This window comes from Canis lupus, chromosome 4, assembly GCF_011100685.1.
Source record: "Canis lupus familiaris isolate Mischka breed German Shepherd chromosome 4, alternate assembly UU_Cfam_GSD_1.0, whole genome shotgun sequence".
NCBI lineage: Eukaryota > Metazoa > Chordata > Mammalia > Carnivora > Canidae > Canis > Canis lupus.
Genome location: NC_049225.1, coordinates 87,451,278 through 87,523,366, shown reverse-complemented (window position 1 = coordinate 87,523,366; position 72,089 = coordinate 87,451,278). Strand labels below are relative to the sequence as shown.

General features: G+C 41.9%; 4 long non-coding RNA genes across 24 annotated transcripts; 2 read left to right on the top strand and 2 right to left on the bottom strand.

The window, feature by feature from the left end:
• Positions 1–23,044: 23,044 nt before the first annotated feature.
• Positions 23,045–27,425, bottom strand: LOC111095668. The gene is made up of 3 exons (XR_005358687.1): positions 27,291–27,425; positions 24,935–26,557; positions 23,045–24,394 (listed from the first exon to the last, which is right to left on the bottom strand). It is a non-coding gene; the product is annotated as an uncharacterized LOC111095668 (long non-coding RNA).
• A 2-nt stretch (positions 27,426–27,427) lies between these two features.
• On the bottom strand, positions 27,428–32,149 carry LOC111095667. 2 transcript variants are annotated; one of them, XR_005358685.1, is made up of 5 exons: positions 31,478–32,149; positions 30,884–31,114; positions 30,065–30,357; positions 29,314–29,557; positions 27,428–28,000 (listed from the first exon to the last, which is right to left on the bottom strand). It is a non-coding gene; the product is annotated as an uncharacterized LOC111095667 (long non-coding RNA). The 2 variants fall into 2 exon arrangements; XR_005358686.1 differs by lacking the exon at positions 29,314–29,557 and having other exon boundaries at positions 31,478–32,148.
• LOC111095666 lies at positions 31,986–70,454 on the top strand. Of its 20 annotated transcripts, none has more exons than XR_005358669.1 (9): positions 40,432–41,141; positions 41,822–41,984; positions 46,075–46,170; positions 46,825–49,045; positions 49,777–49,936; positions 54,725–59,700; positions 62,518–64,947; positions 68,075–68,230; positions 70,274–70,454. It is a non-coding gene; the product is annotated as an uncharacterized LOC111095666 (long non-coding RNA). The 20 variants fall into 20 exon arrangements; XR_005358666.1 differs by having other exon boundaries at positions 40,433–41,141; positions 46,825–49,936; positions 62,518–64,507; positions 64,780–64,947; XR_005358682.1 differs by having other exon boundaries at positions 40,439–41,141; positions 46,825–46,953.
• On the top strand, positions 32,914–34,382 carry LOC119876212. The gene is made up of 2 exons (XR_005358688.1): positions 32,914–33,367; positions 33,852–34,382. It is a non-coding gene; the product is annotated as an uncharacterized LOC119876212 (long non-coding RNA).
• Positions 70,455–72,089: the final 1,635 nt, after the last annotated feature.

Genomic DNA, 72,089 nt, shown 5'->3' with positions numbered 1-72,089 from the left:
TATGGAGCAGGATTTTACTTTCAAATAATTGCTTACAAAATGGTATCTTACAAGGAGGAACGTAGGAGATACCCACGGGAATTGAAGTATGTGAGTGATGCTGATTGGGAAGGAGGTGGAACATCTAACACCATAACTTGCATTATTTGTGAGGGAAGATCTGAGTTGAAGGAAGCAAGTTCAAGTTCCTAAATAGGCAACTAGACTGTAGGGTTAGGCAAGGCTAGATTGCTCGTGGGAATCATCTTGAAATGTTTTTCAAAGTATGTTGCATGGGACAGACAATAGAGTAGATTATCCACAGAAGGGCTCCCCCGCTCCCCGCTGCACCACCCTCTGTATGTCTTCAGTGTCAAAATGATATTTCCCTCTGGTCTGAGCGGGAGGCTATGTTGGTTGTTGACACAGTGACTTTACAGTGGACGTCTGCTTTATTTTTTTTTAAATTCCATGAACTTTGAAATAAATTATTTTTATGTAGTGTTCTTTATATATGTGTAAACAAACTGTTCTGCTGAATCTAAACAACTAGAGCTTTAAATTTTGAGTAACTGTGAGAAAATTGACTACCAGAGATTCAACGGAAAATACATGCAAACCCTAATGCGGGTTCCTTGTCCCAAAGCTGGTAAGTCATTCAATGGAGATTCTCTCAGGATCTGGGGCAGAAAACCCCAGATATATCTTTTGAAATATCTCAAGAATAAGAGCTTCAGATTTATGAGCGGGGAGTTTCAATATATTTTGTGTCACGAAAAATCCTACATGACGTGGTCCTGGGCCCTTTCACATTCTGGGACACAAGAAAACTTTTAAGGCTTGATAAGGTAAACAAATAACAGCATTCTGTTGCTTTCTGTTCCAGTTTGAAGGATCACATTTCAGGGTTTTAAATGTGGTTTTATCTTAGGCTTCATGAATATCGCAGGAAATAAGGCTTGATGTTCTATTTCATAATGATGCATTTCAATACCTATATACTTTTGTAGTCAACTTTTTATTCTGAAATAATTCGGGGTTTACAGAGAAGTTACAAAGATAGTATCGTCTTGTATATCTTGCCCCCAAATTCGACTTCCTCTCTGGTTATCTTACACTGCTATGGCACATTTGTTAAACTCAGTAATCAGCGTTGCTATGTCCCTATTAACTAAAATCCAGCCCACTTAGAGACCCCTCCAGTCTTTCCCTAATATCCCCTTTCTGCTCCGGGATGTCAGCCAGGTCGCCATGCTGTACTTTGCTGTCATGTCTCCTTAGTCTCTTCTGTTCTCTGATGGTTTTCTCAGTCTTTTCTTGTTTTTTATTAACTTGACAGTTTTGAGAATGTCGGTCAGTTATTTTATAAAATGTTCCTCAATTTGGGCTTGCCTGATGCTTATCTCATGATTGGACTAGGGTGGGGGCAGAAAACCACAGAGAGGAAGTACCCTTCTCATCACAAAGTATCAGAGTTACATGGTGCCCACGTGATCTGTCATTGGGGATGTTAACTTGGTCATTTGGTTAAGATCAGGCTTACCAGGTTTCTACTCTGTAAAGTCACCATTTTCCCCTTTCTTTGGAAATGAGTCACTAAGTTCAGCACACACTCGGCAGAGTGGAGGGATTAAGCTCCACCTCCTGGAGGAGAGTATATTTGCATATATTATTTGGAATTCAAAATCGTATTTTGTTTTTTTAGATTTTATTTATTTATTCATGAGAGAGAGAGAGAGAGAGAGAGAGACAGGCAGAGGGAGAAGCAGGCTCCATGCAGGGAGCCCGACATGGGACTCCATCCCAGGTCCCCAGGGTCACGCCCCGGGCTCAAGGTGGCACTAAACTGCTGAGCCACCCAGGCTGCCCCCAAATCGTATTTTGATAATATTTTATACTAAGGATTGTATCCTCAATGGACCTGTGTTTTGTATGTGTGATGAAAGAGAAAACTAGACACAAAGTCCTGAGTGTAAACTTTCTTATTTGTCTCTGTCTTGAGTGTGTCAGACGCTACGTTGACAGTCTTGAGGCTTTCGTCTAAGATGTCCAACCGTATTGACCTACGTGGGATCATGGCGGAAGTGAGTGGAGGGAGATTTGCAGATTCTTTTGAGTGTGTTTTCATCTCTAGGTGACATGAAGCTGAATTCTAAACATGGAATACAATAACCTCATTGATTTTTAGATCAGAGTTTGGATATGACAAGGTCCACATGGCTCCACGTAGGTCTCAGTTTCAACTGTGTCTCCGCACACTCCGTGACTAGCTGACAAATGGGTTTCTAGTGCAATTTGCATCACTGCCCCCTCTCTTGGACCTTAGCATCTATTCCTAGAACAGATGTTAGGGACTGATTTCTATCTTGCCAAAATTCATCTGTTGAAACCCTAACCCCCAGAACTTCTGAATGTGACCTCACTTAGAAACAGATTTGTACTTAGTAAGATGAGGTTACGAGGGGAGGCCCTAATCCTATATGACTGGTGTCCCTATAATAAAGGGGGCAATTTGGTCACAGAGATACAAGCACAGAGAGAAGGGTACGTGAAGATTAAGGTGGAGATTGGGGCAAGGCCTCTACAACCCAACAACACCAAAAATTGCCAGCAAATACCAGAAGCTACTCAAGGGGCATAGAACATATTTTTTTCTCAGCCTTAGAGGAACCAACCCCACCACCACCTTGATCTTGAAATTTCTATCTCTCAGATCTGTGAGACAATAAATTTCCATTATTCTAAGCCACCTGGTTGGCGGTACTTAGTTACAGCACCCGGGGAAACTAATAGAGTAGATCGTCGAAGCTGGACTGAATAACTTAGCTTTTGTGGCTCAGAGGGTGGTGGGTTGGGAAGCCTCGTCTTGGTCATAGACTCTGCAGGAACCTCTCCTTTACTACAAGCGCTTCACAATGCGACACTGGTACAGAGGTTCATTTAGGATGGTTTCATGGTGTGGATCATGTTGACATAATTCTGACGATAGACCAGGTGTTTGTTTGCCTTCCCAAGCCTTCAAAGCCTGTTAGCTTTCCATCTGCGGGCACCGTTGGGGTGACGAACCAATGCCAGCTTCGGTAGTCCCATTCCTGCCCACTTCATAAGGGTTGAACCAATGGTTGAAGCTTCAGCTCTGCCTTCTGCCTGGTCACAGGGGAGGTGAGCCGCATGTTTTTTCCTTTCTGGTAAAGCGGCATTACCTGGAAGGAACAGTGAAATGCGGTTGTTTATTTAGCAATTGAGTTGAAAAGGCTTATGCGTTTTGCGTATGAATCCAGATCGTGCCTTTCCCTGGCTCAGCCTTGTGCTGCTCAACCACCGGGCTCCGGGGGCTCTGGGTCTACCCCAGCCTCAGAAGGGTGAGGGTGTGTATAATTTCACACAGCTGTGCCTGGCACCTAGTGGGCTATGGCAAATGGTCCTCACCTCATTCAGGGACGAGATGTGTCCACTTTCCATGATAGGATTACTTAAGTGATGGCCTGAGGGGTGGAGAAACGAGGCAGTGAGTGGTTGTACTCCTTAAAGTCATCTGAAAATTAAGTCCTAGAAAGGCTGTGTCTCCGCACACTCAGTGACTAGCTGGCGAATGGGTTTCTAGCACAATTTGCGTCACTGCCCCCTCTCTTGGACCTTAGCATCTCTTCCTAGAACAGATGTTAGGGATTGATTTCTACCCTGCCAAAATTCGTCTGTTGAAACCCAACCACCAGAAAGGTGTTGTCACATGCTTGTCCTCCTCCAGAATGTTCAGCTTATTTCCTAGGCACGCCTGATGGTGGTCTCAGGGAAGCGGGACTATCATTATGTCTCTGTAGCATTTAAGGGAACTGAAATGTGGAAATGAACGAACAATTCATTGGTTCACCCCTCCTCCCCCACCCTAAAGTTTAACTTAAATGTAATTGAAACTAAAATTCCCCTAAGATGGTATCTTGGACATTTGAGGAGGCCCCTGAAAAGGCGGCATTTTTGTCTATTTTCAACAAACCGTTGTCAAACACAGTTTGGGTGTCTTGAGGGTTGTGGAGGGCAAAGCAGGCCCTGGGCATGTTCTTCCTCTAAAGGAAGACAGAGCACAGGGTGCGGCGGGGGAGGCCGGCACCCCCCAACCGGGAGGTGAGCACAGTCTAGTCCCGAAGCCAGAGACCGTCGGACGTGCACTGTGTGCATCACCCCTTGATGGAGGGTTCCCAGCTAGCGGACCAGATGCGACTTTCAGGCTTGTGGAGCCCAGGTTCTGCTGAATGCACTTCTTACATTTCGTATTAGGCCTTTCATTTTTAGAGCAAAGCCTCCCATTCATCCCCAAGCGTGCCTGTTCCATTGCTTCTTGTGGGTGGTTTATTTTTAAGGAAAGAGCCTCCGGCCCTGATTTCTCCAACTGTCAAGTCCTTATCCCCTCTTTGGAAATGACTGCAGTCTGGCTCATCCGCAGGGCAGTGTGGAGGCGATCTTCCCTTCTCCCAATGGCACCAAACCTTAAGTTGGAAGACACCCAGGAAAGAGGAGAGAGCATTCCCAACAGCAAATGAGCTCGGATAAGTTGGAGAAAAGTACAAGTCACGGTGCAGCGAGCTTGTCGCTCCTGTGAGGAGGACCACGCAGCGTGCTCGGAGACCAGCTCAGGAGCTGGACAGAAGGGTGGACAAGAAGCTTGCAGGGGAGGGAGGGCAGAGGGAGACTAAAAGAAAGGCAATGCAAAATAAAGGCGACTAAGGGAGGCCAGGGCTGGTGGAGAGGCCCGGCCCTGGAGTGCGGCTGACCCGCGGGGGGCAGGAGCCTTTGCACGGGGGCTCAGGGCACCAGCCGCAGCGATGGGGTGAATTGCTGTTGCCAGGCCGGGGTGGGGTGGGTGGAGGCAAGCTGCACCATCTTTGCTGCATAGAGACTCACCCACTTCACATCTTGGCCCAGTGGGAGCTGATTGTACCGCGGCATGATAAAATACTCGCTCGTAATTATGATCTTTAGCTATCAGGAAGGTTTGAATTATGCCTGTATAGTTTACTAAAGAAGAGAAAGAAGTTCGCAATAAGTGATGCGTTTGAAAGCTCAAGTTTTGGTGAAAGGGTTAAGTGCAGTGACCTGTGCCTGTGAATGTGTCCTGGAGAACCGTCGATTCCCTGAGATGTTGGAAAATTGACGTGGAAGTTGCATTGTACCTAATTGAGATAAAAGGATCGGAAATTACATTGCAAAGAAAACAATTCGTGGCCTTGAAATTATTATCAGGGCGGGGGGGGGGCAGCTTGTGAGACAAACACTATAGAATGAAAGGAATAATAATGACGATGTCCTAAAACACACACACACACACACACACACACACACTCATACACATTCACACACATCCATACACACACATTTATTCTTCTCCCTCCCCTGCCTCTTTACAGAAAGGGCTGTATTTGTGACTCTCTGTGTCAGGATTTCTGAGCACAAAATCTACCCAGAAGGTGGAGGAACTAGTAGGAGGACAGCGTGTAATGTAATGGAAACTCTTAGCAGACCGTACGTAGGTTCTGAGAAACCCATTTTATCTGATTCACCTCACCGAGCGAGTTATCCCACTCTTCCTCTCCTTTGGGTCGGCTCAAAGCGCACATTTCTAGGGCTTTCTGTGCCCATGCATTATTGACAAGCAGATCCTTCTTCCATCCCCAAGAGGCAGTGCGTGAGTCTGCGGTGAGCTGTCACTGTAGCAAGGGGAAGTCAGTGAGGAAGAGTCTGTTATTTCACAATCTCGGCCAGCAGGCTGACGGCCCCCCACACCTGTCCACTAACTAGATGGACACCCCCAGACCTCGTAAGGACAGGAGGCCCAGGATGTGGAGTTCAGCATCCTCTCATCTCCGGGCCCGTTGGACGGACAGACTGCTGAGTCCCGGGACACGGTCCTTGTGAAGGAGCAAGAGCAGTTGCCGGGGGTCAAGGCCGCTGCGGTGGGGCTGGATGGGGGTCACCTAGCAGGCCGCTGGAGTGAACGCTTGGCTTCTCTCACTTTTAAAACACAGGCTCGTGGAGCACATGCCTGGGATGCCCGAACGTTGAGGGAACAGGTAAACATTTAGACAGAGGGCAGATAACGTCTCGAGAATCGTAATTCCTTGAGCTTGGAGGGAGCTGTGTTTGGCTCTCTGACACTTTGTTTATTTGTGTGTGCGAGGGTTTTACAAGTGAATCCCAGTGTGGATGAATAATAGGCCATCCATGTGGCACCAGCTGCCGACTGTGGGCATTTTGTGGGCTAATAGATTCTTTTAGCTGCAAGTGTTCTGTGGGAATTCCTTTGCAAATTTTGAAACAAGTAGGAGAAGCAGCCAAGTGAAGTTTTCTCTCTCTCTCTCTCTCTCTCGCTCTTTCTTTCCCAAAGAGTTAAAATGAGCCAAATTTAGAGTTCAGTTCGAAAGCACTTTCTCACGTTGTCTTCGGGATTGAGCGCGAAGGAAACTGCGTACCATCCATGCTGGATCTTCGGGTGGGGGTGAGAGCAAAAGCCAAGCCCTGGGTTACTTGAACTGACTGAGCTAGACACAGAAGGAGATTTAGAAATTTCAGGCCGTAGAGGGCCCGGCAGGTCATTTGTTGTAAGGTTCCTTCCATTGTCCCGAAGGAATCCGAGACCCCGGGTGCCAATAATCCAGGTTTCTTGAATCAGAGCCATCTGCTGCCGGTGTTGAGAGCCTTGGGATGGAGGAGGATGGGGCCGTGTGGGCTCAGGCCACCGCGCCCAGTGGGGAGATTATGAAGGAGCAGGGCAGATGAGCAGTCGGAGAGGCCTTTCCAGAACTCAACATTATACTCAGGGAGGTGGGAACGGAGAGTTCCCAGGCCACTTCGGGACCAATCTCCCATTTGACTTTCTGAGTCAGAAGTATGAAAAATATATTATTTTCCAGGTGGGTGCTCAGCTGAGCAAACCTGTCCCGGTTTCATCGCCACTCACCAGACCACCCAAGGACCTGTCAGAATTGTTGGAAAAGACCCAAAACCCAATAGGTCATCCTGCACAACTAGCTTGTCCACTCTTAGGCTCCAAGCTGGGGGGTGGGGGGCAGGGGCGAGGTGCTTGGAGGAAGAAAGGGGAAGACCGAATCTTCATCTTGCCTCTACCGAAGCTGTTATGTTTCAGATTTTCCATATTAGAATTCTCAGTCAGATTTCCTTTGGGAAAAAAAGGGAGCTGTGTCCATGAACAAAATGTTTGAAATACTACTCATCTAATCTCTCCTCATATTACAAAGGAGGAAACTGAGACCAAGAAATTTAATTGACTAAATGGGGATTCCATGGTTAATGGCACAGATTGAACTGCAACTCTAATCTTTGACACCCGGAGTGCTAGTGGTGGTTGTAAAGGGGGACCGAGATATGGAGAGGGCTCCACGTGTTGCACGGACTACCCATAATCCTCTTTCACAGTACCAATGCTCACATGGCAGCAATCACCCATATTTGTGTGTGATATCTATTTAATAGAAGTGTAGTTACATATGGATTGGATGATATCGATAAATTCTTTTTTTCTTGTATTATTATCATACGATCATTCTGAAGACCTGTTTTGCTTCTGGTGTGAAAATGAAACCAAGATCGAATTTCTTGCTTTAAATAATTTGGTTGATAGCTGAGATTTTAACCAAGTGGTGAGCCTCCTGACATCTCGCAGAACCCCCCTTTGACACAGAAATAGTTAAGTTTGTTGACTTTTAAAGTTCATAGGAATGTTGACTTTCTTCCGTTTTCCCTTCTCTTTCAGTTTGAAAGCTTTTAGTCTTGTCTGATTAACTTTATGCAACTTTTAAATATTGTCTGTCACCACTGAGTGATGGCAATACAGCCTTTATCTTCGGTAAGAGAATACAACGCAACCTCTATCCAGAGGAGAATAATACCTAAAGGGATTGGCAGACCAATATGAAGCTATCGTAGGAAACATTTAAACGTGGAGCTAGTCCTGCTTTCCAGTTTCTCTCGTGTCAGTTCTCAACGTTTTATGGAGAGCGTCGTCAAGGCTTGAACTGGTGCCTAGATTCCTAACGTTCTCTCAGATGTCGCAATTACATGTGGGTGCACATGGAGCTCCCCGCTTAGGAACTGCATGCTAGGGTTATACAAAGATCTTCTGGGAACCAGGAGGCAGAGCGAGCGAACACAGGACAGGTGTGGTACGGAAAGGCTTTTCACAGGAATACGGGCTTCAGGTCAGTTTTGGGGGACCGAGCAGGAGTAAACTAAAGGAAAAAAAAGGCAGGGCAGAGTGTACATCACCTAAGAAGCTTGAAAGCACATTGGAAACACAAGTCTTCCCCGGTGTCTGCAGAGATGAAAGCCTATTAGTGTGTGGTGAGAAGGACGAAAGCGAAGCAGGTGGTGAGTGGTTGTGGAGGGCTCCAGGAGCCAAGATGAGAGCTTAAACTAGGTCTTAAAATCTAGGACAAATTAGTGAAGAAGTTTAAGTATAGAGGTGGAAACAGAAGGCAAATTAAAGATTTTGAAGTAAAGACAAAGCCCAGTGGTTGCCATGAAATGGGGTGGCTAATTGGGTTTAGGGAGAAAGATCTTTGCAGCGGAAGAGATGCAGGGTATAAAGTGTTCAACGCCAGGTACGAGATCAATCACCTATCGTAAGACATGGGTGTCACACATAGTGTTTTGGGGAACACAGGTAGAAAAGAAAAACTAGCAGCTAGAAATCCAACCCCTCAACCAGTAATGGAGGGAAGAAGGAGTGTGATGGAAGCGCCTGATAAAGCTAAGCTGTTCTTGTTTCCTGGTGGGGGAGGCGTGGTTTGGAGGGGAAGTGGGAAGGCAGCAGGGAGACTCTCTTTCTCCTAAATTCTGTGCACATGGAGACAGAGTGGGAGGCCCGGCCGTCTCCTCTTGAGAGGGTTGAGTTATGTCAAAAGTTTAAGGGGAGAGACCCTGTGGAATTCTCATGTAAGGATTCTGAAAGTATCAGGTGAGTAGTTGCTCAGGAAACGGTTACTAAACCTTGCATTAAGAGCTACTGCTCTCTGGGGAAACAGGCCCTGATGACTCCACGTCTTTTGGCTCTTCCTGGCCTTCCGAGATGTTTGCAATGTTCCTTTACACGTTAGTATGTCCACTTCTCCCAGCGAAAGTTTACTCCATCAATTTGCCTTCGAGTAAACTATACGTTGCGTTTCGTGATGTCGCTTGGTAAGTTGGTAAGTTCCCTCACTTACCAACATTTACTGAGTGCTATTTGCTGGAGATATAAAAGCAAACAAATTAGACACTTTTCCCTCTTCTCCTGGCCCTTAGGTTCCAGGAAGGTGTGGGTTGTTAGTAAGATTCTTTTTTAATGTTTAACTTATAATTTTCCTTTAAAAACCAACAAAAGAAATGAGCCACTTTTTATGGCGACCTTATAGTTCATTATCTTAAAAGATGAATGTGTGATGCAAGCTGTAAATAAATGGATGTCTACGTGTGACCATTAATCCTTAGCCACTATCAGCCGTTGCTTAATCTAACCTGTGTTTACACTTTGTTCTTGAGTCTTAGAATGTGTTAGATATTTTAGAAGCAGAGTCATAGATCCCTAAGCAATAGGGCATTCATCGTTACTTTGTTTAGTTGTTGAGTTTCTCTTTTCATGTATTTCTTCAATGTTGTTTTTTTTTTCTTCAATGTTTAATACAACCAATGGTTTGTCTTCACCCATCTTTCTGTTTTCTCTTTCTGGGTCTCATATTTCTTTACAAATGGTCTTTAGTCACTACTTAGGCTAGTGTCTGTGTACCTCTGTGACTCCTGGCAGAGGTGTAGATTTTTTCTCTTTCATAGGGAGAAGAGGATTTTACTCATTCCAAGAAGAAATTGAGCTTATTAGCTGTTTACCTTTTTGATAATTTTGTATTAATTTCCTTCCTAGCAACAAACTGTCTACGTTGGAATGAGAAAGACGTTCAGGGTTCCACCCCAAACTGCCTTTAAAAAGGGGTCTACATTTCCTCTAAGAAATTTTAATAGTAACAACGAAAACACTTAATGAGAGTTTTAAAAATAAAACCAAAAGTGGCTTTAATTGCAGGTAGAGTAAAACTCTAGGGATTGTTACACATTTTGTGAAGACCCACATGACTAAAAGTGTGATTTATAGTTTTGTTATTTATAGTTTATAGTTTATAAATTATAGTTTTATTATTTTTAAGCACAAATCTAAGAAACATTTCAGAGTAATTTTTTATTAGCAAATTAATTTTTAAAGTAATCTTAAATACGTCATTTTTTTGTTTCCTTGGGAAGGGTAGAAAGCTCCCTTTGATCATATCGACTTTGTTCCATTGAGCTGCAGAAAGGGTGCAAGGATCTCGGTTATTTTGTGTGACTGTACATAAACATGTATAGGTAGATCATAAATTAACACAATTACATTACATTTATGACAAGATTTATCCTTGATGAGCACTGTTAACTTGAGTATCCAGCAATTGACTCATTCACTCTCTTTCTTTGAAATGTTCTTGAGGATTGAAAAACCGACTCCCCTTGCTGTGAAGGTAACCGTGTGAGAGAATGACACGTTCTGGCCAATGAGATTATTCAAATTCCACTTGGTAGCCTGGACGAAAGATTTTGTTTTCCCACGAAAGGGTCAAGTGCAAGAAGAGAGCTCCCTGGCTCCGTGCCTTCTGTCTTCCTGCCCTGAAGGTGGTTATGTGAGAAAACGAGAGTTGGACCCAGGGTAGCCATCTTCACTGGGGTCGTGAGACAAAAAGCTTGGGGACAAAGGGCCATCTTATTTTGGATGGTGGAAGATAGAGAAAAGACCAAAAGGATAGGAAGAAGGGAAGGGAAAAGAAACGAATCAACGTCTCTGAGGACATCACCTTGTTACCTTGCCAGATTTGGAACTACTCCCTCCTGGTTTCCACATCTCTGAGGTAGTCACTCAAGCTCCTATTGGCAGCCGAATTCCAAATGATACATTTTCACATTTTTCTGACTCATTCCCAACCTCACTTTTGATTAGTAAGTAATAGCAGATATTTAAACCCAGGTTTTAAGATTCAAAGCCCAGTGTTTTTCTGGCCTTGCTGTCTTTCCACATGGTTATAATTTGGGAAATAAATACAGATACTATGAAGTAATAGCATACGCTACCCATTATGAAGACTTGCCCTACTCTTATTTAAAGCCCCATTTCCCTCATCTCTCCAGACTACCCTGCTCGTGGTTCGGTCTAACAAGTTCTGGGAATGAATTTCCCTTTTTACCTTCTGTTTCCCTTGTCATTGAATGTCTGTTTACCTCACTATGACTTCAGGCAAGTTACTGATCATCAAATTATATTTACTGATCTTTATAAGAGGATAATTTATATTAACCTTTTGCAGATTCCACAGTCTTGTTGAGTGGGAAAGAGCTCCTGGGGTGGGGCTTGATTTATTACTAACATTCTAATTTTTTTCAACATTCTAATTTTTGCTTACTAGTGGTTGTTATATAGGTGTTTAAATATTTCTGTGTGTTGTCCACATTTCAGAATGACTGCCAATAAGAAAACAGACCAGTTTGTAAAGTTTGTAAAATCACACAGTTGATGGAAATTTGGCATGTGAACACTCACATGGGAGAGAGGATGCATATTAAAGAAGCTCATGATTGCCTGCCAACGTTGTCTGTATCCCATTAGCTTACTTTGGTTCTTTAAGAAAAAAAGCATTTTACTGTGAAAGTAAAGTACATATAAAAAGCCGTGGTTGAACCAAGGTGTATTTTTATAATATATATGACATATAGACAATTAACCTACTGAATAAAGGCCCATAATGACACCTTCCATTTTTACCTGCCTTTGTCTACAAAGGTATGGGTGTGCTTAGTATTTTCATCAATTTTTAGTGGTGACAGCCCAGTCCATCATTTTCTTTAGTTAATTTATCTCTTTTTACAGATCAAGGTTTAAAGATCTATTTGTAGATATTTGGTATGTATATAATTGAAATCTAAAAGTAGCATTCTTTATGTTCTCAGAGAAACCACAGAGATTCTCTAGTTTGAGCACATAACTAAAACCGGGAATTATGGTGTGTCTCTTAAAAATGTGGCATTAGGACAAACAAGAGGGCCCTTGGAATACACTGCAAAGCTGGGCTATAAGGGAGCAGAGTAGAAATTTGCATAGATCTTCACTAAGGGCAAAATGACTCTTAAGCTAGTTTAGACTCCACTCTCTGAGTTAATTAATTGTACCCATATATTTATTTATTTTGATTTTTGATTTAAAAAATATTTTATGTATTTATTCACGAAAGACACACACACAGAGGCAGAGACACAGGCAGAGGGAGAAGCAGGCTCCCTGCGGGAAGCCCGATGTGGGACTCGATCCCGGGTCTCCATGATCACACCCTGAACCAAAGGCAGACGCTCCACCGCTGAGCCACCCAGGGGCCCCAACTGTACCCATATATTTAAGGAAAATGTTTCCAACAGGTGGATTGAGAAGCCGTAAAAGCAGAAAAAGGAGAAATCCAGAGGAAATCTTTGTGTGGTCCAACCAAGACTTACCTGAGAGAGGTGATGTTCTGAACCACTGTACTTCCAACGGCAGGCATATTATTGCCTTTTTTATTCTTTACCTCTGACACGTATTGGCTGTGTCAGTGTCAGATGCTGCACACCTTTATGTATCCTGTTGTATAATCATCATAAAAATTCAAGGATGTGGGCCCTACTATGATCCTTACCTTATAGATGAGAATGTTAAGGCTGAAGGGGGTCCAGCTGTCTAGGTTCATACAGCTGGTGAGTGGCAGTGATGGGATTTGAACTAAGTCCAGAGAACCTGTGTCTGTAACCACAACTGGACGAATTTATGAGGACAAAAGGGAATTCTCTCCTCAGTTGTGCAAAAAGCAATATGAGGACAAGGAGTCTGTGACTTGTCCAACTGCATGTGTGAGAATTAAAGCAATGGTTCAAGGTCTCTTGAATCTTGGTTTGATGTGTTTCCAGCATAGCGGGATGCTTCTTCTCCAGGGAGGAGATCACTGGAGAACAGCCGGCGAGGAGCAGCGCTGGAGGACAGACTCTGGAAGGAAGGAAACCCGCCTAGCTCCCGTCTCACGCGCACATATAAATATACGTGTGTATGTGCTTACGTATAGAGTCAGCCCTCATTAAGTGTGGATTCCGTGTTCGGGAACTTGCCTACTTGCTAGGGCTTATTGGTAACCTCCAAAACAGTACTCATGGGACTTATCGTGGCCATTTGCAGGCACGCGCGGTGTAGCAGAACATTTGAATCACCTGATGCCCATGTTCCCAGGGAGCTTGACCAACGTGACCCTCCGCCTTCTTTCAGCTTTCGTAATATAAACATATATCCTTTTCTCAACTAATTTAATGCCACATTTTTCACACTTCTGTGCTTTCAGTTGGTGATTTTGCTATTTGGAACGGTCCCCAAGGGTAGTACTAACATTCTTCCTAAGTGCAAGGAGACTTCAATGTGCCTTTTGGGAAGAATACACGTGTTAGGTATACTTGGTTCAGTCATGAGTTTTGGTGCTGTTAGCTGTGGGCTTCATGTTAATGAATCGACAGCATAGATTAAATAAGGTGTCTTTATTTTTAAAAAAGATTTTATTTATTTATTCGTGAGAGACACAGAGAGAGAGGCAGAGACACAGGCAGGGGGAGAAGCAGGCTCCCTATGGGGAACCCAACGTGGGACTCGATCCCAGGACCCCATTATCACACCCTGGGCCCGAGGCAGATGCTCAACCACTGAGCCCCTCAGGTGCCTGAAACAAGGTGTCTTTAAACAGAAACCAGGTTATGTATTGATCAGTTGATGAAAATGTTGTGACTAGATGCTTGTAGGACCCTAATGCTCTATTTCCTCCAGGAGCGGTGGTTCAGTATTTGCTAATTAATGTTTGTGGTGACCTTATAGAATATAAAACTATGAATCAGGAGAATTGATTGTATATGTGCACATACATAGGGACATAGATATATGGATCGATAAATGTATATACCCAAACAGGTACACGTAGATATCAGTGAATATCGACCAACATGGCTAAAAATATATAAAAATATGAGAAGCTGTCAAGGTAATAAACCCTCAATTAATGTGCCAGCCATCATTACCTAGATATCTGACTAGAATTGCTTCCAACCCACAATCACTGCTGGGCAGGATGATGATAAGTTTTCTGGTTCAAAGTAGCACTTCTCCATAGTATGGAAGGAGCAGTAATGAACAAAGCAAAAATCCTTACTCTCACAGAACCTACGTTTAATACAAAGTAAAACACCCTGTTTGCCAGTGTACGTACAACACCTAACATGCAGAACCTTGTATCCAGAAAGGACTCAATGGTTTTCCAACTACCTGAAAACCCTAAGGAAAAAGTGAAAGTTTGATGGAGAAAAAGCAAAGTTCAAAGTTCAATAGGTATATTCGACTAAAATAGACAAGCAAGCAAGTGAGGACCAGTTAGGGGATTTTTATAATGACTTGTCCTTGTTCTGAAACTTAGTATTCTATGCATAGGTGGTGTCTCGGGCTCTACACGAACAATGAGAATCCTATCTAACATAGGGAACGAACACATGTTCCAGCTTTCAGGTCAATGAGTGTGATATTCCTATTTCTTTTTCTAGGTCAAGGAAGCAGACCCGTTCTGATGCCGTGCCAACACAATACATGATCTGATTGTCCCAGTTACCCTGTGCCAAAAAAAGCAGGAACGGCCTTTCCAGTGTTCATCACGGAGTGCTGAACATATTTAGTGTTAGAGAGCCTTAGAAACAAGCCACCACTCAAAGCTTTCTAGGCAATTTGAATCACGTTGCTGAGCTTTGAAAAAACCCTGCAGCCAAGTTTAGAGGATCAAAGTACTTGGAAAACATATATACTCTGGGCTATTTCAAACATGCAGCACTCAAGCCAATATGAGCCGTACCCAGAGCAGTGCAGGCAGGCGAAGGACGAGGGCAGATTTTAACTGAAAGGGAGAGAAGGGAAGGGACCGTGTCGTGAGCATTTGCAAGGCAGGGCAAAGAGGAGGTCGGTTTGTCTCGAGAAAATATGTGTAGTTGAGGGGAATTCTAGGAGGTGGGGTCATTTAAGTGAGACCTGGAGTGATCCCCTGGAGGCCAAAGGCATGTGTAAGCCTCTGCTAGAATTGAGCCAGAATGAGTCCGGTTCTGGAATTCCCCTGAGCAGGGTACCTGGGCGGTCAGGCCCACCACCTGGATGCCTGGGGGCTGGAGGAGAGCTTTGGAAGGAAGAGTCAGGGCCCTGCTCCAGAACGTAAGGGGCTGAGAGGCAGGAGAGAAAGCCTGTTCAGGGGAAATCGGATCTCATACACAAACTTTCGACTATTTCTAAAGCCCCTTTTTATCCCTAAAATACAATAATTGTGTGAAAGAAATAGGATATTCTTATTTCATGACAAGAGTCATTTTCTCAGCCACAAAAGGAAACTGTAGGACCAGGACGCTGACACCCTCGAGTGCTCAGGCTATTTCCTCCTTGAGATGCACGGTTGTTCCCTCTCACGTGGGGACACTTTATTCTGGAACCGACCACATGACAAGGGGAAGAAGCCCGTGGGCGGTGCCACGAGGGACGGTGCCGGGCAATCCCCCCAAGCCGCTCTGCTCAGGGGGAGGCTCCTTCCCTGGGTCGGCTGGGCCCGGGCGCACCGGGGGCCTGGACACGTGTCCTCAGAGCTCGCTGGCGCTCGGGCTCCTCTGCCAGGTGCCCCGTCTGGCCCGGGCTGAGGACTGCAGCTCAGCGGGGGACTCTCCACAGTCTCGCTGGTCCCTCTCCCTTTCTCTTCCGCAGGTGTCTCCCCCTCCCCAGCAGACTCTCCAGTGGATGGCATCATCTCTGCGTCTGCATCTTGGACACCATGGATGGAGACACGTGCAAGAAAGGATTGCTTAGTAGGGACACAGAGGGAGCCGGGGAGCAACTCCCGAATTGGTGACACTGGTCTCCAGGGGCCCCCTTGGACTGAGGGCCTGATGGAGCTGGCTCGGGGAAGTCAAGGAGGCCGCGACACAGACCGGCCTCCTTTCTTGGACAGTGCCTGGGAGGGTGACCCACCCGACGTGGCATGGGGGTCAAGGACCCTGGCTTCACCTTGGAACCCTAGCTGATTTGGGGTGAGGAGAGAGAGACTGAGGTTCACCTCAACCCCTGCAGCCAGCTCCGCATGTCTCACGGAGAGGGAGGCCAGAGAACAGCTCCGTGGAGACAGGCCAGGGCCGTCCGCCCAGGGGCAGGCTGAGCTCCCCTGGCAGCTCCCAGGCAGCATTCAGAGGCCTCATGCTCGTCCGTCCAGCAGCCCCTGCACGGAACTGAGAGGGAAGCTGGCCTGGTTTCGCGCCTCTCGTGTGGGCAGATCAGAGCTTCCCAGCTTCCCTTGGTGTGTAGCTGCACGAGATTCAGATTTGAAGAGGGAAAGGGGCACAGGGATCCCGGATACTATCGAAATACCAGGCGCGGCGGCATCATCAGGTTTACCTCCTGTCGCCTGGAAACCTCGAAAATAATGATAAAATCACACAGGCTTTTGTGGCCTTGGAAGTGTAGACGGATGGAGGGAGCTCTGCCCCCCGGGCCCCCACGCCAGCCCACTTCTCTCTTAACAGGGAAAGGGCTGGTTGCCGAGGTGGCCCAGAGCGAGGTTCCACGGAGGAACCTCAGGAAGGGGAGACACGTTCATGATGCAGGAACGAACCCCTGGGCAGGAGTCCGGAGCTCTGGTTGCTATTCACCACCACCCTGTCGCTCCGAGCAAGGCAGCAAACCTGTCGCCCTCTGTGTCCTCCACGATGCAGTGCGAGGCCTGTCTCTGCCTTTGCCAGAAAACCATCTTGTCTAAAAAACAAACAAACAAACAAACAAACAAACAAAAAACAAGAATGGGCACACAGAATATGACAATACTAAAGGGTATCTGAATGCTGGGTCCTCTTCAAGAATCCGGCCAACCATTTTTGCAACATTGGCTCCTTCAAGAGAAAACAATTTTCATAAATATTCCCTTTGAAGACTCTTGCTTATGTTGAAGACTCAAGAGAGCACCATTTGGAGACACAGAAGCTCATGATTCTCTGCTTAATTCAGTCTGATTACTGGGCACATTTATCTTAAGAAAAAAGCATATAACCTAAGTCAAATTTTACATAGAAGCTAGGTCGCCTATAAAAGAAATAAGTTAACCTAATATGCCTCATAATTTTCCCAGGATAATGGAAAAATTTCTTTCCTTTTTTTTTTTGTACTTCCTCGAAACATTAGCTATCAAACAGGCTATTAGATCAATTTTTTAAATTAAAAAGTTATCTAGAGGAAAAACTAATATGAGTCTCAATATTTCATATTTACTTCCCTCCCGAACTCCAAATGACAAACTTCATTAAAAAAAAAAAATAGGGCACATAAAGGACAAGCAAGGAAAAACTACCCCTTGGGAGTCCATAGTAAATACAGCAGGTTCACTGTCCAAGTTAAGCGAGTACGATTATCCGACAGCTATTTGTAGTTCTCGTAAAATACTTTTTTTCCCTGTATTCATTGCTGCTCAGATCAAAAGGGAGGTCTAAAATCTGCTGCTTTTAATCTCTTTGCCAACCATGGGTAGCTGGTGAAAAAAAAGAGGAGAACAGAATCACCGAGGCTTGGCCTTCAGAGCAGCCCACTACTCTATCCACAGATTGCACTGAGGCCGGACAGATGGACAGCCAGCTGTACCACCCAGGGCCAGCGTCCCAAGGGACCCACTTGCAAAGCAGCCAGCCTTGCAGGGCCCCGCAGCCAGCTCCTTCTGCCTCTGCACACCTCCAGCGTGGCCCTCCCCGGGCCAGCATCTCTTGGACCCACCAGAGAGGACCCGGATGTTTTGTCTCAAACCAGGAATGTTAAAAGACTCTGACTCTGCAGCAGCTGGGAGCCTGTTCAGCACGGTTTACTTCTAACACGTGCCCACTGGGCAGCCGCTCCGCCACCAGGCGGCCTCAGCAGTAGCAGAGGAGAGGGGACGCCGTGGATGCTTTCCTACCCCCAAGGGAGGTGATGCCCTTTCCCAAAAAGGCTTGGGAAGCGGTACCGTCCTCTGGAGGGCTGCTCCTCTAAGTGAACACAGAAGACCCCCTTCACGAACAGGTACCGACCACAGGCACCTGGCCTTTATGGCTCCAGACAACGCATTATTCCCATTTTATAAGTTAATCGAACACAGAACTATCTTAATTGCCTATTCCACTGGTTCTCAAAGTGCGGTCCCTGGTCCAGCAGCATCAGCATCACCTGGGAGCTTATTAGAAAGCCAGATTCTCCAGCTGCGTCCAAGACCTCCTGAACGGGAGCCTGGAGGCGGGGCCCAGACATCTGTACTCAGCAGGACCTCATGGGAGTTTGCTGCGTGCCCAGGTGTGAGGACTGCTGTTCTAAGCTTCGTGTTCATGTTCCTATAACAGTACTGGCATTTTCAAATTTGTGTGGTCGATATTCACGTTTTCAAATTCATATCTGCAAACTGTTCCCTCCGACACGTGGCTCGTGGGGCCCTATGTTGCATCTCCTATGTCATGGGCTTTAAAAACTTCAAAAAGGTAGGTCTCTTTGGTCCAGGAGCCCGCATCTCTGGCTTCAAGTCATGTACACATGCCCTAATTCTTGTCTTTATTCACAGAAGTCTTTAGATTCCATCCAGGTTGATCGCTTGATAGAACTCGACATTTCTGTGGCTCCTAAGATCTAGAAATGTATCTCCCTTCAGTTTCTTGAGACCAATGACCTTGATGGAATTTCAAGATATTTAAAAGTATATTTTCTGTTAAATTATAAGATCTTTTAAAGCTTGATGTGATTCTGCATTCTTTTATAATATTAAAACTTTAGGAGTTTGATGGATATTTGAAATGATATCCGAAAAAAAAAAAAAAAGAAATGATATCCAGGTTGAATTTTGGATCTCCCGCTTATTTTTGTCTGATTTGCTGTCACAATTTATGAGGCCATTCCAGCAACACATACACCTACGTAAACATTCATGCACAATTGAACATTTTGAAGTTCATGTGCTATAGGGGCCCGCTTTCCATTTTGTCTTCCCGAAAAGCCTGACTTTGGGTTGGAGTAGAAAGAGAAGAGTTAAACTTCTTTTGTTCCTTTGGGGATTTTTCTTTGAAAAGTAAATCAATATGAAGGACCGCAAGTCAGAAAAAGGAAATTCTTAACATTCACAATGGATTATAATGGTAAGGACTTCTAAACTGGAGAATGTTTGAAAACTTACAGAGCTTAAAAGGAGAGTTCTAGCTTCCATATCCAATTACCCTTTCATTCGACATTAACTAATCATATATTTACTGAGCTCCTACCATGGGTCAGGCATGGCTCCAGGTGATTTGAAATATATGAGTGAACCAAATGAACAAAGACTAATACATTAGTAATTAATGCGATATTTCAGAAGTGACTAAATGCTATAGAAACAGTAGAGTAGGATAGTGGAGGAGGGAAGAAAGGAGTGGGCATGATTCTGAATGGGGTGGTCGGGGAAGGCCTCACTGGTAGGCAATTGGAGCAAAGAGCTGAAGGAGGTGAGAGATGTAGCTCCGCAGAGACCTGGAGGGGAGACTTTCCCCCAGAGCGAGAAGCTAGAGCAAAGGTGTGGTGGAGGTCACCCACTGTGCTGGGTCCCAGGGATGAGGAGAGAACTCTAACTGGGGTCAACTCAAGTAGGTCACGAGGGCCATTTACAAGGGCTTTGGCTTTCCCTCGGAGGGGACTAGGGAGCTATTGCGGGGTATCGGACAGAGGAGTAACATGATCTGACATGTTTTCAGAGGCTCATGTGTTGTGAATACACTTTGAGGGAGCACCACCGTATCAGGTCCATGCCGAGTCTGCATTTCAGGGGCGAGATAATGTCTAGGGCTGGTTTTATACAATGGATGTGGTGAGCAGCGCTTAGGCACTGGATGGTCTTTGAAGGCATGTTCTAGAACATTTTTTTGATGAAATAGACGTAGGATGTGGTGTGTTTCATTTATATATAAAAAAAATTAGTGTGTTGGATTGATTTTCAACTTACTGAAGACATGTCTAGAATTGACTCAGAATGTTCACCCTCTTTAATAAAAAGATTCACATTCAGTGTGTGTCACTACTTTGTTAGGGCTGCCATAATGAATACCACAGAGTGGCTTAAACAACAGAAATTAACTTTCCCACATTTCCAGATGCTAGAAGCCTGAGATCAAGGTGTTGGCAGGGCAGTTTCTTCTGAGGCCTCTCCTTCCCTCCTTCTCTCCGTTTGTCACACTATCTTTCCTCCACGTGTATCTGTGTATTAATCTCTTCTTTTAAGGACACTAGTCAGAGTGGATTAGGGCCCACCCCTATGACTCCATTTCACCTTGCTTTAAAAAAATATATATTTATTTTTTTATTTGAGAGAGAGAGTGCATGCACAAGTGCATGTGGGGATGGGGTGGGGGCAGAGGGAGAGAGAGAATCCCAAGTGGACTCCCTGCTGGGTGCGGAGCCCAAGGCTGGATCCCAGGACCCAGAGACCAGGACCTGAACCAAATCTAAGTGTCAGGCGCTCAACCTACGGAGCCACCTAGGCGCCCCCACCTTATTTTTTGAAAGGCACTATGTCCAAATACAGTCACATTCTGAGGTACTAGGTGTTAGAGCTTCAACACTACAACTTTTGGGGATGCAATTCAGCCCCTAACAGTGTGCGATTGCACATTTTACTCACCCACATATTGTCATGTTACTCATGGTTGTGTTCGGCACAGCCTTTGTGATCTACAACCTAGAAACACGTCCGAAGATGTCGACAAAACTGATCCCCTCTTTCACAGTGAGATCGTTGCAGATAAATTGGTGTTCATTCCTAGCAGGCCTTGGAAGCATCTCAGTCTTGGATTGTCCGACTCAATTCAAATAGAAGCAAGATGCTTTTCATTTGTGTACTCAAGTTACAGCTATCACTAGGAGGAATATTGAGTTGGGGTAATTTTTAAGCATCTTATTTTTTCTGATAAGAAAGGTATCTGCCTATTGTTTTAAGAGGCCCAGTTTCTGTTATAGAAACACGTACTATGGCAGGGGAAAACCTCCTGTAATCTTGCCCAATAGTTTGTTCAAGGATTTAGATGCTAGAGGATGAGCAGCTGCAACGTGTTCTATCTACCGACACTTCAGAGCCCCCGATGTTCAACCATGGGGTTGCTGCTGGGATGGCCCAGACCACCCCCGAGGCTGTGATCAGTTTGGACTTTGGCCATGATTTGTTGGCCAAGTTGATGACCTCTGAGGGCCCAGTGCCCCACCTCCACCTCTGCCAGGGAGCGGTGCACAGGAGCCTCAGGAAGGGGCTCCTTCCCCTTCCGTAGGGGTCGGGGTCGGGGTCGGGGTCGGGGAGGGAGGCCGTGCAGTGAGGCTTGATTGCTACGGGCTCTCCTCCCGCCCCACAGCCTCCCTGCTCCTGACAGGGAGAATTTGATGCCCTTCAAAATATAGAGTATATTGATCTGTTTTCTAGGCAACAGACGCCGAAGCCCTGTCAGCTAATGTGACTTCAGAAGGTTAAATATGGTTTTGGAGTGAATTGCCAGCTGCCCACAAATGTTTTATGGGTGGTCTGAAATGCAGATACAGGGAAGGAAAGAGCTCAGGGTGGGTTTTTGTGTGTACATATGCATCTCTCCCGGCGTAAGTTATGTCCTTTGTGTCTTATCTGGCTCTGCAGTCCTCTGTGTCTTCCTTAGACAATGTCGCCCTCAGAAAATCAGTAAAAATAGGAGGAAAACAAAGAACGTCAAAGATAGGGAAGCAGTTCTCTTTACTTTTCTGAATGATACATGTATTAATCAGTCAGACTGTCGTTCTCCCATTGTGCCTAAGGTGGGAGAGAGAGAGGAAGAGAGAGAGAGGGAGGGGGAGGGAGGGAGAGGGAGAGAGAATGAGAGAGTACGAACCCTCCAGTAGTAGAAAGCGGAATTTAAACTTCTTGGAATAAAAACACCAAGAATTTGGCAATATGTTACTAAGTGACAGATTTAGAAAGTTCTTTGTCATTTGATCTGGCTTTTTCCTCCTCTTGCCTTTTATACAGTGTGGGCAGTAAAAACAGCTCTGTTGGTTTTCATCCTGAGTCTGGTCTTGCTCTTTTGTCTTTTATGTGATGGTGAGCTGCAGGATTGCTTGCATTCATAGCAAGTACCTCAGGGGAACACTTACAGTCTGTCTTTGGAATATTTTCTTGATTTTTGTTTAGTAAGATTTGTGTGAATATGGGCTGATTTATAGTAAAGTGGAATTCTGCTAAACATTTCAACCCCAGAAAACCTGGGTTTGAATCTTAAGGGCAGTATCTCTTAGCCATGTGAACAGTCCTCATGTTTTGTCCTCTCTCTCAGCTCACAATTTTTATATGTAGAAAGCGTCGGTGATCACATGGCCTGAATTTTCACAGTGTTGTTTGGAGTCTTATGTTGGAGAATAATGTGTGAAATAGTGCTTTGCAAACTCAAAAACCCATCCAAGATTGGTTATTAATATTGAAATATTTCCACATTTATTTGAATACTACCGTTCAGAGAATTTTTTTTTGAGAAAAAGTTTTCAAATTAAGGTTAGAGGTCTCAGAGTTAGGAGTCTTTATGTTCTGTCTCCCTTTCTGATTTCCCCACACATTTCTTCTCCCTTCCCTTATATTCCCTTTCACTATTATTTATATTCCCCAAATGAATGAGAACATACAATGTTTGTCCTTCTCCAATTGACTTACTTCATTCAGCCTAACTCTGGGAAACGAACTAGGGGTGATGGAAGGGGAGGAGGGCGGGGGGGTGGGGGTGACTGGGTGACGGGCACTGAGGGGGGCACTTGATGGGATGAGCACTGGGTGTTATTCTGTATGTTGGCAAATTGAACACCAATAAAAATAAATTTATCAAAAAAAATGGTTAGAGGTCTCCTTAGCAAAAACAATGGGCATGAAAATGATGGGATGGTCCGTATTTTGGGGTAGACTATTAGCCCTGGAGACACACTAAAAGGGAGGAGGAGTTTTTCTAAAGAAGCATATGGGTAAGTAGCTACCTAGGAAATACGTCTTTGGATTTTCAGGCTGTTATAATTGATTGATGCCCATTTTACTGCCTGGGTGAAGTTTGTGTGCAAATGTGGTATTAGCACATAATTACATTATAAAAGTGTGAATGATCTAAGTAATTAAAGGTTGGAAGATGGAAAGGTGTTGTTGACCTAGAGGCTTCATTTTGTAGGGTCAGGTTCCATTATGTTTCCCAGAATTCAGTAAGTTGTGCACCCCACACTTCTGCAGCCCCACCATAAAACTAGTGTGGGGCTGCTTCTCTTAGGAAATTTCCCCTTCCGCTGGCTTTTGTTGTGGGGCACAAAATGAAAAATGAAACCCTGCATGTGCAGATGGACATACCTCACCAGTAGCATATGATTTGCTACCTGATACAGGCAGCAGAAAGCTCTGTTGATTTTTCTTTGGGGCACTCAGTCTTTTGAAAAAGATGGGATGGGAACAGTATTCTCTCACATTCTGTCCAGTTCTGAAAATATTGTGGTTTCTCAACAATTACTAAACTATTCATGGCAGTGAGAATAGATCCTGCAAGTTATGTACTTCCTGGATGAACATTCAGCTTTTTTCCAGATCCAGGTGTTGGGGAGGAAGAACTTACTCTGCCTTTCAAGACCCTTCTAGCTGACCTAAGAATCAAATGGACACAAGACAGAGTCCACACTGGGAAATCCCTGCAGACATGGAAATTTCAAAGGCTGTGAAGCAACACAAAGCTTATACGAGCTAAGGAGCGAGGTAGACGTCGGAGGATACAGAGGAGAGAAAGACGTTTTAGCAGGAAGGTGAGAGAAGGTGCTTGGAAAACAAACATTGCCCTATTGTGCAATTAAGTTTCCTAGATAGATGGGAGTCCTGTTAGTGACTCTCCTCCTGGTACAAGCAGGCAGTTGTGGGGGCGGGGGGCGGGAGGTAAAGAGTTTTTCCTAAATCTGCTGGGGTTCGATCGCTTTTAATTCAAAATAAAGTGCATGCCACGGTGGTCTATCTTGAGGTGGCCTGAGTACTCTAAAAATCAGGAGAGTGAAGAAGTATATTTATTTTGTGGATGAATGACATTAATTGCTGATGCTGTAAGTAGAACCAAATCCAGAAGTCATTTTTTTTCCCTCTAGATGACGCTAATTTATTTAATGTTTTGAAGTCTCTTTGAGTTCAAAAGTGTCTTTGAACACACTGCTTTCTTGTTATAGCCGTGCTTCATCATTTACTAGCGGTGACACTTGAGGACGGTTGCTTAGTCTCTCTGACCTCACTTTCCTCATCTGCAAAGTGAGAGTAGGACTGTCATAAAGTTTCCATTTAAACACTCATTCAATGGCAGCTATTATTTACAGATTTCAGAAAAATGATTGAAACAGGGAGATCTCCTCCTATACCAACGTCCTCGTAAAGGCAAAATGGCAACACTGTAGTCAAAGCCTTCTGTGTGGCATCTGTCTTATGGCATTTGGCACAATTATTGTTGTATTAATAGGATTGTCAGAACAATGGATATCATGCTAAGTGAACCCAGGCTTCATTTTCACTGCACCACAGACTTCACCACGATTTAAAGAGGGATGGTGAAATGCAACAGTGGAAAATAGTACTCATTTGTAACAATTAGCCTTGGAATTTTACAGATGTGTTGAGCAGGATAGGCAATCCTCCTTAGCCAACTCATTTTCAAGACACAACCTCTGCCTTTGTTTTGTTATTATATACACGTAATATAGATCTATATGTATATGCATGTACACACACACACACACACACACACACACACACAACTCCTGAGTTGCCTTTGCCTCGGTGGTTTCTACCTAATAGATGGACTGTTGCTGGTGTGCCCCGCTTCCTCCGATCGGATGCACTTCTTTTTCTCTATTTTTGCTTTTCCTCTCTCCCGTTGACTCTCCTTGTACCATACTCTATTTTCTTGAATCTTTTTCTTCTCCCTGCTATGTCTGAAGTTTGCCAGAAGACGTTGCATCATCTGTCAGGCTACCACAGTCATGATAGACGGGAAGGGATTAGTGAGCCTTTACGAGAGTACGCTTTGCTAAATAAAGAAAAGATGACATTACTTGGCTTTTCTAAGTGTTAGGTTCGCCGCATATACCTTTTGTTTGAATTAATTGTGGTTTCCAGTGATGGTTGAGATTAGAGTTCCATTGCAAAGTCGAACTTATTTTACTTATTCTTCCTAACAGAATAATAATACAGACAGTGAAGTCTGATCTAGGCGAAGGACTCCACAGGAAATGAAGTAGCAGTGGGTTGTGTATTGTGGGATTATGCATTTCTCTCCACTTTTTGGAAAAATGAGTGGGGAGAGCAACTGGAATAATTATGGCCAAGCAAAGAAGGGAGTAAGTTGCTTCAAAACAATGAAGCCAATGGTAGAAGAATCCACGTATAGCCTGGCGTTTCTGAGTGTGCAAGTGTTGCTGTGAGTGAGGAACAGATATCTGCGTTTGGCTGACATCTCACATTACAAACCAGTTGACTCAGGGTCCAAGGAATCTGTTGTCTGTGTAAGTACAGAGGAGGGGAGAGAAAAGGAGGCAGTTGCCAAAGAACAGGGAACTAGGACTCCACAGCCTCAAGAACAGATTGACTTCTCCAAGTTATGTTTTAGTAATGAATAAAACCATTGCAACTCCTTAGACATTGCTCAGGAAACTTTTTTTTTTTTTTCATGATAATTGTGCTTCTCCTCCTTAGCCTGCAGTAATGCTACACCGTACACTTCATTCTCTGGTTAGATGGGCAGCCTATCCCTTACATGCCATTTCTTTAGGTTGTATGACTGCAAAGTCCTATTTCCCCTAGTCTTTCCTCTTTGGTCAAAGGGCATATATGTGGCCTTGCGACTTTACCCTTTTGGGCTGAAGTCAGAGTCCCTGCTATGTTGGCCTTAAACTTCAACGTGCATTTCTGCTTCTTATAAAACCTAAGATTTCTATTTCAGACAAAGTTTTCAATTGCAATTTTCCCATTCCCCATGGGTCTTAAAAAGAAGTGGAAATTGGTCAAGATATCAGAAAAAGTCAGAGTCATCATTGTGATGTTATCCTTTGTGAAGCACAGTTTAGGACTGGGACAAAATGATTACATATGCTCCACTTCTGGCTTCAAGGCCATCCCTTAGAGCATGTGGGACCCTGGATAAGTCATTTTTGGGTGGATCCCTTGTTTATACAATCATTTTCATTTAAAACTACTTTCCTAAATTCGTGAATGCTTATGAGGCATAGTGATTTATTGTCAAAGATAAAGACTGACATAGAGAAGAAACATCAATATATCGGCTTGTGGGTCAGTTGGAGCACTTGGTCGTTTATAGCATCCAGGTATTGTTTCTTTCGGTTTAGATCCAGGCATCATCTCCTCAAATCCTTTGTCGTCAAATGTGCTGTTCTTGAGTAATTTCATATCTCCCACTGTGAGAAAAAGGTAACAGTGCTCTTATTATTCAAGTCCTATAGCTCGTCAGAACCTGTCTGGGTTGAGACAGTACAGCTCTTCCTGACTCTGAAGTGCCCTAATGCCATTTGTTTCATGCTGGTCACATCATTATTCATGATGCTGTATCATCCGTCTCGCTGTCTGTGCAGAGCTTCTGATGGCTTTCAACAGTTGTTCCCTTTCTTCTTTGAAGATGACCACAAATGCACACAGTGTGCAGGAAAACATGGACAATAATTTATTTTATGGGCATGTTAAATTTATCATTTGGAATTTTATGGCCTAAATATAGAGCAACACATTTTCCAACTATATCTTCTCTGGAACTCTCAAGGCTATAATCACAACATTCCTAAAATGTGATCTTTTTCACTGTTGATTGCACCCCTGGTTTCTACCCACCATCACCAGTGCGGAGGATAGGGGAGGGATCCGTAGGTAGAGCAAGAACAGTGATTCTATTCATGCAAGTGACCCTGACCCTCATTTGATGTGGCTAAGTCTGGGAGAGCACAGAGTCATCACGTCAACTGGAGGCAAGAGAGGAAGTAAATGGAAGGCCCTTTGATGTTGCAGAGCAATGGCATAGAAAGCCCCTGGAGGACGTAGGTGGGGCCGCTCCTGAGGACTGTATTACATGTGGTGCAGAGCCTGCAGAGGGATGAAGTGTAGGTAGTGGGGAAGGGGAAGGCACAGGGTAAATGATACCTGCTTGTTGTAGACTAGGAGCAGCACCTCGGTGGACCATGATGGCGACCGAGGATGCAGGAGACCACACATGCAGCTCAAACTCAAGGGTTGGCCGTGGCTTACAGGAAGCCCAGGAGCCTGAACTCTTCCTGTGTCCAAGTGAGTGAGAACGTCAATATCAGCGTGTCAGCACCATTCCAATAGCCCATTCTCATACCACACAGTGGAAACAATACTGTGCCTGTCAGCAGAATTGACCGTCTCGCCAGGCTGCTTTTCTGGAACTGAAGCCCAGACCCAGGGCCCCAGAGTGACCCAGCCCCAGGAATTTTTACATATTTTACTATTTTTTTACAACAATGCACTAAAGTCTGAGATTTCTCAGAACATTTGTTTATATATAAAAAAATAAAATACCATTATTTAAATTGCCTTTGGGATTAACCCCTTCCCTTCCTTACACATACATAGCAGAACTGTGCTGCTTCTTTTCTGTTAGTAATCTGCACTTCATGCCAGTACATTGGGTGTTTTCTTTAAAATGAACACTAAATCTCAAGATATACTTAACTTCACCATTGGCATTTCCCGGAGACCATAGTCAGTGCATCGGTCCTGTGAACACCACTGCAAGCTCCTGTGTCCACATGTCAGATGAGCTCCAGCAACAGGTGTGCCCCAGGCAGTCTGCTTCTCTCCACTTGGGGCAAGCCCTGCTGGGGTGGATTCTGGGAAGAAAATATTTTCGTTTTTCAAAGAAGAAGATGAACATCCAAGAATTTAAAGAGAGAATCAATTTTTTTCTTTTAAGAGTTATTAGCTCTTGATGTTACTCACGTGCAGTTCAGTTAATCAAGTAAAATTTTTTTCAAACAAGAAAAAAAAAAGGCACAAGTATGGGGGCTCTTCAGGACATTGGGTCCCCTGTCCCCAACCCCAGCACAAGGCCGAGGGTTGGAGAGAATGCGAAAGGGTTCAAATAGAGACTGAGGACATGCTGGCCCCCACCCAAGCTCAGGGAACCTGCCCAGATAACATTTTCAGCTCCAGCCAGGCCCGGGCACCAGAGATGTGGGGGGAAGGAGTCTTAGAAAATCTCATGGAAGGCACAGGGAAGTTTGGGTCCTCTGAAGTAGAGGGACCCAGGCAGGAGCTGAGTTTACCTGGGTCAAAAAGAAGTGAAAAGAAAAAAAAAAAAAAAAAAAAAAAAAAGAACAGAGGATAGGTATGGGAGAGATTACGTAAAGTGAGAACTGTTCTTGCAAGTCGGAGAAGTGACATCCGTGGATTCACCAAAAACTTAGACTAATACATAAACAACAACAAATGATAATGAAAAGTGCTCTTATAAGGAAGCCACCCCAAATCTGAACTGGAGGGAGAAAATGCTATAAAGAGCATTATTAAGTCAATCAACAAAATTAGATAACGGTAGATTATATATATAAAATTGTTGTATCAGTCTAAATTTGATGAAATTGATAACTATACAATGGTCACACGAGAGAATATTCCTTTACTTAGGAAATAGACTCTGAAGTATGTAGGGGTAACGAATCACGTCTAGAAAAAACTGTATCTATCTGTCCGTCAGTCTGTCTGTCTGTCTGACAGTCTATATGTCTTAGTGTGGGCTGCTTTAACTAATTACCACAGACTAGGTGGCTTCAACAACAAAGATTTACTTCTCACAGTTTTGGAGGCTAGAGGTCTGAGATGAGCGTGCCAGTGTGGATAGGCCTCCTAGTTTATAGAGGGCCCTTTTTATTTATTTATTTATTTTAAAGATTTTATTTATTTATTCATGAGAGCCACAGAGACAGAGGCAGAGACACAGGCAGAGGGAGACGCAGGCTCCATGCAGGGATCCCGGGGTCACGCCCTGAGCCACCTCGACGCCAAACCATTGAGCCACCCAGGTGTCCCTAGATGGCCTTCTTCTTGCTTCTTGTTATCCTAATAATATATGCTGGATGGTTACTGTTCCCCTTATTATTTTCCCCGCTGACGGGTTGTGTTAATGTTGTGGCAATGGGCTCACATGGAACACAACAGCTTTTGCGTTGTTGGTTTGGGGCCATGTTGCCGCTCCCGTCCATCTAGAAGTGGATGTTTTGTCAGTCCAGTGGGGCTCCACGCACACAAGTACAACCAAATTTTACTGGTGGATCTTTTCCAGGTTGCTAGCTTGGTACTTTTCAAAATGCGCTGAGTGGCTGTTTGGAACTTGTCTCTGCTGACTCCACTGGGCTCAGTTTCAAATCTCTCCTAATCCACTAATGAACCTTTATTAAAGTGAGAGAGAGGTTGAATCAGTCTTTGGACACATTATTAAAATAAAGTTGGGGCAGTGAAAAGATCAAACGAGAACACTTGGTCTCCCTTCCACTCCCTATTCAGTCGCTTTAAAGCTAATTTTTTTTTTTTTTATTTGAGAATGTCAATATTCGTAGGTTAATTTTAAGTTGTCTTTAATTTTGGTTTGTTTTGTTTTTAAAGGCAGTTATATGAAGAGTCTCTCGTTCCACAACCCCTCTCCCCTTTGTTCTCTTTTGTGGCTTAAAGTTCAGGTTGAGCAGGTCAGGTCAAATGCCCATGAGGATTTAAATGATTAAGTAGGCAGTGAAATACCAACCCTTTAGAATGTGCTGGATCAAACCGTGATTACGAAGCACCCTGATGGTTATTACTGCTCACCCCCCACCTCCCCACCACCCACTCTTGGCTCCCTGTGTCTAGAACACCCTGAGTCTGGGTGACTTCTGCTCAAGTGCAATGGAATCATCATGTACCTTTGCAAAAATGCCCACTCATCCTTAAAGTCACAAGTTGGGGAAGAGATGGCTTCTCGATAAGCAGTTCCGCTTCTGATCCCAGCCAGTCTGTATCCTGAAAACGCCCTGTTTTTCAGCTGTGGTTGTTCGCTGCTTCTGCTGGTTACCCATTCCCTGGAGCACCGAGCAAACAACTTTCTACGAGCCCCAGAGGACATCCTGATGAACGTTTCAAAATTCCTGGTCCCCAAGGAACTTGCATTTTGCCAAATAATATATTCTATAAGAGGAAGCCATAATAATTTTGGCCACTAAATTAAAAGAGAAAACCTTAATTAAGTATAAGACGGTGCTTTGTATTTGTTTTTGTCAGTTCACGTTTCTTTAATTAACTTCTTAACTGGGGAAACAATGGTCATTACACAAATCAATTCTCAAATTTTGCCATGGATGTTTGTTTTCTCCTTCTCCTTCTGTCTCTCTGTCTGTCTCTGTCTCTCTCTCCATATAGAGAGATAAATACATAGAGAGACAGATACATGGATATAGGTAGAGACAGACATAGACACGTCATCTGTATTCATCTATACACAGAGTTATGTTCTTTCTTTTGGATGAGCTGTATTGTTCATTTATGAGACGTTGCTAACGAAACCAATACGTTTTCTAATAATAACTTTACATTATGTAGCATTTAATACTTTTTACAGTGTTTTCATAATACATTTATTTTATAATACTATACTATAATACTGTATTATTTTATAATACATTTATAATAATCTCATGCGATTAATGATTAACTTCGAATGAAAGATAGTAGCGCAGAATAATTACTTGTTGAAGGTCAGAAGGTTAGTTAGGTAAGATGTCAGTGATCGGCCTAAGATCAGAAAGCCGGTGAGTTATGACGCGGAGTATGAAGAGAGTGTTAATTGTCTTTCTGTTTTGCTCATTTGTTCTAGAAATAGTTGTCGACTCTTTCTGTAGAGTAAGCTTTATTTTTGATGGAGGCATTCAGCAGTGAGCAAAAGGAGAAAAACCTCTTCGCTTTGTAGAGCTTACATTCTGGTGAGGGAGACAAACAATTGTGTTCTATAAAATATAAGAAGGTGATAAGGAAGGTGTAGAAAAAAACAGAGTTGGATCGGGAGGGATAAGGAGCTTGGGGAGGCTTATTTTCTAAGTTTAGATAAGATGGTCAGAAAGGCCTTCCTGGGAAGGTGATATTTGGGCCTAGACTTGCAGGAGGTGAGAGAACAAGTCACGGCAGCATCTGGGGGAACAGCAGGAGAATAAAAAGTGCAAAGGCACTGAGGCATCAGGGAGGCCCATGTGGTTAGAACGGAGTGAGAAAGGGGTCCTGTGGGAGGCAAGATCCGAGATGACCCGTGTTAGGGTGGGAGGGGTTGGGGGAAGGTGTAGGCTCACCAGATGGTGGATGACCCGTAAGGACTGCACCTTTTTCTCTGTGTGATATCAAGATCCGTTGGGTGGTTTGAATAGAGAAGTGAAAGTGATTTGTTATTTAGCTTCTTTTTAAAAAGACTACTGTCGCAGAGGTCTTGAGAAAAAATAGTAGGAGAGCATGGGTGGGTACAGGGGATCCTAGCTGTAGGAATTTGTGAACGAGGTGGACGTCCAATGAGCACTGGACTTACGGTCTCAAGTTCTTATTCTAGTTGGGACTCTTTCTCCGTGTTGTTGAGGGGGCCCTTTGGACAATCACTTCATGTTTCAATAGAAAGGGAAATAAAACTGAACAGATGGTATGTGTTTGAGGCAAATTCCTCTTACTCTGTACGATTTGTGGACTGCTACGGTCTTCCAGGTTAGTTTTTGTTTCTTTTCCCAGTGCCAGAGTGTGTGCCTCTGCTTTGCCCCGCCTCCATCCTCGTAGTGCTTTTACGGTCAGCTCCAACTTCTCTTCCCAACCTTCTTTGGAATATGCAAAAGATAAGAGGTGGTGGATGGACAATGTCCTTGCTAGGTCCTGAGTTGCTCTGGAGTTCTAGGTTGCAAGCCGTACCCTCTGTCTTTCATAAAAGTAGTCAAAACTGAGCCCACGCGGAGGTATTCTAAAAGTCAATAAAGGCAATTCCAGCAACCTACCTAACCACGGAACAATTCAACGTTCCAGAATTTATGGGTCATGGTAGAGGACAGACCACGGTGGGTGCAGGTCTGGGACTGGGGTACGTATGCTGTGAGCACACAGGCATCAGCTCTGATTTGGTTTCACTTCACTTTAATTATTTGATTTGGTGTCTGTAAAGCCCTGTGTGCACATTTTTATGAGCCTTAGGACAATTTACTGCCAAGCTTGCTTGAACTCTAAAATATGCTTCCAGTTTCAGAAAACCACAAATTATTTACCACACAGGCAAGGAAACGGAGGTCACTGAGCTCATATCTTACATAGTTTTAAACTTCCTTTCTGAGTGCTGACATCTCCCAGCAGCGATATGCTCTTTAGGCAGATTCAGTAAGAGGGAGAAAGAATAAGATGTGCTGAAAGGTGCCAGCTGCTGTGCTGCTCTAGGCACTTGCTTTGGTGCTGAAACGGCCAGAATCAAGGTGGAAGAGTGGCAGGTACATGTAAGGTACCTGTTGGGTCGTGCTTGTAAAGAGTTAAACAGGAAATGCTGGAAAACCTCTATCCAGTGGGAAGTAACGTTGCTTAAGCCATGAGAACTACGTATTAACCTAAAAGCATGGAATGAGCAATTCTTAACATCCTTGGGATTAGAGAGCCGTACAGAAAACCGTATAAATCTTTCAAACATCAGCTGGTGTCCGTTTCTTCCAAGATAGTTGCGAGGGACAATGTATAACTAGTAAGTACTTACGTTCAGTGAAACAAGACTCAGTCATGAGGGAAGAATGACTCTGTCATGTGAAACATGTAACAGAATAAGTAATTGCCTTATAGGACAGAAAAAATAAGGCCAGAGGGAAAGATAAACTCTTGTGTCCAGCTTGGAAAGATAATGACTCAACTCGGTGAAGTGGGAGAGTCAGGCATGGTTGGTTTGAAAATTAGGAATGTCTTACTTGATGGTGAAATTTTTCTTGTGTAGGTTTACTTCTGGGATAGGGTCCGTGAGTCTGTCTGAAGGGACCAGAGCAGAATGTCACTCCATTAGATTTTGAGAACCTTTCATTTTCAAGTTTTGTCTTTTCTTTTTCCTCCAAGGGGCCAGGGAATGGGAAAGTACTGGGTGCTAACGGGCCATTTACCTCAGAGAGCCCCACGTTTTGGAGGAAATAACGTGGAGAATCAGAGGAGAGGAGTCTTCCGAGGGACCTCCAAGTTGTCAAGTGAGCACTTAGGGCTGAGACACCAGATGCTTTCATGACATCAGCAGGGTTTAATTTAATCAAAGGATACGGCCTAGAAGGAAATTCAGTGACCGATGGTGGAGAGCAGGGTCCCAGCTGAGCTTGGTTGTAATTTCAGATGCAGAGAAAGGAGAGCTTCGGGAAGCTAGGCTCCGAGAGTATTATGAGTTTTTAAGTTCCTTCATGTTTATGATTTTAATTATTCCTGTTTCCCAAAATGATTAGCAGGAACAATTCAGGAGGAAATGGATGTATGTGCTAGAAGGGAAGAGAAAAGCCAGGGGACCATATCCTGTTTCACATGCCAGCTTGTGGTTGGGGAGGCGGTGGTGTAAGGAGGGGAAGGGAGAGGGGCTGATGGTTTCTGAGAGGAGGGGTGCGGGGAGGGGAGACCAGGCCTGGGCCCCGAGTAAGAAGTCAGTGGGAACCCAGGCGGATTCCATTCGCATCTGCGACCTTCCAGGCAACACCCAGAAGCTTACAGCTAGAATGAGTGTTGATCCCTAAATGGAAGGAAAAAGGAGTCGAAATGGAATTGAAGACATTGAACCGTGTGAAGCAACTTACACTGTGGAGCTTCAGGTTACGAATGAGTTCGTTTTCATCCACGCATGATCCACGTGAAGTCCACTACACATCCATGATGCTCCCTGGAAGGAGTTTAGAATAATGCCCGGCACCTGCTAAGGGCTCAGTCAATGTTGGCTCTTTACCTCTGACTCCACCTACAATTTCCATAATTCCAGGGTCATGAACAACCTCAGCCGAGCTTTCTAAAGCAAATACACGAAGGAAGAGTTAAGGCTTCATCTCCCTGACTCTTCCTCGTTGGAGTTGCTTTCTCCGTGTTTCACTGTACTCATATTCATCAGGCTCGGAGATTCTTACTGCATTTGGCTTTATCTTGATTACAGGACGATTGGAAACCGATGGTTTCTATTATTTTTGAAAAGCATCTGAAAGCTTCGAACAATAAACACATTTATGCATCTTCCACTTGTCCTTGAAGTTATGGAAGTTAATTTCTCTGTAAAATAAGCAGCATCCAAAAAATAATTTATAGCATATTCCACTTGGGTTTAAAATTAAGAGTACGGCACAGTCAGTACTGTCAGAATCAGAGCGAATCTTTTGTTTTCAATGGTTTGATTGTGATGCTCCCGGTTAGGATTTTCTTTGTATCCACTGTAGTTGGGGTTAGCTGAGATTCTTAAATATGAGGGTTGCTGTCTCTAAGAACTTTGGGAAATCCTTAAGCAAGTTTTCCTTATATACATATTCTGCCCTGCTCTTTTATTTTTTTTCCTTTCTTTTTCTTCTCCTTCTATACATCTTCCTCCTTTTTCTTCCTCTTTAGTTAATTCTAATAATAAGGATGTAGGGTTTTGCACTATGACCAGCACATGATTGATAATATGTATTATTTTGTTCTCTCACCACATTAGTCAAATATTTTATCCTGGTTTGTCTTTGGGAGCATTTAATGAATCTTCAGCTGTGCTGTTAAACTCATCCAATGAGGGCTTAATTTCAGATATTGTATTTTTCAGTCTTTGAATATTTTTCTAGTGAATTCTAATCTTTGATGAACTTTCACATCCTTTTGTCATTTTTGTCCTTATTTTCTTCCAGTTTTTTAAGATGTTTTGATCATTTTATTAAAGTCTTTGGATGCTAACCACAATATCCATTTTTTTGGTATCTGCTTACATTGTTTGTTCCACTTGGTTATTGCTCACATTTTCCTACCTCTTATCATGTTAGTAATTTGTCGTTATATGCTGAATATTATGTACAAGACAGGAGTCAAAGCTCTGCGTGATGCTGCTTCTACCAGACAGGGCTCTGCTTTCTCTGGTGAAGCCAGTAGGTGAGAAGCTGATCATCTCAATCTGTGGGGCCTTAACGGGATCAGAACCATAGACATTTTAGTTCTGGTCTACTTTCAGCTTAATTGTTGAGTTTTGTCTTTCTTCCTTGGGCCTGTCTCTCCTACATTTCTGACTGAGGGCCCTGAAAGACTATGTTAGCATCTTGCCACACACTGTAGGTATTTCCAAAATTGGTGAACATCCTGGGAAACCAGCCACGATTCTGAGCTAGGCTCTCCCAGTTACCATGGGATTGCTGGAGATCTTAGCTTCCCTTCCAGAGGCTACTTAACCTCGAGCTCAGCCTCAGAATTCCATAATGGTATGAGGTGGGGGGAACTCGGCTGAGCAGTTGGGGGAGATTTTAGTTTCCAAATCATTGCGGTCTCTTCTATGAATGGCAAGAACTTGGCTGGTTTCCGTTGGCCTCCTATATTCCTTCTACATGGACCAAGTCTGATCATCAGCAGACGCCTCAGGGAAGAAAATCACCCATGAAAGAGCTCACCCAAGTAAAGCTCTCTGCTCTTGGGAATTTTAGTTCATTTCATTCTGTTTGGTTCCACAGTTCTCTGCTCTTTCGAAATGTGATTTTGGTCAATTTGTATTCTGTAGTCGGTCTGGCAGGAATGTGCTCTGCTGCATCAGTTGCAATTTACCTATAACCAGAAGTCCCCTTGAGGTCAACTATTAAAAAATTTGTGGCAGCTATGTCCTTCCTAACCTAATAGCCTATAAAATGATCTTCACCTATTTTTCCAGGAACATCGGGTGAGACTGTCACAAAGAAAAGCATAGATGCATGTGGCAAACAGAGTTTGAACATTAAATTTGTATGTCAAAGTTCAAGTGGAAATATATTCTCTAGCAAGTTACAGTCCTGTCATACACTGTAATAAAGACTGAATGGCAATCACCAAATTTATTAATTTTATTTTTTTTAAAGATTTTGTTTCTTTATGAGAGACACAGAGAGAGAGAGAGAGAGGGGCAGAGACACAGGCAGAGGGAGAAGCAGGCTCCCTGTATGGAGCCTAATGAGAGGCTCAATCCCAGGACCCTGGGATCACGACCTGAGCCAAAGGCAGATGCTCAACCACTGAGCCACCCAGATGCTCTGCAATCACCAAATTTATCACTCAATTTTGTTTTCAGTATGGGAAATGTTTGTTAAGGTGATTGTCATATGGGGAAATATTGCAACGTTTGAAAATGAATTTTGCAAGTCTTAATATTAATAGGACCTGAAAGGTCTTGGCAGGGGGCCGACCCACATGAAAGGCTTGACTCTCCTTTTTTCTCTACGTGGGGTAGAGGGAGTACAGGTGTGCTGAGAGATATCTGGCTGCCCACGGAGCTTCCCCCGCAGGCATCAGTGCAGCAGGTGATATTACCTTCTCGGCAACCTGGAGAGCGCTGGATCTGGGGAATATCCTCTAAATCAGGGGATGGGCATCTAGGGAGGTGGCTATAGTCATCCTTAAGCATGGTGGCTGTGTTTGCGACTTCATTAGACCCTTTTGTAGGTCCTAAATAAATATTCCTTCTGGAATTAAACTGCTGGAATTCTTCACTCGCCCACTCTGGATTTCTCTGTTTTTTTCTTCCACCATGATATCCCAACCCTGCTGTGTAAGTTTCCCTGATCATTTCACAGGATCTTGGCATTTTAAACCACTTGACGGACTTTATTTTATTTGATCTGTACGATGAACTTATGTAACTAGGCATGGCTTAAGTTCTGCTTTATAGGCAAGGAAGCCATAGGCCAAGAAGTTGAGCACAATTACAACAGAGACAAGATTTAAAGCTGGATCCTTTTACTACTACTACTACTTCTTCTTCTTCTTCTTCTTCTTCTTCTTCTTCTTCTTCTTCTTCTTCTTCTTCTTCTTCTTCTTCTCTTTCTCCTCCTCCTCCTCCTTCTTCTTCTAGTATATCATGTGAATTGATCCTAACTCTGAGATGACAGATGGCACTAGAGCAAGAAAACTTCTTTACATCTGGTATATAGTTGAAAAACGAAGATTCCACACAAATAAATGTGGAAGGAATTTTTACCCTCTCCCCTAACTTCCTTTCTGGGGCCTGGCACTCAACAAGCTTACAGAACAGAAGCGGGACTCACATAACTCAACTCAAAGGAGACAAAGGTATAGAAACTGTCAGCATCATATGGTGTGAGCTGACCATTTCTGGAAGTGAGAGCCAGCTGATGGTCTGGGAGGTGAACCACCCCAGCGAGGTCCGTGTTCTATCCAGTTTCCTTCTATCTCAACTTCAGTCACAGATTGGCCACCTTTCTCCCCAAATATCAGCAATTCCATATGGTCCAATCAAATATATTTTGCAGTTCCTTCTTTTCTGTTTTGAAACAACAATTGTTGATCATGTAAGTTCTGCACATGCGTGCTTTGTAGGTACAATGCCCTGATTCTAATATAATGAATAGTTCAGTTCAGTCATGACTTCATTCTCACTTGAAGACATAATAGATTAGTCAAATGCTTGCAGCTATGTGAAGATTACCCTGGGTACCACAGCTCCGAATGCAGGTGTCATTAGGGGTATAGTATTGGTGAGTTAACACTAGTGTTTTGCCCTACTTAGAGCTGCCCCTGGGCCAGCTCACAGCTCTCCAGGTTTGCCTTTCAATCTTTTCCTTGTTTCTGGCATCTGAGTTCCCTTTCTCTCTCGGGAACTCAGTTATGTATTTTAAAAACACGTTTAGCTAAGTCTTAAACATGTCTTTTAGCAAGGAATTTTCCTTTTGGAAAGTTTTCCCTGTTGCTGGAAACGGAGCATGCCAGTTTGAGATGCAGAAAGTACAGAGATTTCATAAATGATGAAAGCTAAGCATGCAATGGCTTTTCCCATAAGTAAGCATTTCAAAATGTATGTGTAGAAAGGCAATAAAGGAAACACACAAATCAAGTTATTCAAAACCATTATTTTCAGGGCCAAGAAAGAAATTATGAGAATAAGGTTTTTTAAAAAAACATTGTAAGTCCTTTGGTGATGTTTTTAGTTGGACTAATTTAGAGATGATTGGATATTGTTATTTTTAATTTGATTTTTTTAGAACAAAAATCTACCAAAATAGAAAGTTTTGCCACAGCTTTAAAAAGTAAACCATGAGAGTTGGATCAACATATTCTTTCTTTTTTGGACTCCTTTGCTTGAAAATACATCCACCATCAAATTACATTGTATTTCTTCCTCTTTTACCTTCCTGCGGCAGAGGCTTAATATAAGTAAGTCCAAAGCCCGGTTTTCTTCATATCTGTTGCTCTAAGTAAATAGTAAGAGATCAGATGCCTGAGTCCGTTGATTTGATTTTGTGCAAGTGGATCTTGTTAGGACACTTCTTTACACCTGGGCTATCGGGAGATTTATTTGTAACCTTCTTTGCCAAGAGAACTGCTGTGGTATTTACATTCCTACAATGTGTTGTAGTTTCAAAGATTTTGTTTGAATCTTGCTAAAGAAACTGAATTAAGAAGTATTTAGTTTGCTGATTAAAAACAACGACAACAACAACTCATTTTAAATCATTCAGCTGTTTGGCCTGTACCCGTCCATACTTTCATAAGATTGTATGTTTTGATTCTATTACTTGAAAATATGTAGACCCAACTATCTGATAATTATATGGGCCTTTGAACCCCAGTTTGCCAATTTGTAAAATTGGATAAAAATCTATCATGACTGTTTTCAAAGGGAGCACTGTATATAAACGGAGAGTTCTTCAAACCACTTGGGGGTGGGGCTGAGATCCCAAAGAAATAGGCTAACTTGCTTCTGGGAAAAGGGAGGAGGTGTTTATCACTCACAGAGCTTCTGAGTTGGACACACAACTTTAGGGCTAAAGCTCAGGCAATGGCCATGCTGCTGAGCACTCTGCGAAGCATCCCTATTTTCTACATCCTCCTAATTCCACCCCATGCAATTCTCAGGCTCTTCTCTAAATAAATGTTGAAGATATCTTTACCTGGCAAAGGTGTGCCAAAGTATATGGTTGCCCAGGTTGCTCACATATTTTTTGGGGCCTGGTCAGTTGAAGGAGTGATGAAGAAACCATTGCTATGGTGATTTCTGTTACTTATTTCTCCATGGACATTGGTATGAATTGATTTTTTTTATAGCTCCCAAAATACTTTGAACTCGTCTTTCCCCCATCCTTTCTTCTTTCTTTTCTTTTAGACCACCACCAAGCATTAAATGGAGGTATCTACTGATAATGCCATGAACAGTGATTTGTAGTGTGTTGCTGGGTATAGAGTTAACCCCCTTGGGGAATCAGGAATTGGGTGAGAGATGCATTTGGAAGATAGAGAAATAAAGATTCTCCATCTTCCTGGTCTAGAGAAACGATTCTGTAGGCACATAGCCTGGACGAGGAGGAAGTATTTGCATTTCTACCATCTTTGAGCACTAATTGGTAATGTAAGATGGCTATCTTTAAAGAGTTCTGCTCTCTGTGATAAAACTAGAATCTCCTTCCTCTCTCCGGTGTGACACAGCCTCTGATTGCAAATTTACTTTTGGCATCTTTGAATTGCAAGGGCCCTTTGACTGTAGTTCCCCTCCACATATTCTTTTGTCCCTTCTGCTTCTTTTTACACTTTCTGCTATAGAAGCAGTGAGCCTCTTGGCAGGCATCTCTCTGCCAATGAAAAGCCAAAAGACACTGGAGACCTTTCTACTCTGCAAATCAGGAAGAGATTGTTTACAAGTTATCGCATTTTTCAAAAAGTGGCTACAGTTAGTTTTGTTGTTAGGCTGCAAAGAAAACCCCAAATATTCTTTTTGATTCAACACTGCTTGCATAGCACAGATTTTGATTTACTGGAAGGAAACTTTGCCTGTGTGAGTGCATGTGTGTTACTCTGTACATATTTCTTGAGTACTGTCTATGTGCCAGGCATAATGCTAGTTGACATATGGTTGAGAATAACAGTCATGGTCTCTGCCCTCAACCAATTTACAATGTGGATAAAACAGACCTCCCATGTTTGAATCCACAATGACATAATTACAATATGATAATTATTGTATTTGAAGGAAGGCAAAGTACACAGAACTTATAAGATGATTTAACAGGGAGATTTCGTGTAGCTAGAAGTCAGGATAACCCTTCCCAAGAAAGTGATACTTAGTACGAAACCTTAGGATGAGTAGAAACAGAGCAGATGAAATTATGGAGCCCAGGAGCTGGGAGTAGAAATGAGAGAAGGAGGCGGCCCACTGTTGTACTGTCGGGAAAGTGTGGACAGTTGAGGAGGCAGGTGTGGTAAAGTGGAAGTGTTACTGGATAGTAGTTCTTGCAAGAAGAAGCAAAGAGAATACTGCAGCAAGGCAGTTGTCAATAGAAGAGGTTAAAGGTGGTGTGTGTGTGTGTGTGTGTGTGTGTGTGTGTGTGTGTTATTGTGGAATTAACTGGAGTGCAGTTTTTAATGATGACCAAATTCTTGGTGTGACTTGGAAGTTGGCATTTCAGGTGGAATGATGGAAAAGATCAATCGGCATCAAGCTGATGGACCACTAGCCAAGGTGAGGATGATGCATCCGCATAACACTGGAGATGCCCAGCGTGATGGTAGGCTTAAAATGAAAAGAAGACTAAGGTGATCCTAAGCTCTTTAATGAGTGAACAAGTGGCTAAGCAATGACCATAGAAAGAAGAGGAAGCTATAACCAGCTGCTCAAAGGAGCAGCTTACAAAAGAGAGAGCAACCATTTGTCTGGAAGTGGCATGGGTTAGTCAGAAAGACATTGTACCAGTTGCACTTCCTACCCTGAGGGTTGAGAGAAAACACAGCTCCTACTACCCGCTGAAGAGAAGAAGCAGGACCCTCAGGGGAAAGTGAGTGTTGGTGAAGGTAAGAGCGTGTGTGTGTGTGTGTGTGTGTGTGTGATAACTTCGAGATAATTCTGGGTTAGAATGTAGAGTAACGTAAGAATAGACCTCCTTAAGACTCACCCTCAGCATTCCTCCAAATTTTGAATTTCTTTTGTAACATTCCTCTCAAATTGCAGTCAAGTACCTGCTAACAAACTTCCAGCAACAGGTACATCGTGATCTTCTAATCCAGGACACTTCACTTCGGGTGGCTCTACTGAAAAAAATAATTCGGCATAGGTGCTTTCCAGGTGAATGTGTGGAAACCAGCGCTCAGGGGTGTGCGATGAGTGTGGATAAATTGAAAAGTTATTTTATCAAGATTTTTCAGAATGAGAATTTGTTTCTCGAATACTTGTGTGATTTAAAATATAAAAACCAAATTTATATTTTAAAAAAGTGTATCAAAACCTGAAAAATAGATTTAAAAACCCTTTATGACAAATGCTATGGACAAATGCTATGTGTCCCCTTGAAATGTATAGCTTGAAGCCCTGACCCATAATGTGACTGTATTTGGAGATAGAGACTCTAGGAAGTAATGAAAGTTAAATGAGGTCTCAGGGTGGGTCCCTGAGCTTGTAGGATCAGTGTCCTTGTAAGACGAGACACTGGAGTGTTCTCTCGATGCCTGTCTCCCTTTCTCCCCACATTCCGAAGGCACCGCAAGAAGACAGCCGTCGGCAAGCCAGGAAGAGGCTCTCACCAGACCAGCCGGCACCCTGCTCTTGCACTTCCAGGCTGCAGAACTGTGAGAAATAAATGTCTGGTGTGTAAGCCGCCAGCTTGTGGTATTTTGTCATGAAAGACTGAGCAGACTAAGGTAGTATGATTAGAATTGTGAATATAGCCAGGTTTCTGGATAAGCTTTCTGATAGCTGCCACTTTTTTTTTTTTTTTTTTATTGGTGTTCAATTTACTAACATACAGAATAACACCCAGTGCCCGTCACCCATTCACTCCCACCCCCCGCCCTCCTCCCCTTCTACCACCCCTAGTTCGTTTCCCAGAGTTAGCAGTCTTTACGTTCTGTCTCCCTTTCTGATATTTCCCACACATTTCTTCTCCCTTCCCTTATATTCCCTTTCACTATTATTTATATTCCCCAAATGAATGAGAACATATAATGTTTGTCCTTCTCCGACTGACTTACTTCACTCAGCATAATACCCTCCAGTTCCATCCACGTTGAAGCAAATGGTGGGTATTTGTCATTTCTAATAGCTGAGGAATATTCCATTGTATACATAAACCACATCTTCTTTATCCATTCATCTTTCGTTGGACACCGAGGCTCCTTCCACAGTTTGGCTATCGTGGCCATTGCTGCTAGAAACATCGGGGTGCAAGTGTCCCGGCGTTTCATTGCATTTGTATCTTTGGGGTAAATCCCCAACAGTGCAATTGCTGGGTCGTAGGGTGATAGCTGCCACTTTAACTGTGTTTCTTTTCTTTTTTTTCTTATTTGACCTGAAAACATTCTCCAGTTCACACTTTATAGGATGGATGCTTTAGTTCAAGAAGCAAGTTGAGAGCACCTGGGTGGCTCAGTGGTTGAGCGTCTGCCTTTGGCTCAGGGCTTGACCCCGGGGTCCTGGGATTGAGTCCCACATTGGGTTCCCTGCAGGGAGCCTGCTTCTCCCTCTGCCTGTGTCTCTGCCTCTCTCTCGGGGTCTCTCATGAATAAATAAATAAACCTTAAAAAAAAGAAGCAAGTTGAGTAAGATGATTTATAGATATTGTAGGTTATTTTAAGATACAAATTTACTTGGTTATTTTTGGTGTAGGGTCTTGACTTACTTGTATCCTTAAAACATTGCTTCTTGCCCTCGAGTAAGCTCCGTAGTCAGGAAGGTAGCAGGAACACGCCTTGTGTAGACTTGGGGGTACCTGAGGTTAATTCTGTACAAATCAGTTACCAGAAGTGCTTCCTGAAATGCCCTCTCAAGTCTTTGTCCCCCTGGGGAGCAGATACTGTATTTATGCTTGCAAAAACAGTTATAGCATGTTAAAATGGTTTAATTGTCAAAATAAACCTGGATCTTATCTTTTCATTAAAACATGTTTTTAAACATATATATATATTTTTTTTAACAGGGAGAACTTACTGTTAAAATTTTTTCCATGAGATCTGGAGATTCATTTTTTTGATTTTTCTCCTCATATCCCTCCCGACCGAAGCTGTACATTTTGAGGGTAACCACCTGGTTACAAGCAAACTAACCCTACATAAACACAAAGACTTTCCACTAAATGCTCTTTTCCAGTTTGACGTTAGACCTTACAGTGTCAAATCGTCTGAGCCAAGAATGCCACCAGAGCCCCGCAGCTCAGATCCCAGGTTCATATATAGTTACATATGTATACATAGATCATTCCAGTTGCTGCACATTGAAGTGATAGTGCTTTCTTTCCTAAAAACAAACAAACCCCCCAAAACTTAAGTCTATGCAGGTATGCAGCCAGATAATGTAATTAAGGGCCAGAAAAGAATTTTGCCATTTTTATTTTTTATTTTATTATTATTATTTTTTAAAGATTTTATTTATTTACTTGTAGAGACACACACACACACAGAGGCAGAGACACAGGCAGAGGGAGAAGCAGGCTCCATGCAGAGAGCCTGACTCCAACCTGGGTCTCTGGGATCACACCCTGGATTGAAGGTGGCGCTAAGCCAGTGAGCCACCCGGGCTGCCCAATTTTGACATTTTTAAATTGATTTTGTGATTACCATTAAACACAACATATACTTGGGTTAGCAGTTATGTGAAAGTATCTATAATTATTTAGTGGGTAGAACATGTTTGCTAGGAAAATCTTTTTTTTTTCTAAATTCTTCTCTGTGCATTGCTTCTTGTGGTATGGATAAAGCAGCAGATCTATTCATTCCACAAACTTTTATCATGTACCTACTACGTGTGTGACATAACGGGAAGTGCTACGGTACTAGATAAAAGGCACAGTCTCTGCTCACAAGCAGATAGAATAACTATTTCTTGAATAAAGGTGGGGATGTGGGCAACTGCTTACATATGGGGAGGGTAAAGAGAAATTGGAATCTAGGAAGATGTACAGATTCCTGGGTTCAGTTATGAATCTGATGAGGGGTATAATTGTTTTCAAATGGGATATATTGGCCTCCTATCTATATAGGAGTGGCAAGATGGAAGTCAAATAAAAATCCTCAATTCTGGTTCCTTTAACATATTAATGAAATGTTAATTAATGTCTTGGGATTATGAGCAGCCAATTTGAAGACCAGGTTAATTTCTACCTCTGTTACCTTGGCAAATAAGAAATGAATTCCATGGATCAGCAGCTCATCATCTGAAAGAAGTATTAGCAGTCAGGTCTGCCATTGATTGCACAGGTTGTTAACAAGGAAGTTGATTGTGTACCTTACATAGTGGACTGATCCCTGCTCTGTCTGTTTTTGGACTATTAATTAATACGCATTTTGTGGTGCTGTTTTTGGTATTCTGACTCAAACTGAGCACATGGCTACACAGTTTTAATAAGCCTATTAATATAAAAATGGGATCTGGGGAACTAGAGATTTTTTAATAAATGAGTCATAATTTTACTTAAAGAATTCAAGGAACCTTGAAGTGTTTCCTCTAACACTAGAATTGTTATTACTGAGAAGCAATTCTCTGTGGATGTTTAGTATTTCTGCAAATGTGGTGAGTGAGGAATTGACTGCCCTGTGGTCTGGACTATCTTTGGATGGATCTGTGTATTGTGAACAACTTTTCAAGAGCTAAGAAGTGTCCCCCTCTGGAGGAAAAATTAAAAATGCTTACTGCCTGCTAAAAAGAGATTCAGGTTCCTTAAATTCAGGGTCCCTCTCCTATAACATGACCCACTGTATGTGCAGATGTCACTCGGTCCTCATTGCATCCTCTTACAATAGGGTGTGGGGAACTGGCACCAAAATACTGATAATCTGGCTGTTGCTATTGCTCTGAGTAGTAAACTGTCCTTCTCTCTGACTCAGGAGTCTTGTGTCTTCCACTAGCAACCGTGATATATTTGGCAATGTTACCTTGCAAGTAAGGTGAATTTTCAGGTCCCTCATAGTTCCTGACAGCATATTTCAGATTCCTATCTACCACTTCATAGACTCTATATTCCACTGTAAAATCTGAAACATCTCAACTTTTTCAGCATTAACAGGATAGAACTCGAAGTTGTAGCCAAATAACAAAAAATTGACTAGAATATCCACTTTGTCTTATGTCTGTGAAACCTCACATTTATTATAAATTATAATTTTATGAACTTCTTATTGAGAAACTGGAGCATTAGAGTACATTCAAAGCAATAGATTTTGTGGAAATGCAAAAGCTTATGATTGTTCATAGGTCATTTATTCTCAGTATTATACTTAGCTCTCATATAAGCACCATAAATAAATGTTTGCTTTCTTCTTGTTTTGTAGTCAGCTTTATTGAGGTATACTTTATGTGCAATAAACCGCATCCATTTAAAGTGTATAATTTGATGAATATTGACAGCTGAATATGCCTGTAAAAGCACCATTGCAACCAATTTACAAAACGCTGTCATCACCCCCAGAAGATTCCTTGTACTCCTTTGAACCTAAATGAATTTTGATTACAAGTGAAAGCTTTTATGTTGGGACACTTCAGAAATAATTTTTACTTAGGAATTTCTGCCAGGGTCCAATTTCATTTCCTTTTCAACCATTTCAAGCATGAATATTTGATTTTTTTTTCCCCTTGGGTATTTGCTCTGACTTGTATTTTCCTTTTAATGGTTCCTATGTCTAGTCTTTTCCTCTCCTTTATGTCATCTGGAGAAGAAAGGCTGAATAATATTCATAGAGCTCATAGAAGTGGAGTAAACAGTGTGAATTTGAAACATATAAAGATTAAATTCTCTTGCAGAAAAAGGAACAGCATATCACATTCAGGAAACAGAAGGTGGGTGTTAGTCTACAAGACTATGCAAACTGACTATGGAAACAGTAAAAAAAAAAAAAGGTAATTGTTTATGTCATTAAGTGATAATTTATGTTTTATAAAACATATACACCTTTGTTTGCCTTAATGATGATGCTTGATTTTAAGGTTTTTCCTCTCTCGGTCATTGACACATTTTCTAGGGAAGCCTTTCTCAGATATTTTGTTTTTTCAATCTGTCCCTTGATAGTCATGGCTCTCAAAATCCAAGGGTGGATTTTGACTAGTGTATTTATCTCAACAATGTAGAAGAGGTCACGTGGGTCACTTTGTTTTGAGAGCCTTCCAAGCATGGAATGTGAGCCGAACTCCGAAAGTGACTTCCCCACAGTCACGATTGTATGTGGAGGACAAGACATTTATACGTTCCGAGTCCAGTATGAGGTAGAGCTAAATAATGTCTTTGGTGAGAGTTGTTCTAGTTGTCATGTGACTTCTGATTTATCAAACAAGTATCTTCTCTCTTCTCTCATCAGTTTGGAGGGTAAACTTTATTTTTTAAAATGTGGATAGAAATCAAAGACTTGTGTCTGCTCTACATAAAAATGAGAAATGTTTCAAACAGTTTGGAAAACTATAAAATTGAAAACTTGATGTCAGTGATCTAGGATTTTTATGACACTCTTCCTTCAACCTCCTACTTCTCACTGATGAAGGTTTTTTTTTTTTTCCTAGTTCGAGGGGAAACACCCACAGCAACTATAAACATGTAAAAGAAAGCAAGTCCTTCTCATTAGTCTGCAATCTATCTCCTTCCTTTCACATCTGGAAATGCTCAGTTAGACACATGTCGAAACCCACAGCGTGCGCGTTTTATCCCTATGCATCTGTCTGCATCTTCCATGGCATTTTGCAGCCATGTCTGTCTTTTGTTAGCAATGGGATGAACAAAACAAGAGCAATAAACATTTTAAATCAACAACCTACCATTTTTTTTTCTGCATTAAATATGAAACAATTGTTATGCCTTTTCCAAAAATATTCTCCCACAAGGAGCCATCATCAGTAATCAGAATTAACGGAGGCGAGGGCCTCAGGAGGTCTGTTCCACACACAAACATATTCCATAACCTTCATTGTACTTAAGAACAACATTATGCTTTTTCTGAATACCATTCCATGGTGCCACTATAATTAAGGGGCGTTTTGCTTAGTGTGCAGCAGGGAAGCCAGGGCTCTGTTTGCTAGGATTGGATCAATTTGTGGGACATTAAACTGGGTATCTTTTTGTGAGTGGATGTCTTTTTTGTGAATCATGCACTTGGATGGAGAAATTTTTTCATTTGCATGAACTAGTAGCATACGCTAGCATAAGATTAGGTGCAGAGGTGGCAATCACATCTTCACCGAGGTTGATATTTAACACTACCTCATCTCTTCTCTTTTTCAGCAGAGACATTGTTATCATTTTTTACACCTGAGATCCCTTTTGAACCACCATACTTGGTCAGTAATTCCCAGGGAGTTTATAGTAGGAGATGTTTTGATCCAAGGAAAAAATAAGTTTGTTTTCTTTCAATATTGTTTGTTTGCTATATTTATTATTATTATCATCATCATCATTATTATTTTTCATTGCTATACCAGTACAAGGAGGACAAAGTTTTAATTATTTATTTATTTATTTATTTATTTATTTATTTATTATTATTTTTTTTAAGGACAAAGTTTTAGTAGGGAAATAAGTGGGCTGGTGGGGGCCAGGAAGAGCCAAATAAGTGTTTCACTAGACTCAGAAATCAAATCTCCGAGAAGACTGAGAAATTGTTGTGAGGGTCGAAACTAGGCTGTCAGTAAAATAAAGGCTAGTTTAGGATCTAGCTTTGTACACGGAATGCATTTGCTCTGGTTTTCCTTCCATGTACAACTAGATAGAGTATAAGTGGGCATGGCAAAAGGACACAGTAGGATGAAGATGGTTTTGGAATTCAGACTAGCTCCAAGATCTCTGGTCTGGAGTAGTTGATGGGTTGTGGAAGAGCCAGTGGGCACGATAGGTCTAAGTGGGTAAGAAACATGGAAGTCAGGGAATAGGGGTCAGAAACCCAGAAGAGAAGCCTGGAGAACCAAGAGCCTAGGACCTATGAGTCTGTAAAGAAAAGATCAAATAATATTGGCCAAAAATTAGGAAAGAAGGATCAGGCTCTCAGCACAAGGTCTGAGCTGTGTGGTACCAGGTACAGGAATAAAGCTCGATTTCGAGGGTTAAGCTAAGTGTGCAGCATCGGTGTGCACAGAACCGATTTTGAGAAAGCCTGTGTGCAGTGTGTAGAACGTAGGTTCTTCTGATGAGGGTGTTTTAACAAATGGAGAAGTCATTTCCTGAGGCAGGGTTTAAAACTGAAACACAAGGGGCGCCTGGGTGGCTCGGCCGGTTAGCGTCTGCCTTCAGCTCAGGTCATGATCCCAGGGTCCTGGACCGAGCCCCACATTGGGCTCCCTGCTCAGCGAGGAGTCTGCTTCTCCCTCTGCGCCTCTCCAGCTCCTGTTCTCTTTTGCTGGCGCTCTCTCTCTCTCCCAAATAAATCAATAAAAATCTTTAAAAAAAAGAAATTTAATCTCTTAAAAAAAAAACGTAAACATATTTGTAAGTATAAATAAAGAGAAACCAGAGGGACACTTTTAAAGTAGTTGATAATGTTCCAGTATGAAAAGGGTGTAATCCCTTCTGAATATCAATCCTTTACGTGGAAGCTAAGAAATATTTGCCAATTAATTTACTCTTTGATCAATTCGTTCATCAAGTATTTACTAAACTGCTACATGTCAATGTGTTTAATATCTTATAAAATCAACTTTAGTTACTAACTTTCATTATTTGTCTGTTTAGATTTTTCATAGTGGAGAATAAACCTCTTTAATAATGTCAGCAATTAATAATAGAACAACTGTTTAGGTAAGTTCGAACTCTGGGGAATTATGAAACTTACCAGGAAACATTGATGTCAATGGAAGGAAATAAAATAAGATCATAAAAGCCTGAGGTGGTGGCTTGCGACTAAAATATTGATTTGAGTATGTATTAACTGAACCACTTAGCTATGATAATGGCAAAGTTTGACATCTGGAAGTTGTGATTGATTGTATAGTGATAAAGAAATTGGTCAAAACCCCTAAACTGGGTGAAAAGAAATTGATTTGGTAGCTTCCTCTACATGTATTATTTGAGATAATTTTAGCAGGGAATACCAGACTGGAGGCACTTTTTCAGATACAGGCTCAAATTGTTTGCCAGAAATAAAGTCTAAACGGTTCTCTTTACCTGCTACTTGTGACTTGTGGTTTATTGAGGCAGCCATTGTATCTGCCTGAAAGAATGACTATTTTTATTTATTCTGTTTTAGACACAATGTGAGTGTGTGTACAGGTGTGCATGGAAACCCTGTGGGAGGTATTGGGGTAGCAATAAGCAATAAGCAAAAGACCCAGGAATAGTCCTCTGTATACTGCAAAGATTATTTTGAGTAGAAAATTATTTGAAATCACAACTTATTTCCAGGAAGTTTTGTGAGTTTTTTTTTTCTTGATCAGACTAGATATGAATTATTTTAATATGAGAAAAACCCTTGAAATAAGGTAAGGATTAGAACGATAATTTTTTGTTTTCGTGATTTTTTCTTTGTAAAGATGGAAGACTTTGGGTAGCTGGTGGGCAAGATGATGGTGTTGGCAATGGAAAGAACCACAGATGAGAGGCAAGGCAAGAAGAAGGTTTCAGAAAAGGAAATGAGAAGAAGATTGCCGAGTTTGGCTTGGGACCGAGTGTTACCAACATCACTTCTCCTGTGTAAGTTAAATTATGAGAACCATTTGCATTAGGGATTTTAATGTCCTTCAATTTGAACCAGGTCAGTTCAGCACAGTCTATGTAAATGCTATCCTTTGTAGGGGTGAAGAAAAGGAAAAAATAAAAAATAAATAAATAGAAGAAGGAACAGAAACTTATAAGAAATATTTATCCTTACTCTCTTTGCTGTTAATGTTCTTCTTAGAAAAAAATATGTATTTATTTTAGAGAGAGAGTGGGAGAGCATGAGCAGGGAGAGAGGCAGAGGGGAAGGGTGAATGTCCAGCATACTCTGTGGGGCTCAGTCTCATAACCCTGAGATCATGACCTGAGCTGAAACCAAGAGTCAGACGCTTAACCAACTGAGCCACCCTGGTGCCCCTCTTTGCTGTCAATATTCTTAATCTTTCATAAATACAGGAACACTTTCCTGATCTCTAGGACGCATGATTGCTGAGGGTAAGCCAAGTATTAAGTCTGTGCCAGCACAATGGGTTCACATTCTCCCAACATTTAGTATATAAAAATTTAACTATAGCTTGACTAAGGGAAAAAGAGAACACATATTTACACAGAGGGGATAATTTTGCCCTCCATTTCACTCAGTGGGCACGTGCTCTGCCCTGAGAATGAGATCTGATCCCTTAGCCTGTTGTTTCTGGCTGTTGGCCGGCCCGTGAGCATCGCACTGTGCCGAGATCCTGGTGTCACTACCTAAGCAGCCCACCAATGGACCGGCCAACCAGTAGACCCTTACTTGTTCCTTCTTTTGTTAATCCTCCATCTGCATTTCTAAAATCAAAAACCAACGGGAAACTAGTGGTATTTTTTCTAATTTGGTGGCAACACTTAATCTAATTTTTTTACAGTCTTTATCTCACATAGTTTTAATAGTCATACATTTACCTCAAAAATATTGTGTGGGGACACAGAATGCTTCAGCTGTCTCATAAAATATTGCATATGCTCATATTGCCTTTTTAATGTCCTAATGAATCAGGCCTGAAGGACCAGGTTAAGCAGAAAAGCACTGCTCTCTTTACCTTACTACAAGCTCTTAAATTAGGTACAGTGGTTATCCCCATTACACTGATGGGGAAACCCAGAGAGGTTGAGTAATCTCCTCTATGTCAAAGAGCTAGTGAGTGGAGAAGCTGGCTTGTTGAATTTTTAAAAAGCTGTTTTACATATGTTTCCGCTCCTTTGTGTTAAAATAAACATGGGGAAATGCCCCAGAAGTGTATGAAGTATAGAGTCTAAGTCCTTCACCCCTGGCTTCGCTAGCCCCATTTCTCAGATATATTGACCAAGTAGCTTTGTACACATCTTTCCAGACACTTTTCTGTCTCCTACAGTTGCAGGCACATAAAAACAAATGTAAAATATCAGTCTGTAAGCTCAGAAGTAGAAGAAATGTAACTGCATATTTCCATTAAATGTCATTTCTCTTGTAAGCCCCTGTTCTGGGATTGCAGAAGTAAAATCTCAGACCGTAGGATAGTTTCAGCCAATTCAAGACTCTAGGGAATTCACTTCTCTGCCTTCCCACCTTCAGGTGTCAGTCTATTTTGGGGGGTCCCGAAGTGGAGGGTGGGTGGTGAAATGGTGAGGGCCGCATCTACTCCTCTGCTTCCGTTCTCTATTTATAGAGCAGCTGCTAAGATGTTTTATTTTTTTCATTGCTTGCTGTAGACATTTGCAAGATATGCCTCTAACTTATCAGATGCTGCTTAAGTGAATATTTACTGCCACAGGTATAGGTAAGAATATTAGAATTGTAGAATTCCATTTACACACTCTTGCCAGGGACTTTCCATGTTTCCAGACTTCTGTCTATATATTAAAGTATGTAAAGTATGTTTTTTTTTCATTTTTCAATGGTCAATTAACTTTTCAATAATTTAGGAAAAATTGTTTTTTATATTTACCCGAATACTTACCATTTCTTGTAGTCTTTATTCCTCCCTGCAGATCTGTATTTCCATTTGCTGTTATTTTCTTCAGCATGCAGAACTTCCTTTAGCATTTCTTTTTCTTTTAGTCTATTTTTTTTCTTTTTAGATAGAGACAGAGAGAGTAAGAGCAGATGCTCAGGGGTAGTGGGGAGGGAGAGAGGGAGAGAGGGAATCCTAAGCAGGCTCCATGCTCAGCACAGAGCCCCACCCAGGGCTCCATCTCATGATCCTAAGATTATGACATGAGCCCAAGAGTTAAAGGTTTAGCTGACTGAGCCACCAAGGTGTCCCCCTTTAGCATTTCTTGTACTGAAGTTTGGCTTGCAATACATTCTCTCAGCTTTGTTCAAAATGGCTTTGATTTGCTTTCATTTCTTTAAGGATATAGTTGCTGATGTAATCTTAATAGTTGAGAGATTTTTCATGTAACATTTTAAAGAGAAAATTTCATTATCCTCCATCTTCCATCATTTTTTTGTAAGAAACTAGTCATCATTCATATCGCTGTTGCCAACTGTAATGTGCTGCTTTTCTTCTCTGATTGTTTTTAATAAGTTTTTAATCGTTGGTATTTACCAGTTTGAACAAAAGATACCCAGGGTATGTTTATCTTTGTGTTTGCCCTGCTGAAAATTTGCAATGTTTAAGGGTCTGTTGGCATCTTTTTTTTTTTTTTTTTTTATCAGTTTGGAAATGTTTTAACTATTTTCTCTTTAAGTATTTCTTCTGTCTCCAGATCTCCTTCTGGGACACGTATGCCAGATAATAAAATATTGGCCCACAGGTCTTCAATTGCTATTATGTGTATTTCTTCTTTTTTCCCTGTTTTTCTGCCTTTGGGTTAATTAACTGACTCTTTCTTTGGTAGACCTAGCCTGCAATTAAGCCAATATAATGAACTTTTTATTTCTGATATTGTATTTTTAGTTATGCAATTTCCATGTATTTTTCTTGCCTATGTTTCTGTTTTTAACTTCTCAGCTGAGATACTATATATTCATCTATTTGGTCTACCTTTTTTCTAAATTCTTTAGCAGAATTCTATTAATGGTTTCAAAGTTTTTGTTAATTTCGACATCTAAGTTATAGGTGGATCTGCTTCTATTAATTAATTTTTTCCTGTTGCTTGGGCCATATTTTCAGGCTTTTTAGTATGTTTAGTAATTTTTGATTGGGTACTGAATATTTTGGATGATAAACCTTCTGGATTATGTTATCTTTTTCTAGAGGGTGTTAAATTTTGTTCTGAAAGGCTAATACATGGCTTATAAGTTCCTAACATAATCCTTCGATCTTTTGGAGGTTTGCTTTTAGGGTTTGTGTGTGCTTGTGTATCTCTTTGGTTTTATCCTTCATTCTGTGACACAGACTTAGTCATGGTTCTTACCCCTAATGTGTGGATCTTTAGAGATTCAATGAAAAGTGAAGGTATCTATTAAACCCAATTCACCTGGCCAGTCTTGAACTACAAAGTCTCTCCACTTTTAGGTAGCTGCTGAAATGCTTTCTCAGTTCTTTATTCTCTAGCAGCTGCATTCTGCTGAGTTCCTGATATTCTCCCCATGAGCATGGACAGTTCAGATGTAAGGCAAAGTCCAGGGTATCTGCATGCAGATTTAGGGGCATCCCTTCTGTGTTTCCCTACTCTTTGGAATTTTTCATTCAATTTACTGCTCGGCTAGCAGTCCCATATTCCATCCTTTGTGTCCTCTTCACAATAGGATACTGTTTCCTGGTTGATTTCTATTCTCTGCCTGCATTGCAGTAAGCCCGAGAGTGTCCTCAGGGGGAAAGCCAACTAATTATGGAGCTTGCCTCGTGTGCTTTCTGTAAGGACTGGATTTTCTCCAGTTTCTGCCTGCTTTGGATTGTACACTGATGTCTTCAACAGTTGCTTTTTTAATATTTGTCTAGAGTTTTTGATTGGTATTTACAGGAAGTTTAGTCTGACACAAGCTATGCCACTGTTGATAGAAACAGAGCCTCCTCATAAACTAATACCTAATATTCGTTGACTACCTGTCCTTTGTCATGTGCTGTGTAGAATGATATATATTAACATTGATCAACCGAACCACATTACAAGGTAGGTATTCTCATTCTCATCATTGTTATGTTACAGAATTAGAAACCAAAGCACAGAGTGATAAAGAAATTTGCCCAAGTTTATAAAGTAAAGGACCAATACAGGACCCAATGCCATATATGTTGCATATAAAGCTTGTGTTCTATTTCAATGATTTTCAAATTTAGCTGTAGATTGGAATTTCCTGGAGAGCTTTAAAAATACCAATGCCCTGGTTCCAACTCCAGAGATTTTTTTTTATAACCAGTCTTCACTGTGGCCTGGCTAATGAGATTTTAAAGAGTTTCTCAGATGTTTCAAACACTCATCTATGGTTGAGAACCACTGTGCCATGCTGTACTTCGTGTGATACTGACTAAATCCCATAAGCAGGTCAATATTTATTTACTTTCTTTCTAAATAATAATGGAATGGAAAGACGTTTCATATACTTACTATTCTGGTACCTTAATGATTAAAAGTGAAAGAAAGACTTCTTGAATATTTTAAATTAATTTTGTAAAACCTGATCCATTACTATGGGTTCTGGTTGCTATTATCTATGTGAGGAATGCTGCTTATGAATGTAACTAATAATTCCATTTAGCCTCTAATAAGAATGTTCCACTTGTTCACTTGTTTTGTGCTTAAAAATAGACTTCTAAGAGCTATTAGAATACTTCCAATCAATATAAATAACATAAATAGCTAATAATTAGAATAAAAGCCAATACTCCCATGTGAAGTCATTTGATGTCTTTTTTGTAGGTAGCAGTCATAGGATGCTGGTAGGGCAATAAGGAGCAGCACATGATGGAAAATGATGAGCTTACATGAAGTCTGGAGGCCTCAGTTTCAGATATTAGTCTGGCTTGAATGAACTAAGACAGTCTCTGAACTTCTCTGGACCTCAGTTTTCTGTTCTATGAAATTTAGAATTGAGGCCTTATGGCTTCACAGCTTTATGAATATCGAATTATTTTCTGCTCAAAATGCCCTTTCTTTGCTTGCTGTCAGGAAGATAGAACAGTTACTAGAATCAAGGACATATGCAAACATCCAAAATAAACGTATAGCATTTGAACAAGCTTTTAATTGCATGCATTTCAGTGAATACACCCTGTTATGGACTGATGGTCTAGGGGTCAAGTGGATAATGCTAATTCCAGACAGCGATGGCTTGCTGAATGCAGAGGAAATGACGAACAGTGGTAAAATTTAATAAATACCTAACGAGTCACATCTGACCCTGTGTTTCAAGAGAGAACTCAACGTGTCTTTGTTGGGAAATCCCATGACACCACACTGTGTTTTCACCTGGCAAGTGATGCTGGCACCAGTAGTTGCCTACACTGAAGCCCTTCTTTCTAGAATAGTTAACACTGATTTGCTTTAGTCAGGATTGCTATTCTTACTGGGGGAGCCATGGCTGTGATAAAAAAAGTAATTAAGCCCACCAAGAAAGGCTGATTTTGTTGGCTGGCTACAGCCTAGGATTTGGAAACAATAGACGGGACAATACTGTTGTGTTTGGGAATAGTTTTGCTTTGATCTGGGTATCGTTCATAGGTTGAGCACAAAGCTGTTTTTACTGGTAGTTAAACATTTGGCAATTGCTGATCAGTAACAATGTACTGGATGTCCTACTGAAGTAGCATGGTTCAGTGAGCAGAACATTGATTGAACTAGAATGTAAAAATATTTGTACTTAAGTGTGTCTGTGTTGCTATTGATTGGCCTTGTGAATTTGTTTTCATTCTTTAGTATTTTGGTATATGTGCGTATGTGTGTCTGTATTGGTTTACTTTGGGATGTGCTGCCAGGAGATAGGATATCTTTAACTAGATGAGTTTAAAACATGATGAATTGAAATATTTAAAGAAATAACCTAAGGTGATGGTAAAAAACAAAAAAAAAATCAGAAAACATAAAAATGAAGGATATGAGAAAGCTGAATGAAAAGCATGTATTCATGTAAAGATATTTGAGAAAGAATATCTAAGATGTTCGAGACGTCTATCTTAAGCATAACAATGTAATTAAAAGACAAAGGAGAGTTGGCTCATAGATTTGCTAAGCATCTTTCATACTTCTTTATTTTTTATAGTCTTTAGATAGTTCTAGTTCTGCAGTTTTCTTGTTTGTAAATCCACATAGTTTCTAAGTGAGAGCCAAAGCCATGTTCCGTTCTTGGAACAAATTCCTCAATATATCAGAACTTCACACGGTCTCCTTCGATTATCTTAACTCTTACTTGGGTTAAGTGCATGTACTGAGGTAGGATCCATGTTGTCCTTGTGGGTGCACGTATTTCAGCTAATTTGATCATTTACTATTAGGCAACTATTTCTACGTACCTTCATTTTAAGAACAAATAAGCATGTTAAATGTAACCTAGATGATGTCGAGAACAACAGGTTAGACGAATAATTCCAGAATTCTTCAGACCAGGAGTACTTAAAAATGTTCTATACTATTTACATCTTTCTACAAAATAGGGGGATGTATTTTCAATCTGGACTAAATTAGTCATTCCTTTACTTGCCTACCGGCGCACGGGCTCATTAAACCCTCCAATCCGGAGGCTGGGAGGGGTAGTGAGGGGAGGGGATTGGGGGTTCACAGCCCCAAAGGCAGATAGGACAAAGTGTTCTACCAGGAAAAAAAAGATGCAGGCCTCTGTGACAAGTTCTAAATTGTAACCTCGGGAAAATGTGTAGTCAGTAATCAAATTTCTACAAAGAAAGAAAAAAAAAAAAAGCCAACCCTATGATGCAGTGGAACAACCAGATCTTGAGGCCAGATACGCATGAGAAAGGAATTACATGAGATACATAAAAGAGAGGAGAAGGAAGAGCTGAAAAAAGCCGTGTCAAGATTGCAAGCTCCGCACTCACGTAGGATTTGCTGTCTGTTGGGCCCAGCTCTGAAGGGGCCTGCTCCTCTGATGGATCTCTGTGCTGCAGGGGTGCGCCTATCAGGGAGTTTGCTGACCGGAGTCTGGAGGCAACACAGGGGAGTGAATAAAAGTGCAAGCTACAAGCAGAGACTGCTGGGGTGTGAACCCTGACTCCTTTACTGTCACCTTGTGACTCTGGGCAAATTTCTTAAACTCGTGCACCTCGGAGGATTCAATTACAAAACGTGAACATTAAGATACCTGCCTCACATATGTATTAAATGAGATACTACGTGTATTAAGTGAGATCATTCATGCAAGGAATTAGGAGAGTGTTTGATCAGTATTAGCTCTTAGAATGATGGTGATTTCCTTTGAGAGATTTAGTGGTGAAAGGATTTCAATTACTGAAAATGTAATTGGGTTGCGGTGAGCCAGGAGATTTTGCATCGTGACAATTATTGATATAGTGGCAGACAAAAGAACATAGGCAACCAATAATACTTGGGTATGAGGAAATGGACAATTTGGGGTATCAAGAACTGTCTTAAATTATTTATTCTGAAATTTGGACTCCATTGGAATTTATTGCTTTCCTTTTTTTTGCTAGAGGCATCTGTATTTGGTTTGGTTCCTGGGGCATAAGCTCCCTGAGGTGAGGTCCATGACCATATAAGTGCTAAGATGGAAAAAAACTTTTGGTCATAATAATATTCTATAAAGGACCCTGGATTTGTTTATTTTGAAATGCAAGTATTAGAGCAGAATATAACAGCAATTAGAATGTTCTCTGTCACTGTGCTAATACATTTTTTTTCTTTTAACTTGTGGTGTTTTGAAGATGACCCAAAGCTTGGTTAAGCATGACTAAATTACACCATGTAATATGTTCATTTTACTAGAAGGTTAGTGTGAGCTTAATTTTATACAAACATTAAAATATTATTGCATGTAATAATATACTCCAATTGCCTCCTAATTAAAGAATTAGTAAAAACTCTCAGTTGGATATGGCACAGAAAATTTCTATTCTGATTTATGTTTGATTCTGCTTCTCATGTTCTACAAGGTTTTTTGAACTTGATTACAGATCTCTCTTACTGTTTTTCTCTTTTTGAGCTATGTTAGAATTTATTGGTTTGGAAAGAAGATATACAGATGGCCAACAGACACATGGAAAGATGCTCATCATCACTTATCAGCAGGGAAATGCAAATCAAAACTACAGTGAGCTTTCCCCCCACACCTTCCAGAATGGCTTAAATCAATACAAGAACCAACAGGTGTTGGCGAGGATGTGGAGAAAAAGGAACACTTGTACACCGTTAATGCGAGTACAAACTGGTGCAGCCACTATGGAAAACAGTAAGGGGTTTCCTCAAAAAGTCAAAAATAGAGCTACCCTACAATCCAGCAATCACACTACTGGGTATTTACCCAAAGAATACAAGAACACTAATTCAAAGGGATGCATGCACCCCTATGTTTATAGCAGCATTATTTACAATAGGCAAACTATGGAAGCGGCCCAAGGGTCCACTGATAAATGAATGGATACAGAAGAAGTGGTGTATATAGACAGGGAATATTATTCAGCCGTAAAAAGAATGAGAGCTTGTCATTTGTAATGACACGGATGGAGCTAGAGAGTATAATACTAAGCTAAATAATTCAGTCAGGGAAAGACAAATGCTATATGATTTGGCTCATATGCAGAATTTAAGAAACAAAACAAAGAAGCAAAGGTGAAAAGAGAGAGAGATCAAAAAAAGAGACTTTCAGGTATAGAGAACAAGCTGATGGTACCAGAGAAGAAGGGGGTGGGGGGTTGGGTGAAACAGGTGTTGGGGATGAAGGAGAGCACTTGGGATGAGCAGTGGGTGTTGTGTGGACGTGCTGAATCACTCTATTGTACACCTGGAACTAATAATAGCAGTGTATGTCAACTAACTGGAATTAAAAACTTTAAAGAAAGGAACTCATTGGTCAAATGCTTCCTTTAATGCTTCCCATCAGGTCTCTCATTAATATAATATGTATAATATATGTATTATATATTTTAAAAGTATATATTAGTATATGTACAAGTGTATTAGTTATATCAGCATATACAAATCAATATATTGTATTAATATGATATGTCATTATTGCCATATTCTAATATATATTTGTATGTATATATCTGTGTGCCTATATTCATACACATGTATATTTATATATATATGTATATATACACAATTTTTTTGCCTTGCCAGTGAATATACTTGTTCAAGGGAGAGTCTTTATTATGTTGCTGAGGAGGACTTACCTTCTGCTGCTGCTCATCAGCACGCCGACTTCCAGCTTTATTTGTTTCCTCTTCTGTAAAGTAGGGGGGAAGCTCATTGCCCTTCTTTTTTTTTTTTTTTTTTTCTTTTTTTAGGAAAAGTAACCTCCTAAGATTTTCATTAAGATATACTCTCTTCTTGGGCTGAACTCTTAACTAGAAGCTATTTCCACGCAAGGCTGGTTTCGTGGGTGTTTGACTTGTGCAGCTGTGCAGGGCCCCATTCTTGGTTTAATTCTTATTTTTATATTCTTAATTTCTGAATAAAAAGCCCCGTGTTTTTACTTTTCACTGGTCCTTTGAATTACAGAGGTGGTCCTGTTTCAAAACTAACATCAAATTTCATCCTGAGTTGCTGAAGTTCACAGAGCCACTTTAACGGTTTCCATTATATTACTAGTGATAGCACAAGACTTCACGCACCGTATGGATCGCAAGGGTTTAATCAAATGTTTTATCTGAGGATGTCAGGCATTCACTCTGTTCCCCATATTGAGACACAGACTGCAAATAATAAGGGTAAGTTCTTATGGCACTATGATGAGGACTATGAAACCTCGAAGGCTTATATTTTTACTCCATGCAAATGAAATCTTGATGGACTCCTCTTAGTCCATCATTTTGTGATGAGATACCCTAATTTTCTTTAATTCTAATAGAATGTTGATTAGGTTTAAGAGAATCATTTTTGAAGAATAAGATACAGGCATTATTGTTTTAGTGTATTAGGATTGCTGTAACAGATTGTCATAAACCAGCTGTCTATACTAGTCAGGGTTCTCCAGAGAAACAGAACCAATAGGATCTGCCTCTATATACATCTTTATTGATTTATCTGTCTGTCTGTCTGTCTATCTAGACTTAGATATATAAGAGAAGGTAGATTATGGGACGTGGCCCATGTGATTATGGAGCCTGAGAAATCCCATAATATACCATCTCCAAGCTGGAGAACCACATCTGCCAGTAGTGTAAATCCCAGTCTGAGGCTCAGGTGGGGGAGCAACAGGTGGGGGAACAGCACCGTGTTGAGTCCTGGAGTCTGAAGGCTTGAGAACCAGAAGCTCTGAATTCAGAGGGCATAAGATGGAAATTTTGCTCGAGAAAAGAGAGAAAGCAAATTGGCCCTTCCTCCATCTTTTTGTTCTCTTCAAGTCTTCAAGGGATTGGACAAGGCCTGCCTGCCAGCACTGATCACGGCTGAGTTCTTTACTCAATCTACTGATTCAAATGCAAATCTCTTCCAGAAACACCTTCACAGATATACGCAGACATACTTTTACCAGTTTTCCGGGCATCCCTTAGCCAAGACAAATTGACACATAAAAGTTTCATCACAGTGGTTTAAAACACCAGGCATTAATTTCTCATATTTCTGAAGACTAGGTCCGACATCAAGTTACCAGCGGGACTGCATTGCCACCAGCACATCGAGGGCAGAGTCCCTGCCCTTCACTCAACTTCTGATGGTTCCAAGGTTCTTCATCTTGTGACTATATTTCTCTCTGCTCCATCTTCACCTCTTCTGTATGTCTCTCCTCTGTGTGTCTCTCTGTGTGACATAATAGGCAATATATATTTGGTCATTGCCCCTTACTCTCAACACAGAGCTCCTAAAACTCTTGTAATTTCCTAAGGGATAGAAGTGATGGGAGCATCAGACACAGAGCTCATAAATCACTTGGAGTTTCTTGGGTGAAAGAAGCACCTTTTGCTGTAATGAGGTTACTCTTGGTGGGCTCTTGCATGGGGCTTCAGGGTAGACACTGGCCACCAGAGAGATCAAGCCATGATTAGAAGGTTGGAACTTTCATCACTGCAGGATGGAGAAGCTAGAGACCGAGTTAGTAATTAATCATGCCTATTTGATGGAGCCTCTATAAAAGTCCCTAAACTATAGGATTTGGAGAGTTCCAGGCTGATGAACACATCTATGTGCTGTGAGGGTGGCACACCCCAACTCCATGGGGATGGAAGCTCCTGAAGTTGGGAGCTCCTGAGGTTGGGAGCTCCTGAGGTTGGGACCCTTCCAGACCTCATCCTGTGTACCTCTCCTATAAGCTTTATAATAAACTGGTGGATGTAAGTAAACGTTTCCCTGAGTTTTGTGAGCTGTCCCATCAATTACCGAACCTGAAGTTGAGCTGTGACTTTGCAGCCAAGTTGAACAGAGGGGTGGGTACCTGGGGAACTATTATTTGCCAACTAGCATCTGAAGGGAGGGCAGTCTTGTGGGACTGAACCCTTAAACCTGTGAGTCTGGTGCTAACTTTGGGTGGTTAGTGTTAGAATTGAATTAAATTGTAGGACGCTTAGTTGGTGTCTGGAGAGTTGGAAAATCAATTGATATGTGTGTGTGTGGGGGGGGGGGAAGATCCCTACATATTTGGTGCCAGAAGTGTTTTGAGTTGAGTTTTTACACTAGTCTCCACACCTCTTCTGTCTCTTGCTTATAAGGATACACATAGGATTGCATTTAGGGTTCATCAGAATAACCCAGGATACCCTCTTCCTCTCAAGATCTTAAATTCAATCAACCTTTTGACATATAAGTTATATTTAGTCTTTTGCTGTCTAAAGCGATATTCACAGATTCTGGGGATTAGGACCTAGACATATCTTGTGGGATTCACCTTCAGCCCACTCCATGGACCTGTACTGATATGAACATGTGGGATGTTCCAGCGGGGAATACATGTGAAGGTGTGCAATGCGCACACAATGATTCTTTACTCTGAAAATAAATGTCCCTCAAAGAGCAAACCAAAGTCATCATCCTTTTAAAGCTGATTCAGAAATACATGTTTTTAGGAATTGACGGTTTTTGTACTATGCTCCGTACTCTGCCATTTTTGTAGGTAATATTCAAAATATTTGCCCTAAATGTTCTCCATTATTCTAGCTTGTGCACCTTTAGATAAGAAATTAGGAAACATGAAAAAGTCCCTTAGTTTCTCTAATCTCACTGAAAGGTTATGGAATTGGGTTAAAGTTTCAGGTCAGTTCCTTGGGGTTGGAAATTTTGCATTTATTTTGTGAATTGGAACAATCTCCATGTGGGTAGAAATTAAAATTAAACTTTTTTTCAATGGAAAGTTGAAACATAACAAAATATCAGGGAAATAACATACACCCACACATTTACCATCCAGGTTGAATGATTATCAATTCCTAGGTCACTGTCACCTGAGCCACCACCCATTCCTCATTCTCCATTTTTAAAAATTATTTTCTTTTAAATGATTTCAAACTTTTGGTAAAGTAAGACTAGTACAAAGGACTTCTGCATACCATTTTTCCAGTTGTCGACTTCATCATTCTTCTCTTTCTCTCCAGGACAGACTGCCATCACGTGCTGCCAGATACGACTTCCTGAAGACACTGTATCATACAACCTGAATGTTCATGGAGGAATGTTGGATAATCCCCGAGGAGTGGCGTTCTGGAAAATAACTTGTCTGTAATACTCAATAACTTTAAAGTCTTGACTGACAAAGAAAGATTGAAGGACTGTGTCAGACTGAAAGAGACTGAAGAGGCAGAAATTAATGCAATATGTGACCTTGGACTGGATCCTTTTTTAAGTCACTTTCAAGACAGTTGATGGAATCAGAACATAGATTTTTAGATTATGCCGAGAAGAATATTTTAGTCTACACGGGGAATATGTCAGATAACAATGCCATATTAATAAAGATATAATAGGCACTTTGGTGATAATCTAACTTCCAACTTTAGACACAAATACTGTGAGAATTCTGCTTCTGTTGAAACCTTCTTAGTAAACCTGTACTGCACCTTTAGTTGCATAAGTGCTACAAAGTTTTGAAAAATACACAAAATAAATGCAAAAAAAAAAATCCAACTTTGGGGCCACAGCTATAGTGTGTGGAATAATCTTTTATTCTTCTTTTGAGTGTGTTTTCTTGTTTTTTGAAATTTATGAACTGTAAGTAAAAGGAGAAACAAGAAGGAATATCCATGAGCATAGAGACAGTAATAGAGAGGCAAGAATGAATGAAGTTGTCAGGAGCACGAGTGAAAGGAGTGAAGATGATGGTTAAGAGAGGAACTCTGGGGACGCTGGCACCCATTCGGAGAGCTGGAAGAAGAAGACTAGGAGCTCAGGAAGGGACTGAGAAGTATGTCGAGAGAGGGAAAACAACCTTGAATGGCTTGGGGGCCCACAAGTCACAGGAAGAAAACTTTGGGTTTTTTTAAAGGAAGGAAGTGAGTGGTCAACATTGTCAAGTGTTACTGAGACGTAAGAGAGGTTTCAGTGACATGGGAAGGGAAGAAGATTTTGGAAGACTTAGGAATGCATAGCAGTTAACAAAATGGAAGTTCTTATAGAAGGAGCCCAGTTCTTTTTTTTTTTTTTAGTCCCAGTTCTTAAGTGAGAAGAGAATTAGCAATAGCCACAGGGACATAGGCGGAGAGTGGAGTTAACTCATTTTCAAGACAGAAGACAATGGGCAGCATTTGATTGCTTATGGGATAGACATAGTAGAGAGGAAAGGGGTGGGAAGAGAGATATAGAAATGAATGATGTCCTTGGGATGATATGGGATTTAGGACCTGGGCAAAGAATACCCTATAGATTCGTGTCATTGTGACAAAACAGTAGGGGAAAATGTGGGTACAGATTTATGGGTAGGAACTGAATGAGCTTACATCTGATATATATGGTTTATTTTATTACATATATGAAATGTATCATATATTGTCATATATATGATATTTATATAAACCCTGCAGATACAAACTTCTTCAGCTGATTTTCATGGTCCAAGATGGATTTCTTTCTATCTATCTATCTATCATATATCTATATGGAAAAGCGATGTGCTGAGAGAGGAATAGCATTGTAATGTCAGTGAACACTGAATACATACTAGAAAAATAAATGGTAATCCAAAATGTTAAAAAATTAAACATCGATGTATTTTGGAAAATCCGTTGGTCTCTTTTTCCTCCACTTAATTTTGTTTTAGCTGGGTGATATTTTTTCTCTTTTAATAATACCCACTAATGTTACCTAAATAGAAATTTAAAAAATAAAGTCAACCAGCTATTCAAGACATTACATCTAAATCGGTCTTACTTATATCCCAGGGAGTTGTATTGGTGATAGAACAGTCACTGCCCCCGTGCCATCTGCCATAAATACATCCTACAGTCAACAACATGAAAGCCATTAGGAATAAACACACAGGGTTTCTGGTATGCTGTGATTGTCACCTCCTTGGATCTCATGCCCAATGCCTAAAATGAGTTAAGCATATAAATCCTGCAGACGCCGATGTCTCCAGCTGATTCTTATTATGTAAGGATGGGAAGAGAGTTTTAAAATGAACCAGCCAGGGGAAAGCTCAGTCAGCACTGTTAGGGATCTCTATACCATGGCTTAGAGGAGGTGGATGGATTGGGTGGGAAGAATGAGGAAACAGAGTTCAGGGCAGTGTTCAAATTCTGGGTTTCCATCTCTAAGAACATGCCCATTACTCTAGAGGATACCTCTTTTTTTTTTTTTTTTAGTCCCCCTCCTCACTTATTTTCTTTTTTCTCTTCCATTTTCTTCTGTCTTGATCTTTCCAGGTGGCCACTGGAGAGCAGGACTAATTCACATCCAGAAGAATGAAGAGTTGGAATGAGTCTTTCTAATCCATTGACCCCTATGTTCTACCAAGAAGGAAACTCTCTTTTCCAAATAGTTTTCTTCCTTCGTATTGTGGAGCTAAAAAAAGGAGGCATGAAAATAGCTTCGTAAGCACAGTGATTTTTTTTTTTTTTAACCCTGGATTTATTTAGAGTCATCACAGTGCTCTAACTTCTGTTGATACCTATTTTATACCTAACAAGAAATTCTGTAAAAATAAAGGGAAAAGCTTATGGACTCTGACTACTTTAGACATTTTCAACTATATGTGTTCATTAAATATCTGTGTTATGATTACAGCAGTGCAAGAGCACAAAGCAAATAGAAAGTAGAAGCTTGATACTCCGCACAGTGGACTTACAACCATTAAGATACTGATTGGTTTCCTGAAAGGCTATGGGGGCTAAGGAACAACTAGAATAGAAAATTTCTCACTATTGACTCATTATGACTAGAATAGAAAAATTCACAGTAGCTCAAAATACCCGATCTTTGATCTCTAGAAAGGGAGGATTTGAATTGTATGCATATTTTTATACTATTTCCTCCATAATGCCTAGAGTGTAGAAAAATGTTCAAAATGTATTTGTTGAAAAAAGTTTTGAGTGTGTAGTAGGATACATCTTAAAGGGTCTTTAAAAGGGTTGTTAAAGTTTTGGAAAACAGCCATGCAATACTTTCCTCACTCCTTCTTCTCTTCCTTCCCTCCCTTCTTTCAGTTCTTACGTCTGTCTTTCCTTCCTTCCTTCCTTCTTTTTTCCCCCCCTCCCTCCTTTCTTGCCCCTTTCTCTCTCTCTTTCTTTTTTTTTCTCTCTCTCTTTCTTTAAGAGGTGGGGGGAAGCACCCCCCACTGCAACCCAAGAATCTGAGGGAGGCTCTTCCAAGATTAAACTCCAAGGGGCAAATCCCCAACACCAAGCACAAAAAGACAATGTTCTCGGTCAAAGCCAGGAAGGTCCTATTGCTTGCAGGACTTATCCCTTGAGACTCCATGTGGTGTAGCTTCTACATCTCAGGCTGCCATGGATTTATCCAGATTCCAATGTTTCTGAAAACTCTGATGTCGACTCCCCCTAGAAAAGGTGTGCAATGAAGCCCATTTGAGACTTGCCTTGACTTAATAGTAGCATTGGCGGTCAATAGCCTCGATGGTCTTGGAGCCTCATGTATGACTAGTGGAAAAAGTCACACCCCCAAAGTCACTTGAAAAATAACTGCCATTGTGTTACGGCTCTCTGAGCATCTATGCTGTGTGATAGACATTGCTAGTGTTTCTATAGGGACCAGGATTTATCTCAAAATATCCTATCAGGATACACTCAATTCTTGTCATTTTACTGAGAATCCCCTAAGGAAATCAAAACCCAAGTTCAGCAGCAGGAGGAAAACCGTCGTCTCTATGAGTCTAGGCAGGCTTCTCAGGCGTCGCAAGATCATTCCGTATTGAACTTGAGCATGTGTCATATAAAAGAGTACTTTATCATTACAAAATAAAAGTATGAAATTTATCCTCAAACCTGTATTGACATTCACAGCATAATTTAGACATCCCTAGTGCTATTTCGGACAGTTTGATTTTTCAACATGCCCCCCGAATTGCAGAATCCAGGCAAAAAGACTAACAGGCCTGCAGTGCAGCCCACATGATGAATGGATAAAAACCTCCACTTTTCCCTTTCTGAAGCCCGAAGTCCCTCCACACAAAATATTATTTTGTTTCTTCTTACATTTATTCTTTGCCTTTAAGTTGGGACCTGTCGCAGACTGTAATTGTTTTAGTGTTTGGTTTACGGTAGGTTGTCAGGCTTTAGCAGGAATCCGCAAATTCTATTTCACACCATAGTATCCTGTAAACTCCCTACATCAATGGTTATAATACGGGGGAGCAGGAAACAGGGAGAGAGATGGAGGTTATCGTTCTTGGAAGAGCCCGTGAAGCTGCAAGGACGGTCTCAAGAAATAAAGTGCTGGAGCAAGGGAAGAAGTAAGGGATTCAAGTTCTCTCAATCTTTATGTTGCTTTCAGCTCATTCCTCTCCCAGGCGTGGAGGCGAAGTCTTAGAAGATGTTTTCTGGGTGGACAAGTTATGCTCATGGCTTTCTGGAAGCTGGAGGCAAGGAGAACTAGCCCAAGCAGGTGGAGGTGGGGGTCATCGTCTGGCAGACAGCAATGATGGGGTCCCAATGTGTGGCCAAGTCCGAGTATGACTCAACCACCGAAGATAGAAGCGAGTTCCCATGAAGCTCTTAGAGGTCAGCCCAGGAGCAGGATGGCAGCACTATTTTCTCAGAAGGGAAAGATGGCTTTGCTGAAAAGGCCCAGCATTTTTACACATTCCAGTACTTTTTGATGTGTAATGTTGTATACCCGTGATTCTCAAAAAGGAAAGCTGTCTAATCTGGTACCATTCCTGGAGAAATCTGTGGAATGGCTTCGTGAATAGTTTATTGTGTGCCGTCACCGATAAAAGTCTCCCCTGGGGCTTCGTGGCCCTTCTCAAAGTCCATCTCATAATGCACGTTTGGAGACTTTCTAGGAAATAGGTGGTCTCTAGCTAGCGCTATTTTGGCAAAACGATGCTTAACAGATAAAGAGACTGAACTTGACAGTGTCATTTTGAATACTTTACTGTCACTCTTGGATAAGCTTCATACTCTACGCCACCTTCCCAAAAAGAAAAAAAAAAGTACACAGCATGTAACCAGTTCAAGCAATTTAGTTCCACTATACTCAAAGTCATATCATCTAGGGTGCAGTCTTCAAAAGACCTAAGATCTATGCCAACTGAAGGTAAAATTGTACACAAAGCAGGCAAGTTTAAGCTATAAATGGACAGGTTTATGCTTGCTGTGGAGGGGGGCAAAATCAGGGTGCTAAGCTCCGTAACTATATGTGATGGGGAGGCTTTCAGAAAATGAACTAAGTCCTGATCGTATGTGATAGTTTCATAAGTTACCTGAATATTGGAGAAGCCTCATGGGACAGCTCACAGACCAAAGGAACGTGATGATGACATTGGGACCCTTCAAAAATTATATCTTTGGGGGGAAATAAAAGAGCAGCATAAAAGACAGCTTATCTTCTATTAATTAAAGAGCCATCACTCCACTTTGGAAGTGGAAGGCAGCGAGAAAGTCCTTTCTTTTCTAAAATTCTTACCCCTTCTGCCATGGGCATTTCTTGGGCTTACGTGTTTTCTCTTTATTGAAGCAAGAACCCGATCTTGCCTTCCAGAAGTCAGCCCCTCTGCATTGTCTGGAGAACAGCAGAAGACAGGAGGGGAGCCCTGGGATTTGGGACTTCATGATAACCGTGAACTGACAGACGTATTTCCTGTGGGCTACGGCTGCTGACTTCCAAAACACACAGAGCAAACACATGTTCAAAATGGTAAGTACCAAAGTTGAGCCTCCACTGTTATCTAACCTTAGGTGGCTCAGCAAGCCTAAGGAGCGCCCGCACCAACTCAAGGCATCAAACAGGCTGCGTGCCTCTTTTCGGGGGGCTCATATCCCAGTTTTCAGAAATACATCAGAATCCAGGTCAATCCATCCCTGCCTGAGATACAGAAGCCGCAGCGCACCGAGTCTCGGGGTAGGAGGTCTGCACGCAGTGCTTACTCCTTTCGCAACGGACTCTTCCAGGCCTTGGTCAGGAAGAGCAGGGTCTTTATTGTGCTCGGTGCTCGGGATTTGCTCCTCGGAGCATGACCTCAAAGTAACCTCCTGCCTCGGATGCTCGGGCTGCGGTGGGGGCTGCATCCCCCCACCCCCACACACGTCCAGGGCCCCTCCTACATGTCGCCAACCAAGACCTTGGCCATGGAGCACATGGCGATGGCTGTGTTCTGGGACACCTCTGCGCCAGCCACGGGCTGGATGAGACTTTTCATGGTTGCCTGGGGAAAAGTGAGCTGCAGCCCACTTCATGGTGGTCCAGCTGCTCTTGGCTCACACACACACACACACACACACACAAATCAGAATTTGTATCCTCTGACCTTCTTCTTTATCTGCTTTCTTTCCTCTCTTTTTCTGTTTTAGTATTTTTATCTGTCTTTCTGGGCAGCAGGAGGAAATCCTGTGGAGTTTTCCCTTTCACCTGTTCTTTTTCTTTTTTTTTCTTTTAAGATTTTATTTATTTATTGGAGAGAGAAAGAGTGAGAGAGCTCAAGCAGGTGGAGAGGCAGAGGGAGAGGGAGAAGCAGACTCCCCGCTGAGCAGGGAGGATGTGGGATCACGACCTGGGCGGGAGGCACCCAGGGATCACGACCTGAGCCACCAGAGCACCACCCTCCCCACCCCCCCTCATCGCCTGTTCTTAACTCTGGGCCATTCTGACTCCTGAGCTCACCTTCTTCCCCAGATGTCTTTCCCCCAAATCAGTCCCCAGGAATTCTGTGTTGCTGGCCCTGGGGACCAAGAGTGTGATGGAGGCTCACCTGTCATACCTGTGTCCCCTACCTTTTGCCTGAGGTGATGCACTGGTCTTGTCTGTCTGATGTGGGCAGATGGGGGGGGGGCAGGCTGTGCTTGTGGGGTCAGTGACCTACAGTGCGGGTGTGGAGCAGTGATGGGGGCAGACTCGCTGCTGTAGTTCCACTGAGCCGTATTCACGGGCGAGCACATGCATGTGCACGTGCTATACACATGCACACACACACTCACACACAGACGTTTCTTCCTCTCGTGATGTGGAGAACTTACTGGTGAAGATCAGATGGGTAACACATTTCCACAATCTCAGCACCTTAAAAGAAAGCCCGCTGACCTATTGGTTTACAGCCTGTGGCTCAAGTTCTGGCACTGGACCCCTTCTTTGAAGCCAGGGAGACTCTCCTTCCCACACTGCCCCCCAAATTCAGGATCTCTGTGACTTTAGGAAGACCTAGCCCCTTCTAAAGGGCTCGCATGGGATCAGACCTGTGCAGAGAATCTCTTTGGATTTCCTCTGTCACAGGATTCTTAGCCTCATGAGGGGAGTGACACGCAGGCTGAGCCCGGTGCTGTCTGGAGGCAGGCACCTTGTCATCTCTTAGGATTCTGTTTGCTACAGATTTCCTGAGAGGTTACATTTCATGATAATCATGAGAAAATTTGCAGTGAAAGGAAGACATATATAAAGATGCATTTTAGAAAATCTAAATGGATGCACAATTACCTCAATTGCTTTGGCGACAGTTCGTTTATTGGGAGGGATGAGAACATGTTGGGCTGCGGAGGGAAATATTGAAAACCTAAAAATTTAGCCACTCCTTTGGCTGCAGTTTTGGCTGGGCTGGGATGGTCCTTAGGTGTACTTCTCCTAAAGACTCGTACGTGTCTGCTGTAGGTCTTACGGGGACGCTTAAGCTTATCTAATAAGATGAACATGTCACTGTCACTGACCTTTCTACCCCCTGATTTTCCTTGAACATGGATGTGATGCCTGTAGTTGAGCCACCTTCTTGTGCCCAGGATGAAAATGGCATGAAGTCCAAAGAAGCCGACCCTGACCCTATGGTGCTGCTGAACCCACGCTAGAGCTGCTAATTCCAGACGTCTGGCTTCCTGAGAAAATAAGCCCCTAAATTAATCTACTATTAATAGACTTTTCTGATTCTTGTAGTTCAAAGTTATGACAACTGAAATAAATGATATTTATTGTTCTAAAGAACATGAAATCCCATGGCATTTAATTCATGACATAAATGAACACCATTGCTTTTGTATTTGTATTTTTATATGACTTTTTATAATGACAATCTGATACAAAATAGTATATCATTAAGGACTAAATCCTATGGGATTGGCTGGGGGTGCTGTGGGTGTTTGAGTTGCCATTTTTGATTGAGCTTTGTTGTCAATTCTGGGTTAGAGTTTTAAAAGAAATATATTGAAGGATAATTAAGAATGTCTAAAGACAGAAGGAGTATTAAGAAGTCGTTAAAAATAAGACTTTCTACTTATGAAGTGTATGAGTGTAAAGACTGAGTCTTAGACATAAGTTTATGAGTGAGTGTCATTTTGCGTAATCAAGAAGAATGAAATTTGGACCCAAGAAATCTTACATCCTGAAAGTAACCTTGGGTATCCAGATTGATCACATTTTGATTATCAATGAGTAAAGGAAAGGTTTTGCCAATACAGCAGATTGACATGCAGTGGACACCGTTACAAGAGACATGGGATAGAGGATTGAGTCAAAAAGACATTAATACATGATGGAACCATTAGTTTTGCCCCTCATCCAGGATTCTTCCAAAACAAAAATAAAAGACACCAAAACAGATTTTGATGACCTCATTACATGCATCAAGATATGTCTTGTTACTTTTTTTATCTGAGTTGGTTCAAGTACAATATTAATGAGGTCAAGATCATATCGTAGATCCCTGGATAGCCTAGCTAATTTGCACAAAGAAAATTACATTTTATAATCATGGCTTCTATGAGTAACTTAGATCACTTATGAAATATGTCACTGATCACAAAGGACAAATGAGGAAAAGCACACAGATGTTTCAAAGAAAAAGCCATCACCACTAATGAGGAACAATGTTAAATACCCGCAAGCGTAGAGTTTCAGAAAGTAATATATTTGGGGGATTTTATAGCTTAGTGGTTTTCTATAAATATTTTTAATTGCAGAATTCTTTGCTCAAATGTTTCCTTGGATGCCCAATGTGTAAAACAGAGAGTTGCACTGGCCGATGACGGAGTTAATGAGGGCATCTGTAAACCAACAGGCTGGTGATTCTCATGCTTTCCTCTTCCTTTGGCCCCTATTCTTCCCTCTTCCACTCAAACTGCCCTCTGAAATAATTTTAAAAATGTGATAATTGGAGTTCTGTGAATCACAATTGTTAAAAACTGATCTGGCCAGATGCTCTCAATTTAGAAATTCAGGAAAAGGCCACCTGTCTGATATCATCCAGTTAGCAGCAAACCTGGAACTAATACTCAGATAGGAGAATCCTGTCTGTAGAGTATAATCCAATAGTTCATATTTATGTATCTACCACGTAACAGACCGAGTTGAGCATTCCAGATGGGCAGGTGGCTGGGCTCCACACTGTTCCTTATTCAGGGATCCAGATTGGTTCTAATTCTGTTATACCATCCTCCCCTTGGCCAGCCATCAACTCCCTGGGGCAAAGTTGGTCACAAAGGATTCCAGGGCCACTAAGGAGACAAGATTGCAGATTGAGGTGCATCCATGAAATTGGGACCTCGGTCTGGAAGTTGGACTTAAATTTAAATGCATGGCA